Here is a 71736-nt window from a genome sequence, read left to right as displayed (position 1 = left end):
AAAGTTCTAAGGAAAACCTACACGCAGGTCAGATGTAGGTAAAGTTTAGCCATCCTTGTAAGTGCAAACGACGGTCTTACCCGCACAATCACATACAAGGAAGCCAAACTTAACTTACCATCTACCACGTTAAAAGGTTAACTTATGAACACTTAAAAAAGGATAAGAAAAACCTACACGCAGGTCAGATATAGGTCTAAAGTTAAAGCCATCCTACTAAGTGCAAGTGACGGTTACACCCGCACAATCACGAAAGAGGAAGCGAAAACTTTAGTCCATTATCAACCACGTTCAAAGGTTTAACTTAATGCCTTAGAAATTTCGAAAAGGAAAACCTACACGCAGGTCAGATAGAGGGTAAAGATTAGCCATCCTACCAAGTGCAAGTGACGGTTTTACCCGCACAATCACGAAGGAGGAGGCAAAACTTTAACCCATCATCAACCACGTTCAAAGGTTCCTATTCTAAACACTTGGAAAATTGCTAATTCAAACTAAGTATGCAAGTCATAAGTTTATAAAGCAAAGAATCCAGTGAAAGGAATAACAATCGTATATTTCAATGATATATTACAACAGTGGCCGGGTAACTACCCGCCTAAAAGAAATCTATACAAAGCTAAGTCTATCCTAGCAGTGGGAAGGGATCTTCAGGATCAGGCTTCAGGGCCACCTCCGCTTGGACCAGCACCGTCAGAGCGCGGCTGCCCAAGGAAAGCCTTAAGGATGTTTAGCCCATCATCAGCAGCAGCAACTTCATTCACCTTCTCCACCACTGGATGCGGGAAGGCAGCGTACTGGTTCACAGCATGGTCATAAGCAGCTTCAGTATTAACATTGAATAAAGGGAAGTTGGAGGGCGGAAAGCCTCTCTCAGCGAACCCTAGACCAAGCAGGAAGCCAGTCTTCTGCCCATCCTCATGAGAAGCGTTGAGGGCTGCGCTCATCGCATCGTCATAAGAGGTCTCTGAGAGGACCTGACGCACAACCTACAAAAGAATACAAGTTAGAACATTTTCTAATTACGAACGAAAAGCGTAAAGAAAAAGATAAAGATACCTGAGGCAACGCTTCTCGAAGCAACCATTGGAGGGTAGCTTGACTTTCTTTACAAGCACGTTCGGCTCCGCTTTTATCAAGGTTGGCAAGTTGAACTTCCTTGGCGGCAGCTTCTTCGACGCTTTTGAGTTTCCTTTCAGTACGGTCAAGCACCCCCCTCTGGTCAAGGATCTCCTGCAGCTTCTTGGCATCTTCCATTGCCAAGGCGTCATGAGCATGCTGAAGAGCCTTTAATTTGCATTTAAGCTGCTCATTCTCTTCGCGAAGTGGCTCAGCAACAGCTTCAGCCTTGGCAGCCCTCTCAGTTGAGTTTCGCGCAGTCTCCTTGGCCAGCCGAAGCTGTTCATTCACAGCTTGAGCAGCCTTGGAGCGGGCCTCAAGTCGCGCCTGGACTTCAACCTCGAGGGCCTTGAATGCCTTCTCCTTCTCGGCTGCGGCAGCGGCCAACTGCCGGTTCTCCTCCCGAAGAGCCCGCGCTTCAGATATATCTTTGGCGCGAGCTGCTTTTAACTTGTCGTTTTCACGACAAAGCAGCTCGACGCGGGGCTGCGTTCGGGCCTGGAGAACCCGAAGCTCATTGGTTAGCCTACCCTCTTGGTAGCTAGCCATGGCTTCCCCCAACGCACCATGAGGAGCGGCGTGGCGAGCCCAGTCCACGCACTCCACAGGGGTGCGAAGGGTTGTTCCTCGGCGTATGTTCCATCTTGGAACATACACTTCATTGGAATCCGACACTGCAAAAGAAACAAAGGCAGTTAGGAAAAGATGATAAAAATATGTAAAGGAAAAAGAACCCTACGTACCTGTAGGGTCAATAACAGGCCGATAGCCGCCAAACCCATCACCTGAACCTGAACCTAAAGGAAATCCATCCAACAGGTCAGGCAGACGGGAAGGTGGCATAGATCGGCGGGAAGCCTGGCGCATACCTGATGGTCCGGCCGTCGGTGCCGGTGGCGCAGGTATAGTCGCAGCCGCTGTGGTAGCCATGGTTGGCGCCACCTCCTCAGTAACAGTAACCGCCGGCTCCGTGAAAGATGCTGTAAAAATTGCACTCACGGCCGGCGGAGACACCTTCTCAGCTGGAACAGCCTCAGGAAGGCTGGAACCAGCGGAAGCAGGCGTAGACGCCTGGGTCGATGCCTCGGGAAGGCTGACCGAGCCTACCGTCATTGGCGGGGGAATACTTGCTCCAACTCCACCCTGGAATGCGTCAACATCCACACCTGCACAAGCAAAAGTGTTAGAAAAATTTATTTGAAACAAATCTAGACAAGAATTATGGGGGTACTCACGGGGTTTCTTGAGCTTGAACGCACGGACGAGCGGGGGCGAACCCGATGGAGCCGGCCTCTTGACACCGGTAACCGTCGTCGTCGCTGCCTCCCCGGAGGTAACACCTGCAGCCTCCGGAGCGGTGGTCTCCTCACCACCGGGCTTCCCCGCCACCTCTGCATTATCTGACTCCGAGTCAGATAAGACTACCGGGTCGGCCGTAGAGGCCACCTTCTCCTTGCCCTTCCCGACGGCAGCCTTTTTCTTCCGCACCAGTGGAGGACCTTCTGCGGATTCCTCAGAAGAAGAAATGTCATGAACTCCAGCAGCAGGCACAGCATTGAGAGGTTCAGGGTAGAAGATAGGCTTACCTGGCCGTCGGTGGCTCAGGATCTCTTGGCCTGGCGGGTAAACCTCCACGAACCGACCCGCGGTCTGCTCTAAGATGGGCAACTCGTTCTCGTCCAGAGCACGAGTACCCATCCGCGCGGGACCATCTTCCTCCCGCGGGTTCAGGAGCGACTGAAGATCGTTCCCCTCTGAAATCAACAAGCAAGTTAGTAAAAATCGAAGTCAGCAAAATGAAACAAGACGTACCATAAGGGACAGAGTTCGAACCATATTCAAGGACGATCGGAACCTTATCCGCATTCGCCGCCTTCCACACCCGGCTCATCCCCAGCATCACCATCGCCGACTCCGGAAAACGGAAAACCGGGGACTGGACCCGGGATATCTTCGAAAACCATTCCGCCTCCTCGTAGTTGAGGGCGGGAAGGTTCGGAAGCGCCTGGCCATTCTTGAACTTCATGGCGATGGGGACGGCGCGAGCGGATATGAAGAAGAACTCTCTTCTCCATGAGCGAAGACTCCGCTCGGTGGTACAAATCTTTAAACCCTTGATACGGGTTGTAAGAGTATACCACCCCTGGATGCACCTCCAAGTGTAGAAGGTCATCAGACGGTCAACGAGGGGCTCAAGGCCCAGTATCCGGCACACCCACTCAAAGTGCCGGACCTTGGCAATGGCCATGGGGTGCACCTCTGTCAGGTGCACACCGTGCCTCTCCAGGACACGGTACACAAACTTTGTCAACGGAAACCTAAGGTTTCCGTAGACAAAGAATGCAGCATAAACCCCGATCTTGCCACTAGGGGCATCGTACACAGTATGGTGGGGTTCAGGAAACTCAGGCTCGAGAGACTCGAGCATGAACTTCCTGACGATATACTGGTACAGATCGACAGGAAGAGAACACTGGCATTCGCCAGCAGTCTTCTGATCATCAGTATCATGAGAAGACATGGTGGAAAAAAGAAAAAGATTTCAGAGTAATGCTTTACTGAACAGAAAAATTCGCCGGAAATTACGTGAGAAGAAGAAGAAAGGTGAAAGTGTGAATTACAAATAACTCTCCCCCTTTATATAGTAATCGCAATTAATGCGGTGAATTTAATGCGGAGGAGAGAGAAATCAAAGGTGCAATGAAACTATGACACGTGGCAAAAAGCAGGCTGTCAACAGCTGTTGAAAGGACGTGTGCCAGTAATTTCGCGGCCACGCGCCCGAAAAATCACGCCCACGCGCCTGAAAAAGCGACTGGAATGACCATGTTCTGTCACGTCACCATAACTTCCTGCACGTCCTGACACAGTCAGAAGAAACCGTCGCACGACGTTTCAGAGGTTTGGACTGTTCTTATCTTTCCAACTCTTCGAATTTCAAAATTCAAAATTTAAAAAATATTAAAAAGTAAGCGGGAAAATACCCCTTACCCCTTGGCAAACAAGTAACCGTTAGACGGATGCGGGTACAGTGTAAAGGCAAAACCCTTCACATACCTAGCACCCGCAGGAAATTGAAGCCAAGTAAACCTTGGTAAACAAGTAACCGTTAGACGGATGCGGGTACAGTGTAAAGGCAAAACCCTTCACGTACCTAGCACCCGCAGGGAATTGAAGCCAAATATTCCTCGGCAACCAAGTAACTATAAGACAGGCGCGGATACAGTGTAAAGGCAAAACCCTTCACGTACCTAGCACCTACAGGGAATTGACGCTAGGAATACCTTGGAAGTAAAGTAACCGTAAGACGAGCGCTGGTACAGTGTTAAGGCAAAACCCTTCACATACTTAGCGCTCCGCTGGGAATTGAAACCAGGAAGGATCTTCTGGGCAATGCTTGCGGAAACGGAAATAACATCCCCGCATAGCGGGAACGTTGAGAACTACGTTGTTTGAAGCGCCAGGATGGAATTGGTGGTTTTAACATAATTGATCACTATGTTCAAAACTACCAAAACCTCATGGAGAATCCACACAACTGGGACTCAATGCTCCTGACTTGCGAGGAGGTTACAGACCTACCCGCATCATACCCAAAGACCAAGCAGGAAACTCGGGCATTTCTGCAAGTGACAAGGACTTCCCATGGAAAACCTTACAAAACCCTTTTCAAAACCCTTTGCTTAAGTCCAAAAGTTCACCTCACTTTATTAAACACGCATGAGAAGAACATTGGACTGGGGGGACTTGAAGAGGTAGGTCCCAGCAGAGACCAGTTGGTCCCGCAAGACTCACCTTGAACATGGACGTCTGCGCAAAGGCCATCTGCTCCCGCAGGACCCACCATGCTCATAGAATCTTACGCGCAGTACGCAACCTGTACACGCAGGGAAAGCCTCCCAATGGTGAAGTACCCCGCCTGTTCCCGCAGTTGCGGATACAAGCCATCAGGGAAGGCTACCCGCAGACAGCAGGGCTACACGTACAAGACACTAGCTACTTCAGCAGTCACGTGAAGGCATGAGCAAGGCGGGAACAATCCCGCCCAAATGAGCCAGTCTGATTCTGAAAGATCTTTTGTACCATACCTACCAAGGTATGGATAGGACAGACGATCCGACCAGAACAGCCCATGAGCCAATCACAGGGTGACAGCTCACCGACAACAGTGCGAGGAGGAGCACCCTCTAGTACTGTTTGTCACTATTAGCCGCTGCCTACTCACCAACCCTCACTGTGGAGCATGCGCAGCCTACAGTTGGTGGAATAGTATTACTGTTGGCCGTAACCTATTCACCAACCAGCATGGCCTGCGTACAATCCACAGTCAGTGGGACGTGCATAGTCTACAGTTGGTGGAATAGTGCAGCCGACTTTATTACTGTTGGCTGTAACCTACCCACCAACCAGTATGGCCTGTGCGTAATCCACTGTTGGTTGAACAGGAATACTATTCAGCCGGCTGTACCTTCTAGAAAACCTACCTTCGGCTATAAATACTCTAATATCTTGGAATGGTAAGATCATCTACTATCTGGTTGGTGGGTAGGTTACTGTTGGCTGTAACCTACCCACCAACCAGTATGGCCTGTGCGTAATCCACTGTTGGTTGAACAGGAATACTATTCAGCCGGCTGTACCTTCTAGAAAACCTACCTTCGGCTATAAATACTCTAATATCTTGGAATGGTAAGATCATCTACTATCTACCACCGAAGGTTGGTGGAATAGTGCAGCCGACTTTATTACTGTTGGCTGTAACCTACCCACCAACCAGTATGGCCTGTGCGTAATCCACTGTTGGTTGAACAGGAATACTATTCAGCCGGCTGTACCTTCTAGAAAACCTACCTTCGGCTATAAATACTCTAATATCTTGGAATGGTAAGATCATCTACTATCTCGTATAACTTACTTGATAACTGCTCTAATAGTATTCATATACTTTTATATTCAAAGAGCAATATAGACTGATTCTCACGCCGGAGGGTGGTCACAAGGAGGAACCCCCCCCCCCCTTCTCAGTGACGAGCTTACGGTGTCTGTTTTGCAGGTTCCCTGAAGTACAACTTACTCTGCTGGACCTACCTTCGTGGGAAACATTACCTAGCCCCCAGATTACCCATAATCTGCCCGGGGTCACTTAGTGTTTCTTCAGATATACTTATACAAGGAAAATAAGATCAAATCACAATTCAAATCATTAAGTTGTTAGTATAGGCTTTGTTAGTTGTTTAATTTGAGGTTAATCTTTTCACGATCAACGAATAATAGGGGTGAACAACTTAATCACCATAACCGTTAAGCTGAACCATAGCCGACATAGTATGTTTTGGTTTTGGTTAAAGATAATTTCAAAACCGCTATAACTGAACCGACCATTTATTTAATCAACAATATGTTTGGGATTAACTTCCACCAAACATGTTGTTGAATTATACATTTTGATGTTTTTGGTTCAACGTTTGTTATCAAACTAAATTGAAATTTATTGTTGGATTATATAACGTCATTCTCTTTTGGAAAATTGGATTTTAATAATCCCAACTTAGTCCAGTTAGCCGATAATAATCTCAACTTTAAAAGTAGCTGTCACTGGTCCCAAATTTCACACTATTTGTTTTTGATGGACCTCCGTTAAAAAATTTTTAACGATAAGTTTTTTTCAAATTTCATATTAACATTTTAGGGCTTTTGATCGGAATGAGAATATGAATCGACAAATGTAAAACTTTAACTCGAAATGACGCTTTAAACAGTTTGATTTTTGATAATTAAAAGTTTAAACATCATAACTGAAGCATCCTTTAGTCGTTTGGACCACCGTTTGATGGCAAGTTTTAAATCAATCGACTTGTATCCTCATTCCGATCAAAAGCCCTAAAATATCATTTTGAAATTTGGAAAAAACTTAACGTCGTTACGTTTTTTTTAACGGAGGTCCAATGAAAACAAATAGTGTGAAAGTTGGGATCAGTGACAATTATTTTCAAAGTTTGGATTATTATCAGTCAACTGCATTAAGTTTGGATTATTAAAATCCAATTTTCCTTCTTTTTTTAATATTATGGATTATATACTTTGTCAGATTATGTCATGTCGTTTTTATAATTATTGGTACCAAACTTTTAGGCCTAATTACATTGTTTTGGTTACGGTTAACTGACCCATAACCGACTCACTATAACCTACAAAACCTATTAACCAAACCGCCGTAATGAGTCTATTATGGTTATGGTTATCCATTAACTAACACATCGGTTATGGTTATGGGTTTGGCTAAAAATCGCCCCAAACCGACCTATGCACACCTATAATGAATAAAGCCTAGCTACCGGGTTAAACCCAATGGTAGGCCCGGCTCCGAGAAGCCAAAATGTTTTTTGGACCGAACGTGAATTGAGCCTCAAGTAAAATGAGTATTTTGTTGGTTTTACACAATTTAATTTTTAAATGGGCATATATTGTTATGATTTAGGTTGTGTAAAAAACGTTTATATAAAAATTGGCTTGAACATGTTCAAATGAGACTAGATACCACAACCTCTTGGTTGAGAGTAATATCCCTTTGCCACTAAGCCGCCAAACTGGTTGTTATGTAATTGAGTTTAAACATTAAATATACATCTTGTTTTTCATAAAAATACATATAATTTTTTTTAAAAAAAAAATTCAGGCCTAACAAGGTGTCGGGCTGGGGGTTATCGACCACCCAGCCCTCCCTAAAGGCCGGCCTTGCCCAGTGGCAAAAAGTGACATCATACACCCGCGATCACAAACAACGTTGGGTAGCCCAAACCCACCAGCTCCTGTTCCGGGAAAACTGTAACATCCTAAAATATTCTAATATTAAATAAAGGCGGTCGCATTTAGTTATCGTGTGTTAATAGTTAATAAATATTAAATAAAGAAAGATCATAGACTTGGATTAATAATGGTGGATTAAAGGGTAATGGGCCTTAGGTCCATGGGCTTTAGGGGATATAAATACCCCCATAAACCAACCTAAAACCCTAAACTCTCATTTCTTTCCATCCTAATCTCTACACACTCAAAAACACACACACCACCACACCATATACGGCCGAGGGAGAGAGAAAAGCAAGATCCGAGAGTGAACAAACGTTAGTTGTGATTAGATCTTTGTTATTCGAGTCTTATACAAGATCTAGAGTTCCTAAACAAGCTAACCAAGATCAACGAGCACGTAAAGGTATGTCTTTTACCTTAAAGTTTACGTGTTTATAAACGTTTAGCCTTAAAACTTAGAACGAGAATAGATCGGGTGTAAATGAAACGTAAAGTTCTAAACTTGATGATAAAACGAACCTAATGAACCCATAAACCTGTGCGGCTCGATTAAAAGAAAGCCCTAAGATCTAGTTTGGAACGTTTTAGCTTAAAGGTCCAACCTTTATGCGTTTCGGGCCGAATCCTTATTAAACATGACCAAAGGAATGATCGCGGGTTGGTTAAAATCATAACCAAGACTTAAACAATAAAACTGAGATGATTATAGAGGTTTTCGGGATGAGCCGTAGCTGCAACTGAACAACTTCGCCTGCAAGCTTAAGTTCGCTTGCAAGCAAGTTTGCTCACTGATCAACTTCGCTGTTGATCAAGTTCGCTGCTGGATAAGTTCGTTTAAAGGTTAAGTTCGCTGATGTATAAACTTCGCTGGTTAAGTTCGCTAATATACAACTTCGCTGGTTAAGTTCGCTAATATATAACCTCGCTACTGGTCAAGTTCGCTGATGTTAAGTTCGCTACTAGCTAAGTTCGGTAACGAATCAGATAGCAAATCAGACTAAATACGTTATGAAGAATGAGTTAACGAATTGGAAAAATAAATTAAAATCCTAATGAAAAATGTGTTAAGACAGTTAATGGAAATAAAATTTTTCCAAGCTGAACTGGCAGCTCGACCTCAGCCAGGGGCTCTGCCCCTTGGACCCTGCTAGGGGTTGCCGCCCCTTGAACCCCACTGCCAGGGGCGCTGCCCCCGAACCCCCGTTCGCTATGGGTAATAGCTAAGACTAGAAAGATGATATGAGTAGCGATAGTTAATTGATACGTGTAATTATTATACAGTCAGCCGTGCACAACTGAAGAAAGGGATTACCATTAACGGTGAACGTAACCGCATTCAGGTGAGTTTCTAGCCCCATTTCCTTGTTATGTTTTCGGGGCTGTGTGCATACTCGATGTGATAGTTAATACACTTACCTTAACTGGTAAGTGTATGCCCTATGTGGTTTATATGTTATGTATGTATATCTTAAATGTGAACGAAAGCTTGTCGGCATGTGAACGATCTTCGGATATTGCACGTGCTAACAAGGGAGGTATGATTATCATACATGAATATGTATGATAGATATATGTACAATATATGAATATGTATGAATGATTAAAGAAAGTATGTATGTTATGGGTATGTAAAGACAGTATGTACGAAGATGAAGAAAGAGGGACCAGACCCTAATAATATCTGAAATAGAAGGGACCAGACCCTAATAATATATGAGATAGAGAAGTAAAAAGGGAGGTATGATTATCATACATGAATATGTATGATAGATATATGTACAATATATGAATATGTATGAATGATTAAAGAAAGTATGTATGTTATGGGTATGTAAAGACAGTATGTACGAAGATGAAGAAAGAGGGACCAGACCCTAATAATATCTGAAATAGAAGGGACCAGACCCTAATAATATATGAGATAGAGAAGTAAAAAGAGACCAAACCCTAATAATATCTGAGATAGACAAGAAAGGGACCAGACCCTAATAATATCTGAGATACAATGGACAGTAATTATATAGTATGAAAGTAATAAAGTATGACTGTATGTATGAATTTATGTAATGAAAGTAAGTTAGTAAAGTAATTATTATGTATCTTCGGATGCATAATTGAAGTTAAGTGTATGTATTATACGATACGTGATTAACTAGAACTCACTCAGCGTAACTGACTTTTAGTATGCATGCAGGTGAGTAGAATGAGGCAGTTCGCTTGAGGGGACACATGGCATTGAATAAGAGGCTGACATCGGAAGACTTAAGATGTTTAAGTTTAATGTTTTGTTTATTTTGAAAGATGAGTTGTTGTTTTAAGACAAGTTATGGTTTGATTATGAAGTGTTTTATGAAAGTTTTTATATTCCGCGAATGTTTTAATTAACTATGATATTTAGAACTGTGTTTATGAGTAAATCCAACACCAAAGTAGGGCTACCGGTAACGGGGGCCTTACAAAAACCCTCGCGCCCGAAGGCTTACTGCGGTAAACCTGGTTAAGATCAGATTTGAACGTGGCATTGCGGTCTCCGTCCCAAAATCTTCACTTCCCCTCCACTAACAATTGAGGTTAATTCGCATTAGCTAATGTTTATTAATCATAATGGTGGTTTTGTTGTTAATCTAAACCTGTAGAAAAATTGAAAAGGTAAAAGATGTATTTATAACCAAGTACTGCAATGACCTGTAATAATATATATAAACAAAGACATAAAAATCCTATGTGTCGCGATGTGGTTGCTCCCACTTTTTTGGAGTCACCAGATTTGCTTGATTTTCAAAAGAAGGCTTCTCAAGCATTTGACCCGGTTTTGACCCGTTTAAGGTTTAAATTTCGCGGATTATGGGATACACTTAAATGGGTCGGGTCATAACACCTCCTTTCTCCTTTCTCTCTGGTACCGATTCCTCCCTCTCAGCGACCCTCTTTTCCACTGCTTTCTTAATCGAAGACTCCACCACCCATCAACCAAATTCACAAAACCCTAGACCTCAATTTTGGCCAAAAGTACTACTCTCCTCAATTTGGTGATAATCGAAACTATGATACGGATCCAGATTGCTCGATTTTTGAATGGTGAACTCTCTAATTTCTACTCTTTCTCTCCCTCTGTCAAACCCCAATTTTGTGAACTTAATTGTTTATATGTTGGTGAATTGTCATTATTATGATTTTAGGTTTAACTTATCTCAGATCTTATATATGTGATGTTATTTATTAATTTATTAATATTCATTTATAATTTTTTTCATATATGCATTTTAAGTATTAATTTTTGGCGTGCAGGTCAACAAGAGCAATAGAAGCATGATGCTCGAGGTTGATACCCCGGATGTATCTTTAGCTTCCGGAGACAAGTTCCTTACTAGATCGGTCCTCAGGAAAGTTGGTCATATTCAGAAAAGTGATGATGTCGTGTCCATGGATCGCGCCCCTGATGCCACTGCAACCCATCGGTATGTTGGTTTTTTGTTATCATCCGTTGTCATGTTCGTTGGTGTTAAGAATATGAATTTGTTACGTACACTGCTAGAAAACTGACTTTCACCGGTGAGAAAATCGTCAACTGGTGTGTCGTGTCAACAATCATTTACGGATATGTCAAAATCCACAAAGAAAGTAGTTTATGTAAAAGGCGTTGTTATGTCGACGGTCATGAGCAATCACGGTCAAACACTAAAGAAGATATAAAAAAACAGATTTTATAAAACTCATCTTTCTGGTTGTTTGTGATTGTGGACGGATTTTAAAGATTAGATTGATATAAGATTTTGTCTTAGGCATTGTCGATAAGCTAGACACTGTTAGTGATTCGTTGCACGTTATAAGTAATTACACTCGATGGACAGACTTAAATTTCTGATGAGAGTGTATTCACTGTTATGTAGTCATGCAGCAATATAGCTGATACAGATTCAGAAAGTTATGCCTTTTTACATGGTATTGATATGTAAGGTTATATTTAATTCATAAAAAGAAATTAAATATGTTATCTTGGATACATTGTTACATAATAGAATGCTGATAATGCTAAGTAGTTTTATCAATCTTTTACATGCACTTTCTTCTCCAATCCTCCAAAACAGTGGAATCAATGGAAGCAATTTCCTCAGTCTCTTATGTATTTTAGTCTAGATCAAGGGTGTAATTTGTTGCTGTTAGGTTTCAGGGGGTGTTTTTAGGATGGGTCAGGTCGAACACTGTCAAAACTCCAAAGTGCATTCATTATTTACCGGAACCGATTAAGTCACATTTTTAAAAATATTATTATATCTAAGGAATCCATTATTTACCGGAATTGATATGAATCAACATTACGACTCAGAAGGTATGTATTATATGTTTGTTCAGTTTATTGGTTATATTCTGACATTAAACAATGAATCTGAAACAAGCCCTTATCTTGAATCCATTAGTCGTTTGTGATTCCAAAAATAGGGACAATTGAAAACGGTGATCATAACGACCACACTCACCGCCTTCGGATTATGAAGACAATTTGAATCTGTTCATCGACAATTGGTAACGCTTCCGAAAATTTAGGCATCAGTGATGGTATTTAAATATGCTTTAAATTGTTCAGTTGTCGGTTAATTTGGTTTATGTTGGGTTAATATGATTACGTGTTTGCCCCTATCACATAGATTTCAAATCAACATGTTGTCATGTTATGAACAATGCATGCGTTTTTTTTAGCATTGGTGGAGCTGTAGAGGGGTCAGAGTGGGCAAGGTGAAAGATGGTCAAACGGGCTTTATGGAAAAACATGGCCAAACGAGCCATATGCGAAAGATTCAAGATTGTCAAACGGGTTAATTGGTTGGCAAATAGACCCTTTGGCCATTCAGCTGTGCAGGCTTATCTACTAGGAGCGGAGGTAACATATTACCAATGAATCCTAAATAATAATTATGTTACATGTAATGATGAATTTTGAAACAGAACTGTGAAGATGGCCTGAGATTCATGGAGGCCCGCTGTATAACTTCAAGATTTTTATCCTCTTTTCGCTTAGCACTATCTTAACTGGAACCATAACTAAACACTTCGTCATTGAAAAACCATTACCGATTGATTTCGGTTAATTTTGATTCGATTATTCGCTTATTGCATGTTAGTTCACTTCGGTCGGTTAACCGCTAAACCTAAACTTTTGACATATGATAATGTTTTAACTAGGGTCAGTTCAGTTTCCAAACCCATAAACTTAGGTGTAAACTAACTTGGTTTAAGGATCACAAATTTTATGCATTGTATGTATGTATTGTTTTTAACTTCTAATTTGTTCAATTTTTGTAATGCAGATCAAAACAAGAAGTTTAATTCAGATGCTAACAACAAGGTACTTTATTATATTTGATAACATTTTTTGTGCATATTTTGTACTACAAACTCTAATGCAAGTATTTGTGTTGTATTATTGCACGAATTTATGCTGGTAAGTGGTAATTCACCATTCATAATGTTTGTTACACAGGTTTTATAAGCATACAAGGCTAAAGTTTTCTTGCAAAACAAGAGGACAAATTTCTGGATTACCATTAAATCTACGACAAGCATAGCATATATCTGTCATATAATGACGCTTTTATAATGGGAAAATATAAACATAGCAATTGAGACTGAGTTAGTTTCTGAGGAGAATACGTTAAACGGGAATCAAGAACGGGAATTGATCACTTATCGGATTAAAGATGTGGTCATGAAGATTACGTGTGCGGGTGTGGTGGTTGGATTGTTAACTTTGAGTGGATTGAAATTTGTACCGTTCAGAAAAAGGCCCTCGTAAAGAAGTTAGTTAGGGTTTTGCTTCAGATGTCATCAAATCATCAATGTAGGTAGATCTAATATGACATGTAATAGTGTAATCTAAACATATATGATTAATAGCTTTTAATAAATTTGTGCTATGTTTTTCTTTTTGGTGGATATATAAAATTTAACTTACAAAAGTAGAGTCGGCAAGATAGGCGGGCTGTGGTTGGCTTAACGGGTTGAAATAAGTTCAAGTTAAATATTTCATTTTTAGTACGGGCCGGTAGCCTGTAAACCAACCTAGCGAACAAGATCAGAGCATGTTCGTGTTCGTTCGCTTAGTTTTAACTGAACAAATAACCGAACATGAATGATTAAACAAACATACTTTTTTGTTCGTCTTCGTGTATATTCGTTTATTAACAGTGTGAGCGAATTGTTCATAACGAACATAAATGATCACAAACCATTTAAAAATAAATGTGAACAATAATTTGTTGGACATAAAAAGCTACTAAAAATAGACTAGGTTGTAATGGGCCTAAAAAATTTAAATGAATTTATTAACAAAACGTAAACAAACATTTAAAACAAGCGTAAACTAGCGAACATAAATGAACGTGCGAACGATCATAAACGATTTAGATGAAGGAACGAGAACTAAAGTTCACTAACATAAATGAACAAAGTATATATAAAAAAAACACACATGCGGATAGATAGATGCAACAATTATTCAAACAGGGTTGTGTGTTTAGTTTTTTAAATTGACCTTTGGCTCCAATTCCAAATTTCCAATGGTAGTATCTCCACCTAAAATAAGAACCAAAATCTCATAAACCACTATATGCCGCTATAAAATTCATTTTATTCAGGATTTTGATGGTGGTATGGTGAAGGTGAATAGAATTTATGCTAAAAAATTTCAAAATGCATTAAGTATGCAGTTCGATTGTTAATATGTAGCCCAATAGAGTTCATGTTTTCTATCCAGGAGTTGTTTTAAGGTCTTACTCATATTGTATGCATTTTGTCAACTATTAATATGAACGTTCAATTAAATGCTGCAAAGAAGTGTAATCGGTACATGTTATTTGGATGTCAAACTGATGCTAATGATAATAATCATTTTCTTACCCTGGTAACTTTTGATTTCTTCATGTTTGGCTATCATCATTATTTGGCTGCAAATTTATTCTACAGTCATTATTAATTTGATGATCGGTCATTTGGTTTTTCTTTGTTTAGGTATTCTGGCATAATGGAGTTGCTCATATTCTTAAAAGGTCACCTCTTTTGTAGAGAATGTTCAAGGAAAAATGAAGTAAAAGAATCTGGGATCGGTTGTCTTACAACATCAGGTTTATACATTTGTAGCTATCTCATCAAGAGAATATTTATCAAGATTAATACCCAAGTGTTTAAAAGGAAAGAATGAAAAGAAGTTAAATGAAGAATAAGGATTTTATAATTGTTGTTGCTTATCATAAGGACCTGTCAAAATTAATCTTTAAAATGAGTAGCAAAAAATGAGCACTTCAATTAGATGAAGTTTCATGAAAAGAGAAAAATAATATTGTCCTAGCAACTACAACATCAGCCATTCACTACTACAACATAAACCATTCACTGATATTGATATGTATGCATAGCAAGTAGAGAATGACAAGGTGCAACATTTGTTTCATCGATGAGTTTGATATGCAGACAACTGTTACTATGTACTTGCCACACCAAGCATCCACTTTACATTATTCTTACTTTAGCAACAACTCGGTTTTCCATCATATATTAACGACATGATGGAAACTTAGGTTTAAATTTGGCGCTTTTTATTATATATTGAATTTTAGCTTTAGAAATTGTATATGAACATGGTCTACCACATTGAATCAAAAGGATCATCAAAAAACTATACTTAAACTCCAACCCAACAACAACAAACACGTGCAAAAATTATGAAAACCCGCTATTTGAACTTAATAAAATAATTATAATTCTAGACAAAATGAAATGAAACCACACAAGACTAAAAAAAGCAACAAACATTAAACATGTTAAAAGTATTACATACTATATAATTCTTAGATTATAACAATGCCCATACAAACATAGAAGAACTAATTAAAGGAACTCAACTTCAACTATAAACATAACATAATTTAATTATTGATTCATGTAACCTTTTATTTTAATATCTAAACCCATCGTACAAGAATATTATATATTCATAATAATATATAAAGATAAATAAAAGTAACCCGCGTGACACGCGGGCTAAAAGCTAGTTATCAATAAACGTTAAATCATTTAAGATTTTAAGGGATGTTTGTTTTGTTGCATTTAACTTGAATTCAGTAATATTAAATTTGAAAATTAAATAAAACATGTTTAGTGTGACTATGCCAAATTTGTTGGAATTAGATTATCAATTTCAAATATAAAATGTTTAGAGGATTCTCAACTTGTTCTCCATCACTATCTCTATAATTACACTAAAAACACTGCATTTCTCTCTTCTTTTCAGTTAAATAATATTTTTTATACATTTATCATTACAGTTTTCTCTCACCTCTACTCACAACCAATCCAACAAATATTAAAAAATAAATAGGGGAAAGTGGAAACAATGTTTCCTCAAATGTTTCCCCAAATTTATAAAAAATCATTACATTTCTCTCTCTACCATATAATTTACACTCACAATCATTCACAACCTCACCCTATAATTTGCAAACTTACCACACATAATTATAGGGGATGAGATGAGAATGCTCTTAGTTGAAGAATCAATAGAACTAAAACACATGAATTAGTTTTCTGGGTGATGATCGAGCTTTATGGTTGCAGGTTCGAAACTTGACTCAATTGGGTTTTTGACAGTGATGAGTTTCATCCTTGACGATGTTCGTGGGAGAGTCAGCCATAGAGCATCCAAATCATTATGAACAGTTAAAATCCTGTCTCAATAACACGCACTCAGTATAGTAGTTACAAGGGCGGTAAAAAAATAAAAGAAATTGAATATTTATATAAAATTATCCAACATTCGTTCCACATTTTAAGGTAAAATATTCAATTTCCTTTACCACTATTTTCTTGATCAAATTTACTACAAAGTCCCATATTTCTGGATTCCAGATTTTGACAAACTTTAATTCTAAAAGTTTGAAATTTAAGTTCTTTGTATCAAACTTCAGTTTCTCTAAAGAGTTTCCCAAACCAAATTTAGATGAATTTGAAGTGTGATTTGACAAAGTTAATTTTAGAAATATAGAGTTTTTCAATAAATTTTGTAATTATTTTTACTTGATGTGAGATAAGTTTAGGTAAAAAGTTGATTGGACAAGCTTTTTAACGAGCCCATAAACTTGCTCGTATAATGATTTGGGCTTTACATGGCTCTTATGGGCACTTCTATCTAGATAGAGGTGCACAAATCGGGTTTTTCAAATATCCAGGTTCTGGTATGGAACCGGGTATAAAGAAATCGGGTATTGGTACAAACCGGTTCGGGTTTGGGTCCGGGCATTGCCTCTAAAAACAATACCTTATGCATCGGGTTCAGGTCGGATATAGAACCGGGTATTTTAATACCCTATTTTCGGGTATTGAAAAAATCCTATTTGTTGGTTATTTCAGGCTTATTTCCGGGTATTTTTCGGGTATATATTGGATTTTTTTAAAAGTTTGCACTTTTCAGGGTTATTTTTCGGGTATTTTTAAGGTATTTTGCGGGTATACATCGGGTATTTAAATACCCGATTTCGGGAATTGGAAAAACCCGGTTCCGGGTATAGAACCGGTTCGGGTTTTCGGGTATTACCGGGTAGAGATCGGGTCCGGTTCGGGTTCGGGTTTTCGTACCAAAATGCATACCCTATCTGTACCCTACGGGTAGGGTCTGTACGGGTTCGGGTATTAAAAAAACTGGTTCCGGGTTTTTATTTCGGGTCCGGTTCCGGGTTCGGGTTTTTTGTGCACCTCTACTTCTAGATAGCTTTTTAACGAGCCCGCACTCTTCAAAATTTAGAGAGTTTTGTTGGCCCACTGATCAAACTATAATTAGTTAATACTATAAATGATAAACTAATATTTATATGACTAAAATTAACGTTAGTTTTCCAAATATAATAATATTAAATAGTTGCAAGCGTTCAAGCTTTAAACATGTTTAACTAACTGTTAACATAAATATAACCTAAGTTTAACTTGAATTAGAAACAAATTTAGAAACATGTATAGGTGTAACCAATTTATGATATTTATTAAGAAGAAAATCAAAACACACTACTTTGTTCTAAACATATATTCCCTCCGTCCCATTATAAGTGTCTTAGTTTGATTTTTCAAGTCTTTCTTGTTTAACTTTAACCGACAATATTTTTGTTTGTGTTAAATGTATATGAATGATAAACAAAAATATATGAATGGATTGGGTTTTAAATGTATTTTACATTGATATAATTTTCATCAAGTATTATATGACACGAACAAAAATATATACGGTCAAGGTTGCAAAAGAAAGACTTAAAAAGTCAAACTAGGACACTTATAATAGGACGGAGGGAGCACTTATTATTCCTAAACCATGGTTGTTACTCGTTTATCCATCAATTATCGGATTATACACTTTGACGGCTCATTGTTGCAACTATCCCTTTTCGTTTACTCGAAGATCGGTCTTGATGAGGATTCGAAACCACACTTGATTGATTCAAGGTGGTTCTCGTTTTCTGGACCATCAAAGATTGGTTTGACGAGGTATCAAAACTGCACCTGGTGAGCTAGGGTGGTTACATCTTCCTGGAAAATCGAAGATCGACTTTGAGGTGGTTCCATAGTTCCGGGCTACATAATATAACACTACAGGAATTACCATTATATAAAATTGCATGCAATGATCTAAAATTCATTGTTAAATTTTGCATGATCTCAGGGTATGAGAGTTTTCTAATAACAGATTCTCACAAATACTAAAAACATGCATAAGAATGTATTAACTAATTATAACCTTACGAGTAAAAAACTAGCCAGTTTGGAAGCGTAATTGGAGCAATGAGGGTGTGATCCGATACATCACTCGGGTTTAAACTCCAAGGTGTAAGGAACCAATTTTGAACTTCTAAGAACAACAATAGTCGTTGTGGTAAGTTGTTTCTCGCATGATCATTAGTACTTTGTCCAACTTTGTTCCTTGAATCCATAGCTTCGACACTACAAGTACTTTAAGGTTATAATGAAAGCCTAACATGGATTTTTAATATTTGCATGTGAATATTAGGGTTTATGTATAAAATGATAATGTTTGTATTTGTAGTTGAATATGTTTTGTACGTAAAAACCAAAAATGAAAATCTACAAGTTCAACTACAAATACAAGCATTATCATTCTATAAATAAACCCTAATTATTCACATGGAAAATGGAAGTCCAAGCGTTATCATTCAACTACAAAACATAGAATGATAATGTTTTGTACGTAAAATCAATGATAATAAAGGCCTTAATTATCCGAATAACACGGTTCATTAAATTCTTATAAATTATATAATATTTATAACCAAAAATGGAAATCTACAAGTTCTGCTTAGTTTTCGCAAAACGAAACCTGCATTGAATGTTTAGGTTATTTCAGGTCATTTTTTTGACTTTATGCACACCACTACTAACACCACCATCTACCCCGCCACAGCTTTTGCTACAACCACCGTCATGGTGGACAATGACACCTAAATCATCACTCCCCTTACCACATCGCAATCTTTGCCTTTTTCCGGAATCTAGCTTCTATGTATAAAGAAATTCGAACTCAACTTTTATTAATTCAAAATTCAATTCCTTTAAAAATTACTCTCTCACTCAAATATTCTTTTACTAACATTGTTTCACATCAAAACAGTAACTTGTCTTTTAACAATAGCTACAACATAAGCATACTTGTCTTCAACACACTCTAGAATTGAAACAAGAATACTGTAAAGATATACAAAAGAAGCATAAATCCAGTACTTAAAACCTATGTTTCACACACTAACACATCATCTGTTTTTTGTTTCTTAAAAAGTTGCAAATAAGTTGTAAATTAAACTCCCACACCTCAAATACCACGGTGTTGTCACAATTAAACTAAACTTTTAAGAACCGCAACATGCAGATTTCTGTGCAGCTTGACCATTACCAGCTGCCCCATCTGCTTGATTAATCTTAATTGTTGCTGGCTGCAAATCATACAAACCAAATATAACTTACATATACATATCCATAGGGCCAGGTTCTTTTGAGAACCAAGTCCAGTTCTTTTGGAAGAGCATCTATACACTTTTAGGAGTATAACGGTAACTTTTGTCGATTTCTTCTAACATTCCAAAATTTTAAAATATAAATTTTTTTTGGTTGTTTTCAAAGTTCTCACGACTTATTAAGAGTTCTCAAAATATCTTAACCCCATACATATACATATTATGTTCAGAGTTTAATAATATATTGGACTTGTATTTACCTCAGCCTTAGTGTCGGTATCTGAAAGCCTCTGCTTGATATCCTTCGCGATTGAAATGAAAACTTCTTCCACGTTCAGATTAGTTTTTGCACTCTACACAAGATGTTATCACATTATTATTTATTGTTTATTACCTAAAAAGAAAAATAAAATCATTGGCAATGTACATACGGTTTCAAAGAATTTAATGCCATATTCATCAGCAAGTGCTTGTCCCTTAGCAGTAGGTACCGCCTATCAACAAAAGATTGTCACGCGTCTAATTTTCCGATTCCAAAAGAATACATGACATCATCAAATATTAAATAAAATAAATAAAAATTAAAAATACCCTTTTGCTTTCATCCATATCCGCTTTGTTTCCGATCAAAATCTTGTTAACATTATCGGAAGCGTGTTGTTCGATGTTCCGTATCCAGTTTCTTATGTCTGAAAATTCAAAACTTTAAATTCTTATAGTGATAATAAAGTTTTTAAATATTTTTAAAAGTTACTTAAAAAAATAGTGGAGGGAAGAAAACCTTACTATTGAAAGATGACTCATCTGTAACATCATACACCAACAAAATACCCATGGCTCCTCTGTAATAAGCTGATGTTTTCAAAAAGTATGTGTAAATTATATAAAATCAAAACAACTTTCATCAATATGTTTTATAAGTTGAAACACAAAACAAATAACTATTTTCATGAATAGACTTCTTTTGTGTCTTTAGTCTTTGGATCTAACCCTCACAGAGGTTGAAAGAGATAGCCTTGTGAACAAAACGACCAGAGCACGTTCGTGTACGTTTATTTAACTGTAGCCTGACAAACGACCGGACATGAACAGTTAAATCCCAGTGTTTTCTTGCTCGTGTCCGTTTACGTCGTAAAGAAAATGAATCCTTTTCATCATCATCATCATCATCATCATCATCGTACTCAGTATATCCCACCAATAGCAAAGCTATGGTAGGGTCTGAGGAGGGTAAGATGTAGACATCCTTACCTCTACCCCATGGGGATAGAGAGGCTGCTTCCGGTGAGACCCCCGGCTCGATAGTAGTTTTGCATCAAGCCTTGGACATAAGGCACATGGCACTCAATCATCGGGACACCGGCTGATCGGTGCATGTACCCTTGTCTTTCGGCTATCAACGCCACTACATGATGCCTGATTAACCGTCCGTCACTTTTAACGTTATTTTCACAAAATTAGTAAAATAACGTCAAAATTAGTGCAATTTTACTTTTGCCCACCCGAGGGTTCACACATATATACATTATATGCGCGCACCGCAAGCAGGGCACTTATGTTCGTTTATGTTCACAAAATGAACAAACGGTTCAATAACGTAAACGAACGAACATAACTGAATTAAAACCAATTGAAGTTAAGCGTTGAACAACAATGTGTTGGTCCTAAGGAGTTAATTAAACCAGATTAAACTGTAATAGACCTGAAATTTAAATGAATATATTAACAAAAATAAACGAACGAATCTTAAATAATCGTAAACTCACGAACATAAATGAACGTAAACGACCGAACATATATGAACATTCATGAACATAAATGAATGAACAAGACATAAATTTATGTTCATTTAACTAAATCAACAAAAAGAAGTTTGTTAATGTTTGTTCGTTTACTAAATAAACGAACTTCCCGCGGAACGGTCCACGAATAGTTCACTGAACGTTTGATTCGTTTACAGTTAGGTCTACCTATAGATACTATAATCCAACAGAGTTGGCAATTTCAACCTGTTTACTTGTAAAACAGGGGTTGATTCAAGTTAAGCTTTATCTCTTACACGCAAAATATAACTATCTTAAAACAAAAAAGTTGAAAACTGTTCGAAGTGTAATTAGTGCATATGCCCCGTAAATCAAATTATTATTTATTACTCATATAATATAACTTTTGTAATTATATGGTCAATTGTTGAATATAACTATGGACTTCCTTTGAAATTACACGCAAATCCTTAAACTTCATTTTGAAAAGTTAAAGACTTCTACTTTTAAAAAACATTATAAAATGTGCCTTATATAGGTATATAAACTTCAGGGACACGTTCATATAACAAAGGACCTTGACATTAACTTTTAAAAAGTTAAAACGAGTTAATCATGCAAAAACACCTTATTGTTATAACTTAACACAAAATCCATGGATTTATTATTAAGAGATTTAATCATGCAAAAAAAAGGTCCGTGGACTAAACTGCAAATTCAATAGAAGTACTTTAGACATGTTTTAGGCTTGTTTGGGACTACTTTAGGTTGTTATAGGTTGATTATGGACTAAAGGTTAATGTAATCGAATTTGTTGAAGCATTAATACTTGGTTCGGATTTTTTTATCAAAATGTTTTTTAAATAGACACCTCTATGTGGTTACAAAAATATTTTGTTGTTACAAGCCTTTTTAAAGAATTATACAAAATAAAAAAACCACATCTAAATAAATGTTAATTAAATAGACGGTATACGAAATAAAAAAAATTATTTATTTCACTTCAAGCTAAACAAACTAATAAAAAACTAAAATCTAGTGTAAAATAAATAACCAATATTGACTAGTGGATTAATGAATAGTTCACCCTTGACTCCCGTGTCCATGCAATGCAAGTCGCCAAGTCAAGAGTAAACTTTTTCATTAAACCAATACTCAGTAGTGGTTATTCATTTTATACTAATTTTAGGTTTGTATTTATTTAATTAGTTTGCGATAAAATAAAGTATTTTTATTACGTTTATTGACTATTTAATAATCATTTTACTTAGGTTTGGGTTCGTTACGTTATATATTTCTTTAAGAACGTTTATAACCACGCAACATTTTTGAACCACATAAAGGTGCCGACTTAAAAAATATTTTGATAAAAAAAAATCCAAACCAAATATTAAAGCCCAGCAAATTTGATTACACTAACCCTAAACAAGCCTAGAACATAGCTTAGACTAGCCTAAAACATGTCTAAAATCACAAAATATGATACTTTTATATTGTGCACCTCGCTTAAAAAAGGCCTCGCCTTTAGAGCGCAATGCGTCATGGGGGGGGGGGGGGATGTACAAGCCGGACCGTCGGCCAAGGCCCGTAATTTTCACGAGCCAAAACTTTATATATATATATATATATATATATATATATATATATATATAATCCTCATAATATATGATCGATCTTGATCATCTTATAATTATTGGGCCCAAAACTTTTTCTTATCCATAATCCATTTAATGAATTTTAAGTTCCTACTTTCTAGGCCTTAAAATTAAAAACTTCAAAAAAAACGAAATAGCGGCCGATAGAAAATTTTCCTTGGCTCCTTCTTTGTGAATGCCTAACAGAACCTAAATAGTGAGCAACCTAGCCGACCATCACCGCTGGTCCGTCGTTGACCACCAGGCTCAGTGCCGTCGACCAAGCCGGCCACCAAGGACCAAGGTATGTTTGTTTTTACAATATCACCAATAACCCTATAACAATTTATAATTGTTAATTTAGCATTATATTGTATTTGATTTTTAGCAATCAATTAATCAATTAAACTAGATGACTTTAATACAATGTTCTTGCTATGTTTATTGTTATAGCGTTAATCGCTGTTTAAAAAAATTAGCTTATATATTTCGTTACTCTTTAGGGCCTACTGGGCTTTTTACTTCAGCTCAGCCGAGGTATTTAAATCCTCAGAGAGGGCCCTGATTGCGCCTTTGATAACTACCTATACATATACCGATACTTATTATTTGTTTTGACCTGAAACCGTTTTGGCCCATAATCTAACCCGTATGAGCTGTCAATTTTGCCAGCTATATAAACCAGTAATCACTTTAGGCAACTGATACGCCAACAAAAAGAGATAAAACATACCAGTTGTAATTGTCCTGAACCGTTCTTGACCAGCTGTATCCCAAATTTGTAGTTTGATACGCTTGCCATCAAGCTCAATGGTTCTTATCTTAAAATCAATACTGTAATTCCCAATTATAGCATTCAAGGTATACAAATTAACAATCACAAATATGTAAATCAGCATCTAAGGTAGTAAAACTATGAGATTAACTCACCCAATGGTAGTGATGAAACTAGTAGTGAAAGAACCGTCTGAAAAACGCAAAAGTAGGCAACTCTTTCCCACACCTAGAATGAAAACAAAATTCAACAAGTTATAATTCAGTAAAAAAAAAAAAAACAGTCCACATTCACAATAATAATATCAAGAGATACAAATGTACTTGATGTTCTCGGTTAACCAAATCAAATAAAACATTCGGTTAGGTCATAGGTGTTCATAAATTGTTATAACTTAAAGAACATGAACAAGGAATTTCATTTGGTTAGTTTATAGCCCTATATCATGTTATCAACCTAAATCCGTAACAAAACAACGTTTGGAATCCCTGGTAACTTGTTTTCACACTTCCAGACATTGAAAATTAGTTTTAACGAGATACGCCGGACATATTAATCAGCATGCCTGAGGCATTAACAAGCGTCGATCGCGTTACCAGTGCCAGACATTGAAAACTAGTGTTAACGACATACACCGGACACGTTAACCGGCGTCAAACGCGTTGCCGATGCAAGAAGAGTGACTGGTGCCGGACGCATAATCAACGACATACAGTAACAAACCTACAGATTAAGCTAGCACAGGATTCATCATTCACGACTAATAACACTAAATTACCCTAGATCCACACCAAAATCACCGTTCAAATCCCTTGTTTTCTCACTTACAGATATTCGCAGTTACTGCTAATCCTCAAAAATCTACAAATTAATCATTTCAAACGAGTTTGAACCATTATTACGATGCATTTTAAAACTACTTACCACATTCACCGATCAACAACATAGGTCGGACGCATAACCAACGCCAGACACCTAATAAACTACATACAGTAATAAACATACAAATGAAGCTAACAACAGATTCGTGCCTTCGAAATCCCTAATTCCTAATTTTCTCACTTACAGACATTTAAAACCAGTATTAACATATTAATCCTAAGCTATAACTCAATGAATTTAAAAATACTGAATATGAAACAAGCTGGATCTGCATTACGATGCATAATTAATTAAAACAAGTAGTACTATTATATTATTACTTACCGCTATCGCCTATCAACAGTAGCTTAATGAGGTAATCATAATCTGCTCGAGCCCTAGCCGGTGGAGCAGCCATTGATTAATCAAAACAAATAGCCCTAAAAACAAATCAAACCTCTAGATCACATGTATGCAATTGATATTATTATTATTATTATTATTAACAATAAAAGGAATAATAATAATAATAATAATAATAATAATATGCACCGTGCGATGATGATGCGCTAAGATGCGCCACCTCCTTCTGTGTTGCCGGTTTTTAGGTGGTGGCTTTGTGTTTGCTAATGTGCGCCGGTTACTGATGGCGCAGGTTAGTGGGAGTAGACGAATGAATGAATGAATGAATGAATGAAGAGGTTGTGAAAGATGATCAACTGGTGTGGCTGGCTGACCATGGTAACAACGCTGTGCCAGCGATGTACGTACGTAGCTCTAAAAATAAATTAAGGAAAAAAAGAGTAAAGCGTGGTTTTTCTTCATGTCTTTTGTTTAAATTTGTAATTTAATCTAAAAAGACTAAACTTTGTTATTTCCATTTCTAGAATTTCATTTTTGTTGAAACTTTTGTCCATCTCGTTAATATATTTTGGACTGAAATAGCGGAGGCGCAAATTGCAAGAAAAAGAAAACTCTTAAAACGGAAAAAACAAACTAACCTTTTGACTGAAATAGTAAATTTGAATAATCCATAAAGATAGAAAAATGTGGTTTACTCTTTTGAGTTCAAACTATATAAGGAAAAAAAATAAACAAACCTTGTTGCTGACCTTCAATGACTGATTGTTTGTTTTTTGTTTTTTGTTTTTTTCTAATTAAGAAAATGAAATAAACATGTACATTTCAAAGTTCCCATACAGTGTTGGTCAGAATTAAGAAAATGTTAATAAGTACTTAAGTAGATCGGCTATATAGACGTTTTCTAATCCATCCAAGAATGACTATCAAAATTAAGGTGTGATGTGTTTAACGAAAAACCTCTCTTTAATAAAAATTTCAAGGTTTGATGTAAGCTTTCGAAATATATATTTTATATAAAGGGAAGTTCACGATTCACGAATATTGAATTAATTATTCATAATGCATGATGCATCCATGATTTCACACCGGTTCCGAGTTATTTAAAATTCAAAATCAACGGTTTTCTTTTTTACAAGTCAAAAGGTTTGATGGTTTTGGTTCATATTTAAACACACTGTCATTTTTAAGCATAGTGTGGAAAGTGTTTTAAATTTCAAAATTGGGATCGTGTCTTTTTATTTTACGATGATATTTCTTTATACAACTAAAATTGCATGATAGATGACAAGAAATTAAAATATGTCACCTGAAGACTATAACCAATAAAGTAAGTAGACAACAACATAAGCCGTGTATGTCTCGACACCATATGTTTTAGTTTATAAATGTCGCACTCAAACCCGGATAAAGAAAACAATGACATTCGATAAAGGTTGAATTTTTAGTTCGTTGTGAGCCTCGGAAAGGTTGAGTCGACTTCTTTTTAGCTACCCTCATCATTATCATAAAAAGGGAAGTACTTAAGATGATCCAAATCACAGATTGTTTTCTTTTAGTTTTAGTTAATCATTAATATTTTAGTGGGTAAATTTTTAGCTAGAAACCAAAGTAATACCATATGTTTGTTTTTTAAAAAAATCTATCTTATAAAAGATCTTTAATGAAACAATTATTTATATTCCAACTTTTTTTTGAACGGCCAACTAAGTAACGCCGGGTACTCCGTACGCGGCACCCATTGGCTAAAGGTAGCCCGAGCCGGCCACTAGTTCGGACGGACGGAGCCCCTAGCGGCCCACCTATTGAGGGATTCACCGGATAAAACCCGACCCCCACGCCCGCCAAGCGGCACGATAGCGAGGAGCCGGTAAAACCGGGTGAGATCAGGGCTCGAACCCTAGCAAGTCAGGGTTATCCCTCATATCTCCCATATAAATTGGTGATAGTGAGGTTTAAACCCCCTACCTCTCACTAGTAAAGTGAGTGCTCTACCATTGAGCCACATCCAATTTATTTATATTCCAACTTAAACGTCACCTTAAATAATATCCCGAATTATGCAGTGTAACTTTCATCTTTAGTATTGGTAGATAAAGATGAAGTTATTTAAACATCTTAAAACAAGAACCAATAATTTCAATGGTTTCTTGTATAGTATAACTTTAATGATCAACCCCTTCAATTTCTATACAAAGTGCTTCTGGTGTTCATTTGGTCTGAAAAGGTTCAGAGTTGAGTTATAAAAATGTATTTGATTCTATTCTATCAATATGTTGGTTGATTTTTTCTTACTAATTGAATTTATGTTCATTGATAAGTCTACGAAAATGTATGATAAATTTTTTACCACTTGAAAATTTGTGGAGTTTAAAGCATCAAGTTTTAGTTGATGTGTTCTTGATTTTCCACTTCTATATATTGCTTCTCCATCATGAACTTCGCCTACACATTTTCATTCAGTTTAAATGATGTTGATTGATCCCACAACACCCTCTATCATGATAATACAATCTATCGTTTTTATAACAGCGTAACACAAGCCCGACGTATGGCTGCAAGTCTCTAACATCTATATATGGCTCCAAGTCTCCAACATCTATTTTCTAATTCAGATTCATACATCCTAATTAAACTGGTTAAATACATCTATTCACTACCTTAATTAGCCAAGTTATTCAGGGATTTTAAGTTTTCGTCAGATTCCGGGATTTTTGGTTTTTTATCAGCTTCGAATCTATAATCAAAATAAATAAAGGTCATAACTTAATGCAATCACAAACTCTATATTAAAAACCATGTGGCTTAAATAAATAAAAAAGGAGATATGATAAGTCATAAAATGACACATACAAAACCATCCATTAACAAAATTCAATCTCAAAACACAAAAATCTTTCGCTTTTGATTCTTAGCCAAAATGGCATGTACCTAAGACAATCATCATGTTCTTTTCAATAAAAGAAACCAAGAACTTTACCGCCCACGTTCTTCCTCCTGGCTTCCTCGTGATCCATGATTCCAGCCGATGTTGTCAGCACAATGTGTCCAAACTGCACGTTGCATTATGCGTTGAGCTAACACATTTACATATATTCTACAAATTGGGATTATGATCATACATAACCAACTTTAATTAGGGTGCCACATGAAGACATGAGTTGTTTTTTAAGATCAAGCTCAACAAAGGACCGAGCCATTCATTATTTATTATTTAATTTTTATATATACTTTAAAATTGTAACATTTTAAAAGTAATTGCAAATTTGTATATATAGCATAATATATATTACTTGGTTATTGTTATCATAATTTTATATATAAACACATTAAACAAAAATGTATTGAATAAAATAAAAAAAATAAATAACTCATAGCCTGGTTTAGGTGCACAAGCCAGCTCAACAAGTGAAACCCATGCTTGCTCATTAAACAAACTTAATTTTAAGCTAAAGCTTTTTGCAAGGTGATCTCAGGTAACATGCCAGCGACGTGGCTCGTTTACACCCCTGGTTATAATGCATTGTTTTCATAACAGAATCAACTTACAAGTTCACTGGTCAGACCGAATAACTTTTCTTTAGATTTTATGGGTAACTTTGACACAATTACGCAGTTGCTCCCTAACTTCTAAAAGATGAATACCCAATTACCCATACATGTGACTTTCAGTAAACGTCAGAGACTAGCTGCGTAATTGTGTCATAATTTTGAAAGGTAATTATGTTAGTTTGTTTTCCAAATATATGCATGTATGAACTGCTCGGTTATAACTGGTGAATAGTTGAACCGGTTTATAGAGTGGGATCAAATCAAATTTGAATTTATAACGACAAAAAGCTCAAAAAGTATAGATTCAGTCGATTAGAATCAGCCTCGTTTTAGAAAAATTATAGGGTAGAAATTATAAAGTTTTTAATCAGACGCGATAATAAATCAATAAGTCCACTGGTTCGACGGCCGGTCTAGTTATAAGAACATAGCTTATCTTTATACAAACACTAAAAGATTGATTAGTTAACTAACTTAACAAATCAATATGATAATTAGGTCCAAAATAAAACTAACCTGTCTTGATGGCAAAAGTCTAGCAGTCCATGGCTCAATTTCCTTAACACCAACGTCAAATCGAGGACTAATAACCCCACATTTGTTTAATCTTCCATTCAATTCCACCACAATCTTACCGGATCTGTGGTCATCAACAAACTCAAATTCACCAATGTAACCTGCATAACAAAATTGAAATAAACACTAATTCCATCATTTTTCAAATTATTTTGTGAAATTGATAAAAAAAATCATATCAAAATCAGACAAAGAAGCAAACCATGTTTTTGCATGACCATAAGAAACTTGATGATAACTTTTGAAGAAGGTCTAATCATGACCTGTCACTTGCCACGTTTCTCGGCATTGTACATGCTCTTAAGAGCATCGTTAAGAACACTAACTCTCACCATCCTTGCAAATTCAAGTTGCTGCAAGAACACACAGCTTGGGTTATAGACATACAGTATTAAAGATGAAATTTTACCAGAAAGAACAATCAAACATTAATTGATTCAACAAACTATAAAATTTCAAGAAGAATATTGATATACAACAATATTAAATTCAAGCTCACAGTATACAAAAAGCTACACATAAAAGATGAACAAGAATCCCATTACATGAAAAACTAAAACATGCACAGATGAGCAACAATAAACAAGTGATCCGAGAATTAACAGATAATACAACTTTTGAAAACCTAAAAATTTTATCATTCAAAATTCAAACAGCAGCTTGATTGTATAACTTGCATGTTTCAAATCTCGCACAAACAAACTCACAAACACTAATGTATATAACTACTCGAGATCCGATTGACAAAAGACTCAAAACAAGCCAAGCCTTATTGAGCCCCTGCTCGAGCCTTGTAATGTAGATCATTTAGGCTCGTCAAGGCTCAACAGTTGTGTATTAATTTTAGCTCTTTTGGACTCCTTTGTATTAATTTCACTCAAGCTTAGGCTCGCTTATGGTTTCTCAAAAAATATAATAAAATCATTTAAAATGTCAACAGAATAATTATATATAAAACACAACTGAGCCCGAGCCTCAAATAATACTCGTTTAGTTATCGAGCCTTGAACGAGAAGACTAGGCTAAACTCAAGCTTAGACTCATTTAAGGTTTCTCAAAATATGTAAAAACAATTCAAAATGTTAATAAATTAATTAATAATTAACACACTAGTCGAGCTCAAGCTTTTAGAAAAAGAGCTCGAAACGAATATCCAGATAATTAGCAGCTAATTTACCAAAAGTTATAAACAATTCAATAGCCGTAAACTGTAAGATGATGCATTAGATACAGATACTAAAAAACAAACTAACCGTACGAAACTAGTTAATTAGATATTATCACATTACTGAAATCAAATCACGTGCAAATTAGACAAAATGAAGCGAACAAATAAGAGGTTTATAAATTACAGGTCGTTGAGCTAATAATAAACCAACCTAGAAGCTGGAATTCAGATTGAATTTGAGTATTTGACGATGAGTTAGGGTTTACCTCGAACTGAAGAAGATGATTGATTACAAAGAGTGAGCGGTGAGAATTAGGGTTTGGGCTTTTAAAAAGTATTTTGATAATAGCCCATATGGTTGGTTGGTGGGCTTTATTATGTTATGGAAAGCCCATTAACTTTTGGTTTATGAGACAGAATCAGGTTCGGGTTGGGTCAACAAAGAATCTGTTCTGACCAAATTGGATCGGTTGGCACCGGTTTTGTATTGAAAGGATCCTATTTGGTTGGTTCGAAACCAGGTTTTAACCGGTTCACGTTGGGTTTTAGCGGGTCAAGAATAGTTTTGATGTATAAGTTGGCAATCAGATTTCGACTCTACTTTATTCCGAGTTGGTACTTGCCAACAGGCCCAACCCAACACGGTATCAATACGGTTTTCTTTTTTATGCATCTCTACCTCTAGTTCCAACTAAATACATGAAGTTTAATTTCATGTTTGAGTTTCATTTATGGTTTGGAAAACATAATTTTGAACTGAGCCTAACTGGCTTGTGTAATTTTAAGTTAAAATTAAAGTCGACTCAACTTGAAATCAGTTCGTGAACAATCGTAATTATGAGTTCAAAATGTAAGATATAGTCTTTAAACTTGTTATAATTGTCGTGTTCTTTATATTCCATTTCCAACGAATTTGTTTGTATCATTCGTGTGTTAGTCTTCCATTGCACCACTTCATTCCTTATAATATTCAACCCCAAAAGTGGCATATACAACATGCGACGAGGGTTCACGTATTATATAACATTTTAATGGTGTACATGATAAACCCCTCATGCTAACTATTCGAAATAAAACCCCTAGACCATATCGCAGATTATAAACATTTATCATCAAAAAAGAATATGTAATATTTCATATTCTAGTTTCATCTTAATCAAATCTCGATTTTCATTTGTCGATTATGTTGGAAACCAACAATTACATGCTTTCTATTTCCAGTTTATATTTTGTAATAATAAAACATCGGATATAGTGGTCATCCATTTCACAACTAAGCAATGACTTTCCCATAAGATTATTGATAACTTTTGAAGATAAAAGTATGCTCTCATGTAGGGATCTTACCACATGTTGTCATGAGATGTGATAATTAGTGACCATCCATCATCATGAATGAATTATAATAAACTAATAATAAAATGCTCTTTTTCCTTTTTAATAATTTAAATTGACCTTTTCAAAAGACATTTTTTTATGACATGTAGGCTCAAGTTAGATGTACCATAATGCTTTGTTGAAAAGTGGAGGTAAGGTAGAAGTTATATTACTTATCGTTTACGTATAGTAGTCCCATTTTATTAAATTATCTTAGGTTATACTTACTGGGCAGCAATTCCAGGCGAGAAAAGACGATAAAGAGAACTGAAATTATCAAAACGAAAACTGCCCACATCAAAGTTCAAACCAACGTCAAACTCCCTCAACATCTTAAACAACAAAGCTTTAACCCAACACGCAAAGACAAATGCTTGTTAAACCTTCAGATCCATATAAATATATAGTAAACCCAAGAAAACGAACACAATTTTCACAACTGCACTTTTCGCAACTCAAGAATCATCCATTTTCTCATGGCGGTCAAACATTCATACATCATCACATCATTTTTGTTTTTAACTTCTAAAGATATACATACATAACGCTTGAGTCTGATAATAATTATAATACTTTAAATATGGTATTTTATGGTCAAACATGTATCACAATTTAAACATCAAAATCATAAATAAAAGTAACAAACATTAGAATTACAATGAGTCAAGCTCTAAGTCTATACACAAGTCTAATAAGCTTATATACACAACCTTCTTTTAAAAGACATATTTGTAATAATCCATAATATAATGGTTCAACCAAAACTAATAAAAACTCAATTTGATATTATTATTATTATTATTATTTTAATAAATGATTATTAAGCTGGTGATAGAGTGATAAAGAAGAAACTTGTTGTTCCATGTGGCCCATGTTCGATATTCCTTATCCTGTCATTTTGTTTCGGTAACACCGGGTGAATATGGGAGCCCCGGCGAGTGAATTCTTGAACTAAACGGGATTAACAGGATTAGCCCATTTGAATAATTGGTTGCATTAGAAAACAAAAATAAAATGATTTTAATAAGAGTGTATGGTAACCACTAACCACCGATACATACAGCTCCGTTGTTTATCTTCTTCATTCGTGCGCACTTCTTCCTTCCAAAAGTCTCTCCCATCAATTCACCTTCTTATTATTTCTCTCTCTACAATTTCCACTCATCAACCGTCAAAGCTATGGTAATAATCTCTCCAAACAAACAACTGTTTTACTTCCGTTGACTTGTTCATTTTGCTTATTAATCGTTTTATTATTATAATCTGTTAACCTGAATTGCGTTGAATTAGAAGCTGTTTTGAGTTATTTTGGTGATTAAGTGTTTGATTTTGATGTGTGATTATTATTATTGATGAATTTTGAAGCCCTGGCGTTGTAAATTATTCGATAGATCCGGATTTGTTTTTGAGATGCCGAGTTTTGGATTTGGATAACCGAACTGAATTCAATCGAATAAATCGGTTTAATCGGATAACAGATTAAATTTGGTTCGGTTTCTAACTGTTTTCGAATTGTGAATTCTGTTTTCAGCTTGGTTACCAGTTTCAGTTGAATAAGCTGAATAATAATCGGTTTAATCGGATAACCTTTGGTATAGTTAGACACATTTATAATTCGGATTACAAATTCACAATATGCTCAAGTGTTTACTAATCGCTAAATTACAATCTGTTCGAGTGTTTCTGTCTATATGCGTTAAAGTGTGTATCGTATGGTGTTATGGATCCAGATTTGTTTTTGAGATGTTGTGTTTTGGATTTGGATCTGATTAACGGTGGGGTTTTGACTTTTGAGAGTAAAGTTTGTAGTTCTTGTTTGATTGGTAGCTTAGAAGGTTAATCTGATAATATCACATGTTTAATTGATAGCTATCAAAATTATGCTGTTTGGATCCAGATTTGAAAGATTCAGATATAGCTTTATTATTCTTGTAATTTTTAAATTTTTGCTCAAATGTTCCCTTGAAAACAAAGTTTTGTTCAATGACAATGTGATTTTGTACAATTGGAAGTTCAAACTTCAAACCATTCTTTCTGTTCAATTGGTGTATACTGTAGTTCAACCTACACAGGAGATACTAGATAGATCTTAACTTGTTTGAAATTTAACTTGTGTGGTTAACATTGTTGATGAATTTCATGAGGCATGATTTAAAATTCATGAATACTCGTTATAACTTTTAAGATGGAAGAATTTGTTATAAAGATGCACATCTTATGAACATTATGGCATTAAAAATTTCAACTTGTTGTATGTTTTTGCCTCAGTCAAGTAATGTATGCTTGCCTATGCACACAAGTTAACAACAGTTTGTTAACACAATAACACCGAAAGTTTGTGTACATGAGTTACTTTTTATCTTTATACCTATAGTCTAAGTATTGCAGTTATCATATACCAAAACTGGTTCATAGGTCAAATTTTCAGACATTTGATTCATTCGTGTTTGGTAGTGCTTGATTATTTTGTCATAGGCTAGTCCTTTAATAGCAAGGGACTTTGAGTGGGAAGTTGGAACCCTAAGTTAGTATTCGTGTTATTTTTAACTAAACTAACATGTGCTATAATTAATATTTTTTTTCATTATCTGCCATATGATTTCGTGTAGGCTAACGCTGCATCTGGTATGGCTGTGCATGATGAATGCAAACTAAAGTTTTTGGATCTGAAGGCAAAAAGAACATTCCGTTTTATAGTTTTCAAGATTGAGGAGAAACAAAAGGAAGTGATAGTGGAAAAAGTTGGTGAGCCAACTCAAAGCCATGAAGATTTAGTTGCATCACTACCTACTGATGAATGCAGATATGCTGTCTTTGACTATGACTTTGTTACCAAAGAGAATTGCCAAAAAAGCAGGATCTTTTTCATTGCATGGTAAGTACAAGATATTGAAATCAACTTTATACATTTTTCAAGAAGTGGATAAAATGGGTAGATTGGGTAGTTTGGGTAATGGGTTCAGGTCAAACATGAAACTTTATGCTTTAAAAATATGGATAATGTTTAAGGAGACCACCTGACTATTTGATTTTTTTTTTCTATAGGGTTATTCAACTATTGAAACTAGTTAATACTCAATAGGTTACACAAATATGTATCTGTTTATGTTGGATTGTTGGATGTGCATATTAACTGAAAACCGAATCGTATATGTAACCTGAAAAAGGGAACTGAATTGTGAGGTTTTCGGTTCGGTCTCTAACTGTACCCAATTGTGAATTTGGTTTATCAGTTCCAGAAATCTTGCTTATTTGGATAACCTAAGTGAATAATAACCGGTTTAATCAGATAACCGAACTGAATAATCAGTTGAATTCGGTTGGGTTAGACACATTCAAAATCAGATCGGCTCGGTTAGGGGGAAAAATCTGAACCGAATAAATCAGTTTAATCCGTTAAATTTGGTTTGATTAGACACATTTTTTAATTTGGATTGGTTCGGTTTTTCGGTTATGGCCATAAAAAATTCAAAACTGATATCTGAATTGATAAGCATATTAATTATACTAGCGTGACTTAAAACACCAATATGATCATACTCATGTTATATAACGAAATCTTTCTAAATATTTCAACTGTTTTATGATTTTTTTCGTGTCACATAATAGAAAAAGAGCAACCAGGGTAATTTTTATTTTATTTTTAAGCTTGGTTCGTCATGGAGCTTATATTTTTTTGCCTGATTTAGCAGTTAGCACAAACAAATAGTTTGCTCATTTTGCATTATCTTTTAAAAATAACTTGGACAACTTTCCTCTTATTTACTGTTTTCTATTTAGTGCTTTTGACTGACCTGTTTGTGATTAAACATAACCAAATGAACGGTTTGAAATCGTTGTTTATGTATATCATAAAAAACATCACGTTCTGAATACATTTATATGAATTTATGAAGGTCTCCTGATACTGCAAAGGTGAGAAACAAGATGATTTACGCGAGCTCAAAGGATCGATTCAAGAGGGAACTTGATGGGATCCAGGTGGAGCTTCAAGCAACAGACCCCACCGAGATGGACCTTGATGTTTTCAAAAGCCGGGCCAATTAAATCAAAATGGATTTTATTATTATTATGATCAAAAGGGAGATGTTGATAGCTTGTGGGGTATGTGTTCCTGTTAAGCTGTCTATGATGATATGTTTCTGGTTTGTGTTTGAAGTGGTACTTTCAGTTATGTTGGTACTTTTTTGACCTTTTTTTTTTGGTTTTGGTTTTGGGTTTGGGTTTGGGTTTGGGTTACCTAAGTTGCCAAATTCAGTTATCCTTGGCAATTATTTTGGTATGTTGAAAACTTATGACAGGGATGTTAATGATATTTTACCTTTTGGTTTGTTCTATGACTTTATAAGATGGTTGGAAGATATAATTTACTACTGTACATATAAGAAAACTATAGATAATAACATCATCTTGAAGTTGGTCCAATTTCAGTTGATATGGAAATAAATTTGTTATTTTTGTAGTAAAACTCAATTTGTTACCATCATAATATTTGTGTATGCATATTTCTTTCGTATTTATAGTTTCATTTTATATGGTGAACTCTTATATAACAAAGCATTACATAATGATCAATTATAGTGAAGTATTTAGTAACTATCATTATTTAGTTTTCCAATCTATCTTACATAATGCAACACTTTTTATTTTTGAAACATATTTATTAACATTTTAACAATCTCATTGTTTGTTCAAACATAATTCAGTATTTAATAAAGTATAATAAGACTAAAGTCTTGTAATAACACCAGGGGTGCAAACAGAAACAATGGCAATTTAACATTTGGATTGGGTTCCCAGTTAGTAGACCAGGTTAGAAATAAAATGTTTTGCTGACATGAGATGTGAATCGTATTTGGTGACCGACCCGACTATCCAAAACATATATATCTGTTTAACCGAACCAAAGAATTTTTAAAGATTTTTTTTGTTTCCTTTTGTCATTCGTAATAGGATGGATAATCAATAGTAACATTGACTTTTGGCGTTTATATTTCTAACTTTCTTGGGTTAAAAAAGTTATACAAACCAGCAAGTACATCCCATACTCATGTATTACCTAACATGTACCCGACTGACTGGTGTCGCCTAACATCCGTCTTCATCATAAGCACTAGCAAATATTTAACAAACTTAATCAGGATTTAGTTGAAGACGTTAAAGATCATAGCGTTGTTACACTCAGTACATTCAATTTATCTGATTCAATTTGGCTTCATCTAAGCTAAGTTAAACCAATATCCAAGAACTATAACTTATCTTCAATGCAAACATCTAACCGCGGTTACAATCAGTTACAGTATCAGTAATAACCTCTTAAGCACAACTTAGGCCTTTGGGTATACACTACGTTCTTTAACTCAACACACATCACATACTTTACCCAATTGGCCATTTCACTTCACCTCATTTAAAAAAATTGTTTAACCCCCATTAACCTCTCTTAATTTATTGTAACAGTGGTTATTAAATTATTGTGTGTTAACATTTCAACTCATATTGCATTTTAACACTTTTAACACATGCATTAAAGTATACCCTGTTCCTTAAAACGACTATCCGTTTCATGGTTAAAAACTTAAAATCACCAAAAGAACAATCTTTCAACAATTGACAGCATTTCAGACAAACAAATAGACATTTCACTACTGAGGCATTTCATCAAACACATTGTGTGCATTACCAAATCAATCAAAAAAATAAACATACACTAATCAATTCACCCCCAAAATCACACACTAAACAAAATTCATATAATATAATTCAACTCAATATCAAAAGCCAAATTCATTTCATTAAAAACATCAATTAAACACCATAACCCTAAGCCAGGGTTCACAAACTCAACAAACCCTAAACATAACTACTTCAACTTCAACATCTACTTCAAACCCTTAACCCCCAAACCCATACAAGGTCCTTCCTTGTCTCTTCAACGCATAAACCACATCCATAGCCGTCACAGTCTTCCTGCGAGCATGCTCGGTGTAGGTAACTGCATCTCTGATCACATTCTCCAAGAATATCTTCAACACCCCACGTGTCTCCTCATATATCAACCCACTGATACGCTTCACACCGCCTCTGCGAGCCAGTCTTCGGATTGCAGGCTTCGTGATACCCTGAATGTTGTCTCGGAGTACCTTACGGTGTCGTTTTGCTCCGCCCTTGCCTAACCCTTTGCCTCCCTTACCTCTGCCAGACATTTTTGAATTGAATTGGATGAGATTTGTGATTAGGGTTTGGTGAATTTGGGGAAAGTGGTGGTTTAGTTTTTATAGGTGGTGGGTGGGAAGGTGGATTTCAAAGTTTCTGGGGGATTTGTGTGGAGAGGTTGAAAGTTATTGGGAGACGTTGATTAAGTTTAATCGAACGGTGAGTACACGCTTTTGGATCGTGATCCGTGTCGTGTGTTTCTGTTGAGGCCAATACGATTTAAAAGTGGATTTAACTTTCAATAATAGTGAAAAAATATTTATGATTTACTTTCCGTCTATAGATTTGAATTGGCTCATGGAAGAAAATACGTTGTAATTGGAATAAAACTTTCTAAAATAATTGTTTTAGTTAAGATAGTCCCATTTTATTTTGTAATAATGACTTTCAGTTTCAGCTTATTTAGATCACTCAACTTTCAATAAATTTCTAATACTATATTTTTCTTTACTTTTGTATTATATGTTTATGCTTTATAGATAACTCAAACGCCATTCAAACCAACATTTTTTTTATTTTTATCAGCAAATATATCATTTACAATTATATAGTAGTTGTTCCTCTCGTTTTACAACGCAATTTTAAAGTTAAGTGACATAATTGAGATTAATTGAAAGTTGATTGACTTAATTGAAATAAAACAAAATATGAGTGACTTAATTGGTAGTTTGGAACAAACTTGAAACTTAGTTACTATTTTATAGTGACTTCCCTAATCGTTATATAACACATGATGCCGACACATTAACCATGGGTAAGGGTGTGAATTTATGAGATGGCATGAATCTATTACGAAATTTATGTTGACTATGATATTAACAAGTTCGAATTTGTTTTCGGGTCAAACAAGTGAACCCGTTTAGCTAAATGAGTTGTCAAAAAACAATGACTAAAGGTAGTGTGTGGTATATAGGGAAATGGGGTGAATGAAAAAATAATGTTTGATTAATTAATAGAATGAAATCACATGTTACCTCATCCATTGTATTCCCTCTAAATCATCGCAAATTCATTCAATTCAACCTCTTTTTTTCATTTCATTCTCTCTTTCGCCTTACATCACCTCTACTACCAACGACCATCGCTGTCGCCACCCACAACCACCGTCGTCATCCACCACAATCGTCATCGCCACCCACCACCATTTCATTCCAAGCAAACAAGGAAATGAAATGATAATGTTCCATTTCATTAGTTCTATTATTCTGGTACCTCATCTATATACCAAACAGACTTCAAGATAAAACACAGTGCCACCCACGTTTAAGTGAAGTATAGTAGTGAGTTGATGACTAACTTGACCACTTTATGCATCTTATTATTATTTGGTTTCAACCCGTTAAACAACTAGATGTATCCTTGAAGCGTTTTTTAATTACCCATCATTGACATATGTTAACATGGATGTGTTTACGTAGCTTGCTAGTACACTAATCAAGTATAATTATACAAATGCTAGCAAATTCAAATCTAGTAGTGATCATCTCTTATTCAATTGAATTCCAATCATTTGTTGTCTTTTAACTCTTTATTTCATGCAACTAAACACTTGTAATAGTCAATCCAAGAACCATACTTCAATCTTGATCACAATCAACTCGAATTGATACCATTCAGTAACTCTTATTGGTTTTACATTCATAATCACATGCTGATTGTTTTGATTGTAGATTTTTCTACGTCTTTGCATAAACCGGTAAACGTCTACCAATATATTGTTACAAATTTTATACATTAACAGTGATTAATCTATGGTTTTATATTTAGGAATGTTTTAGAAAGAGAGTGCTAATGGTTATAAGGTGTGATGCAAATGTGTTATTAGTCATGAGGTTGAGGGTTCGAGTCACATGATGAACAAAAAGTGTAAATTTAGAAGTAGGGTAAAAACAAATAAAAAATTGGTTGTAGTTTGTACAAGTTTTGAATCCCAATTACTTGTACGATTTGCAAGGCTATACACTGCAGGGGTGTTTAAGGCGAGTGCCAAAGCCACGTCACTCAATAACACATGTTAAACCACAACACAAGGGGGGCCCATCCCTTTTTTCATCTTTCTTGCTAACCCGCTAACGTGATTTTGGCTAAATTTAAGTAATGTTTATCCGCTAACAATCAACCAATCAATTTTTTTCTTTCTTTATTTTCTCCACCTCATAACTAGCTAGTTAAACCTATTAACTCACAATGACCAATTTAGTGGTTGGGCTAGTTAAAACCTAACTCATGTTACATGGTGCTTTAACTAGTACATGTTGATTAGCCTACAACTCATAGCATATGTTTAATAACTCATGCACGCTACATTTAGAGATGAGCAATAAAACCAATTTAGGCCCGGTAAACTAGTTTCTAACCGACCAAATGACACAAAAAACGGTTTAACCGATTCCAACCCTACCTTACCCAACTGTTTAGATACCTAAACGGTTTCAAACCATACCAATTTTTATTGTGTGTAAATATAGTTCAACAAATCTAATTTATGATCCCAACCATTTATCCTGAAACCAATTTTGACCAAATCGATTTGATTTACAACCTAAACCATAACCCTATTTATGCAACTCTAGTTACAATGTACATGAATCCCCCCCCCCCCCCCTCCTCCCACATTCCCTCACTGTGTTCCCGGGTTTCATTTAAAGGAGGAAAGCGAAGGAAAATGAGGGATGTAAAAAATATGTTGTGTTCCCGAGTTTCATTTAGAAGAGAAAAGTGAAGGAAAATGAGGGATGTAAAAAATATGTTGTGTTCCCGAGTTTCATTAAAAAAAAAGAGGGGAAAGATGAGTAAAATAAAAGAATTTGTATATTTTAAAATTGAAAAGATTTGGAAGGAAAATAAATCAAAAAGAAAGAGGAGATGCCAAAAGAAAATATAAGAAAATAAAACTCTCTTTTCCTTGTCTTTCTTTTCATAAATGAACTCGGGAGCACAACGTAAAAGTCTAAAAACCTTGGGCCACAAAATACGAAACCGAAACTGAATCTCTACCCAAAACTGATATATAAAGAACCCGATTTGTTCACTTGAAGTTTAAACTTACATGGCCTATGTAGAGGTGCTCAAAAAACCCAAACCCGAAATAGTTTATCTATACCCGTAGGTTACGAATAGGGTATGCATTTTAGTACCAAAATGTGTACCCGAACCGGACCAGATTTATACCTGGTAATACCCAAAAACTGGAATCGGGTTTTTCCAATGCCTAAAACTGGGGTTTTCAAATACAGAACCCGACTCCATACATGAAACCGGGTATTTGAAATACCCAATTTGTGCACCTCTAGGCCTGTGGGCTCCAAAAATACAAGCCCATTTATAACCAAAACAAGAAGCCCAAATCCATCATATATAGATGACACATCACAACAACTGAGTCGCCACACAACACATCGCAAACACAAAGAAAATGAGGAAGTTCGATCCATGGCCCGTATTCTTCAAGAGAGAGTTCAACCGTAACTGGCCTTTCCTCGTTGGATTCGCCATCACCGGCACCATCATCACCAAATTCTCCCTAGGCCTTACCGGTACATATCTATTTCTTCATTTCCTTTGATTTAGCTTAATTCATTCATTGCTTTTAATACTAATTGTTGTGTAATTTCAGAGGAGGATAGGAAGAACTCGGTCTTTGCTCAAAGGCACAAGAAGTATGACGCCAGATCCCTAAATTATATTATTATTATTTTTAAACCCTAGATCTGACTGTTTGAATTTTGTTCTGATTTGTTGCTTATTTATTTATTTAATGTGTATTGTTGTGTGATTATACGTGGATTCAGGATATTTTAATGGCGAATTAGGTTTTTTTTTTCTAGAAATGGAGGATAATGAATAAATGTATTTTTTGTGTATTTTAATGAAATTTATGCATTGATTAGTTGTTGAGTTAGGAGTGCCATGCCTCTCTTGAGATCGGCTTGCTAAAAGCTCAAATTGATCCGTGCTTAAATGAGCTCGAGCTGGCTCACGAGCTTGAAACGACACACGAGCTGAGTTTGAGATTGAGCGAGGTCGGCTTATTTACACCTCTAATGATGTTTGAGTCTGCAGTTCTTGTGATTATGTGATTTAGAATAGAAACCGATATTAGTTTGTTTGAAAAGTTAACCATTGGTGTAGCCGTGTAGTATGTTTTCATATATTTGGGATATGCTATTTTTATAATGACAAGGCTTAGGATACATGAAATGTTTTGTTTGGATATGTGTTGAAAACATAGTCATAGTTGTAGCGTGTTGCATCGATTGGGCATGTGATATCCTATGTTGACCTAGTTTTAGGATACATGAAGTTATTTGTGTGGATGTTTGGCGCGTTTCATTTATTGGGCATATGATATCTTTTGATGACAAGATTTAGGATTTGTCTAGTACTGTTATAAGTTGTATGTTCAGTATGCACTTCTTGATCATTATGAAAATTAGGATATAAAGCAACATGAAATTTATTGTATGAGAATGTCTTGAAAAGATAATCATAGATTTAGTATGTTTCATATATTGGGCATATGATATCATATAATAACAATATCTAGGTTATCGCTACTCTACGATTCTTGGTAATATGCAACAAAGGATGTAAAACATTATGAAGTTATTTGTTTGGGCATGCATTGAAATGCTAATCTTAGGTGTGCTTTGTTTCATTTGTTTGACATGATATTCTATGATGACATGATTTAGGATTTTTCTAGTCATGTTTTTGTTGATTCTTTGTAGTATGTAATTCTTGTTGATTATGCAACTTATGATAGAAAACAGCATGCAAATATTTGTTTGGATGTGTCTTGAAAATCTATCATAGGTGTAGTATGTTCTATGTATAGGGCATATGATATCTTATAATAACAAGCTGTATATCTGTATGATGTTTGTATAGTGTACAAGTTTTGGTTATTATGCAACCTAGGATAGAAAAGAACATGAAATTATTGTTTGGACATGTCTTGAAATGCTAATTATAGATTTATAGGTGTGGTTTGTTTCATCTATTGGGCATATGATATCATATGTTGATAAGTTTTTTGATTTGTCTAGTTTTATTCTTACAAGTTTCATGTGTTTTGCAGTTGAATAGCTCAATGCGGGTGGATTTTGCAGCAATGATTTAAGTATGGAAACATTGCTTCTTCTTATTGTCTTTAATGCGAATAAAACATTAACATGAAAGTTTCATTTTGAATATGCATCGTATCACGTTTCTTTTATTCCAATGCATGAATTGAGACGGTTGTTTGATTGATGGTTTTTATGCTTTTAATCACTCTGAGAGTACGCTTTATAAGTTTGATGACCGAGTTCTGAAGATGAACCGATTTGTGCGTGACCTTGGTTGTTTTCTTTATCAACTATTTAGAAGTTATTGATGGGTTCAAATAATTTCTTTACTTTTCACTAGGTGATCCAAGAACTTTTTAATCTCATCATCATGATGAAAAACATCATTTTTTCCCCATTATAATAGGTCAAATATGATTTTAAAAGATGAATTAACAATTTTAAAATAAAATGGTTTAGTAGCCTGTATTCGTTAAATGATGGCAGGCTTTTATGCCGTTCTTTTCTAAGTGAGATGAATTGAGCTCAACTCTTCACGTTATTACAAATATCAAAAGATCACATACACAGAAGATGAACAAAAGACGAGTTGTTCATGTATGGAAACGCTATGGGTAAATCATCTTCGGAGACATGTTTTGAAAAACTCGTCTATAATCAGACTTACGGTCATCTTGACATACCTCATTCTACCATATGAATCTTCCTGATTCATATAACTGGACAATTTGCACTAAAAATATATCACATCTATACCCTGCACAAAGACTCAATGGTTTGAATTACTAATTGCGACATAACTGTTTGAGCTTTCATTTCATTGCTTCTGGTTTTGTAACACCCTAAACGTATCTCACATTAGTCATGGATAATAAAAATTCCTAGTTAATAAGTAATGCCCCGCCTCAAATATCACCAACGCGTTATGAGCTTAATACTAGTGAATGAGAGGAGAACTCCACATACCACAATTAGGATAGGTGACTTACTAGGAAGTTTACACTTGAACAATCACAAAAAAATCTGTGAGTTCTTCATGGATAAAATGAACAATACTAATAGTACAAGAGACCAGATGTTAAATGCTTACTCTCACGTTATCATCAATCATGAAAGGGCACAAGCTTATGACAAGGCTTAACAATTATTTGTGATACCATGATCATTCTAGGTGCGGGGAACACAAAACATCAGTGACAAGTCTTTGTGTTAGTATGATCATCATTCTAGGTGTGGGGAACACAACATTCAAGCACTGCAATGGTAAACTTGTAAAAATGATTTATTACAATTTAAGTTGTAATAATTACTTTACAAGGAATAGGGGTGGGCAAATAACAGAATTGACCACAATGTAACCAAATTAATTGATGTAATCGAACCAAGTTAACTGAGTCAAACATTTAATCGATGATTTTGTTAAGCCATAACCAATGAATTGAATTATTATGGTTCACTTTCAGTTTTAATGTGTGGCATAACGGCCCGAAATGATTACACATAAGTATATTCAAAATATGTGATGATGATTTTCATCTCGATTTTCCATTTTGTAGGTATATACTATTATGTTAACCACACATATAAGAGGTATTAAGCTATGAGTTAAAACTCCAAACCTTGTTCACATTGCCTATACTTTAATTATATTTATGTAACTGAAATTATTTTTTTATGTGAAAAATATGAAAGACTAATACTATAAAATACATAAGACTTGCATCTTTTATCAGGTAACCAAAATTATATGATATTTTCTAACAAAAAAAAAAGCAAACAAAAAACAAACTAAAAAAGTAGCCAAAGCCGTACACGGACTACTAATTAAGCATCATGCCGACTTCCAACACAAATCATAAAACACTTGAAATTTGTAGATCGTTTAATGATTAGTTCAATAGAAGTCAACGCACAACAAATTGAAATCCGATAATAAAATAAGAATTCTATAAAATTATTTTCCTTTCTTTGTGAAAATGTATAACTATGAAAAGGGTATATGGATTGCAATTTTAAATGGATACAGCATAAAAATGAGAATTTCAACGAAATTAAATGATATTTTTTCAACGAGTATATGTATTATAGTAATTGATTATATAAGAAATTAATCAAATAAAAAAGGAACGTCAAATAGACAAGGGACTCATTATAAATTATAAGTCGGATAAAGAACATTGAAATTGCTTACAAATAATTTTTTATCCGACCCAACCCAACTTGTTTGAACCACACTTCATAGTTACAAGTTCATTTCTTGCTTGACATGCATGCCCTACTTCTATGACACTTTACCCAAGTCCCATATCGTCCAAAGTCCACAGAAATATCGATACACGATAAATGTTTGAAATTATTACCGACTCATTTTGAGCACATAAGACGTGGGATGAGAGATCTACACATTAAAGTGTGCATGAACGGGACTAAGGACGAGTAACATTTTACAAAGTTTTTACTAAGTGACAGAAAACAAATTTTTTTTTTTGAGTAAAAAAATACATTGCTACACCTCTAAGAAAGGCTTTTTGACTTTTTCTTAAGAATTATGTTGAATAAGATGGCAACTATAAGTTCATCCATAGTAAAATGATGAAAGGTGAACAAGTTTATATGCAAATGATTAACATTGGATCCTTAGTGGTACATAATAATTATCACTAAAACTTTCAAACATAAACATGATTGCTTTACAACTTATTAAAAGTCCAATCATCATACACTTAAAGCAAGGTCCCATTGGCCATTTCTATCTTCAGTTTCATCACAGTTGAGCTACATTACATTTTCAAAATGAAGACACTACACATTCTATCTCATCTCCTCTTAATTTGCCTCTTGTTATTGCCATACAAAGGTTATGCAGCTAAACCAGGTATATATACAACCTTTTCTTTTTTTTACTTTTATGATTAAGTTCTACTCCACTTTCTTGACTCATTTTCCTTTCTCTTTTATGGGCGTCATTTTTAAAGGCACTTAAATGATTTTCCGTGTAATATTCGACTCCTTGTCCCAACTAATATTGTTGGTTTTACAAACGGTGAGATCACCCATATACACTAAACTATCTAATACTTCTTTCATTCACAACCAATACGTTCACGTTGATGGGCATTTGAGGCATGATATTCTTATAAACTCATCATCTTTCTTGTCCACGACAAAAGTATGACCTTTGAAGTCAAACTATCGCAACTACTAAAAATGAGAATTAACACAATGTACTACTTTAGTTATTGAACGACTTATTTGGGTTGTATTTAATCTCAGACAGTTCATCAAATGATCTAGAACAATAAACTTCAGCTAAAAAGGGCTCATATCGATTTTGGATGAAAAAGTTAAAAGTCATATATTTTTGTTTTTAATGTGTATTTTCTGAAACATTTTTTTTTTACAAAATTAGCTTATTAGTGTAATAATATCTTTCGTAATAGTAACGCGAAATTTTAACAAGTGTTTGCAAATTCCTCGAATTCAATTTCAACTGACTCATTTCTCCTAACACTTTATTATCAGATAACTTGATTCCCCAATCCAGTTGTCACCTCTAGCAATTATGTTAAACGTTTTAGCAAGTTTAGCTTCTAAAATTGCTTCTTCACCTTTTTTATAGCTTATTTCGACGTTCAGGCAGCTCGACATAACTCAAAGCCAGGCAACATATACGGCTCTACTCCACAGGTACTTATCGCTAAATAGGTCAATTTGGTTGAATGAGTAAACTTAACAGAAATTACTTAATATGAAAATGGGCTGGTTTAACGGACCCGTCGAGTCAAACTTTTTAATCATATACAAAACAACCATTACTAGGTCCATTTTGACCCATTATCCAACCCACCATTTTGCTGAGTAAACTGTTTATGTCATCTTGCAGGAAGTGAAGAAGGTTTACAAACAGCCATCTGGACCAAATCCGGCGGGGAATAATCGTCCCCCTTCAAACAGATGAATTGATTCACGATGCGTTTCCTCCATGAAATAACTAAAATAACTTATAATATTTTCTGAAGGGAGGAAGTTAGAGAAACTGAGCCCATTCTATTGTATAAAGATGATATATGATGATCGAGGTTATCTATTTCCTAGTTATAAAATCTAAGTAAGATAGCATTGGTGGGTTAGGCCATTCATTGCCTCTATTGTAATAAGCATTTAGGCAGTTTCTCATGGTTCTAATAAGTTCTATACAAACAATAATATCTAATGTTCTTGTTTTGGTTAATGTGACAATCCTTTACCTAAAAAACTCATTGGACCTCACCAATACTCTGCTAACCAATGAAATTAGATATAACACAACTTGTGTGGCTCAAGCCTTAGGTGACCTTCAAAGCCAAGTGGAAATTGGATTCAAATCTAATAAGTATTCATTCCATTGTCAGGGTTGCAAACGAGCCGAGCTTTTTCGAGCTCGAGCATCAAATAAAGCTCGTTTAGTTACCAAGCCCGTACTCGAGCCTTGTATAGGAAGGCTCACTAAGGCTCCTCAAGCCTTAATGAACCTTGTGTATTTTTTAAGTTTCTCTCTTTTGGACTTCCATGTAGCGAAACTTTGGTTCGTTTAAGATACTACACAAGCTCGAGCTGAGTTTAAGCTCATTTAAAGTTTTCCTTAAAATATATAAAAATAAGGAGAGACGTATATAAATTAATTGACAGAGAAAATGAGCCGAGCCAAGCCCGAGTATGAAAATACAAGTCATGAGCCGAGTTCGAGCTTTAGAAAAATTGCTCGAAACGAGCTCTCACTCTCGCTCGCATAAGTCAACACGACCCGAGCCCGAGCTCAGGTCGGTTTGTTTACACCCCTAATGGTCATGCAGGAATTGAACGAGTATTATTATTAGTTCATAAATGTGTGTGAATTTTCTATGTATAACTAAGACAAATGAAATATCATAGAGATTCATTCAAGCCTTAAATAAGATTACAACAGAATATATATTTAGCTAAAGTAATTCATATATTTTAAGAAGATATAGAATGGAAAGATAGCTATCATTTCATAAAATAAGAGAAACAAACTTTTTTCATTCTCTTCTCTGATTCCATTATACCAAAATATACCTAACAAACATGATATGTTGGCAGTAGACAGCTATATATTAACTAAAAATATGGATTTTACGAAATAGATGTTTCAAAAATATCTAGACACGAATTTTGTATCATACCGAACGTTTTTTCTTTGATCTCTTACTCCTCCTTGGTCCAGAATCCGGAACTTGTTTCGTGGTACTTGAAGCATATGCCTCCTCCAGAACCTCCTGAATATTTGAAAATTATTAATCACACTATTTTTGAGTCTATAATTACATAAAAATAAAGGACAAAATCATGAAATGATAACCAAGTTTCAATATTGCTCTAATAAAGTCGCCCACACTCTCTTTTTTTTTCCAACTACAAAGACCACTCAAAGTTTCATTATTGTCCAATTTCTATAAATGTCCTTTTTTTAAAAATTGACTTAAAATGAAAATTATATGAAACTTTAGCTATTTAGCGATTTCTTTTTCAAGTTCCTTTAAATTGAACAATTTTGAAACTTGGGTTATTATTTAGTGAGTATTTGTTTTCAATATTACTTTCTACTTCAAGTTAAATTTAAAAAAAAGAATCACCAATTGGTAACCAAGATTAATATATGTTCCGTTTAGCTAAACCGGGTGACTAAAACATTTTAAAAAATAAAAATAATTACCGTTGTCTTCGTTTCTTCATCTGTTTCATCTTCATCTTCAGATGTAGATGCCAAAACTTGAACATCTTGGGCAGGAAGTGCCTTATTTGATTTTCTTTTCTCCTCTTCTTTTAGCTGTTTAAACCTATCACATTTTAATACCAAATTATTTCTAACTACTAAATGTAATCAATATAACCAACTACCAACCGTGGTACAATTTCCATATCATTGAATAAAAAAGATGATAATATCAAATGCATACTTCTAAAAGTTTAAAATTTCATAAAATCACCCTTTCAACACGATAAAAATATCAAATTCACGCATTATATGGTAAATAAATTAGAACAAGTTACAACCGTTTGTTTCAATGAATAAACGAAGAGAATCTTATCAGTTGTGATGATTCACAAGTTGTTTTGCTATTATAAGCAATTAGCAAATGCTTTTTTTCCATTTATTATGAAATGGATAAATGTGATATTGCTAGTGTTTTGAAAGAAAAAAATATGAAATAAAAATATTTGTAAAAAAAGTCGAAGGAAAACTAACCTAGCTCCAGACTCAGTTGGTTGAGAAGATGATCTTACTGCACGGCCCGCACTTATTATTCCGCTTGCATTCTCATTCACAACAGGTTTTGCACCTCCCATTTTCCTTAGCCATACTTGTTGAGCAGTGCTGAGCACATTGTTTGTGAACCTTAATTCATAACAAAAAATAATTTCATAAAATTATACAACTGTGTCAATAAACATCAATCATCATCATCATCATCATCATCATCATCATCATCATCGTGATATTCTTTTGTGAACAATCTATAAGGAACCACTTAACATTATTGTCACGATATCCATACAATGAGTTCACATCACATAGCGGATTGTAAATATTAATCACAATGAAACACAACTGCAATAATTTATGTTAAAAATGGTTTTCAATTAAACATAAGCAACTTCAAAACGTGTTAGATATATAGGTGAACTCAGTTTTTGTAAATAAATTGACTTTCCACAAGTCCAAAGGTAAGTCAAGAAACCATCCTAAAAACCACACCACAATGGTATCTTCCACTGTTAAAGTTTGTATATCAACACGATATTATCATGTGAATAATTGAAAAGATAGAATGCAAAAGAAACATTCCTGTCATTGAAGAGTATCTCCATTATGGGTGTAAACAAGCCGAGCCATTTAAGAGCTACTTGAAATTAGCTCGTTAAAAACTCGATTCTAGCCAGCTTAAACGAGCTTGAGCTTGATTTTTTATTGAGGCTCATTATTAAACGAGCCTGAGCTTGAGCCCAAGCCCAAGCTTCACGTATCGAGTTCAAGCCGGGTGGCAAGCCTAAACAAGCATTTTATTTAATATATTAAATATATATTTATTAAAACGAGCAAAACTCGAGCCTAGATTACACCCCTGATATCCACTACAAATAAATGGGAAAAAAAATTAAATTCACATTAAATGATTTGAGATTATGACCTTTTAAAAAACATTAAAGTAGATAACGCTGCATTTGGTATGGGATTATTTTGGTTATATTAGTATGTGACGATAAACAAAAATAACAATAGTTTTTTATTGTTTAAGCAAGTCAAAACTGACCAGTAAATTGATAATCCTGATGGAACGGACAAAGAGAAGTATCCAATCATGAGGGGAAGGAACTTGAAGACAAGAAGTGTGTTTTTCTGAGTTGGATCATCAGTCTGTCAAAAACAGGACAGTTAAAAGAATGTGAGAACTCGTTTAAATATAAAATAAAATACTAAATAAAAAGATAGGTTCATACTTGGGGTGGTTTCATAATTTCCATTGATACATATTGAGAAAGGACAAGAAGTACAGGTAAAACAAGGTAGGCTGCTGTGTCATGCCAGCCTAGAGGTGGATGGCCATCCTGCCAATAAAAGAAGGAATGAAATAAGCACTATTTAAACAACTGTTTAAATATACCTTATTGTAAAATGTATTGGTTTTATGTTACTAAATTCTATATGTTTTAGAAAACTTACACAAAGTTCTTAGTTGTGAATAACGTATTTCAGGAACTACAAAGTATGTGGGACTTTGCTTTAAATACGAAAATGGTGATAGTAGACAAAGTGAGACGATATTGACTTTCTTAGTCAAACCGAAATCTGAACTCAAAATCTGATTAGAATCATATACTGTATACCTTTGGAGACAAACTGAATCATTATCTTTGTAACACTGATTCACAATTTGAAGATCTAAGAAAAGTAGTGAATCAGTTTGTTTCACACGTTGCTCACGAATACTTAGTTTTTCACTGTGTGTCTATAATATTATGCACACTATGATGCTGAAAGAATTTTTATTACCACAAATGGAAAAAGCCAAGAAATTCCTGATCCACTTTGCCGAGCAGCAATTGTTGTGGGGCCTCCCAAAGAAGGAATCCAGAAAAATCCCTCTGTAAACAGTCCCTTAACAACAAGTAAAGTTGCATAAATCAGCAATTATTTCACTTCCTTTTAATCAACTAATCAAATGCATTGATATTGGAAATTATTAGTAATGTGAAAAAAGATAAATACAGATTAAAACTTTAGTAAATATTGATAATTTTAACTTTATATACCTCATTTGCGACATTTGAAAGAGCTTGATACAAGCCAATCCATACCGGTATTGTGGCCAAAGTAGGTAAACATCCTGACATTAAATAAAATTGAAGTTTGTACATATTAACAATGGTAGTAATTAATCCGTTCAAAGTAAATAATAATGTAAGTAATACATAAAGATAACATGCTGATTTGGTTCAAGGACATGGCTTGGGTAAAACATAAACACAAACGGATCTAGGTGTTTTAAATTCAATTCTAAGTTAATGTTTTCCTTAACCAATGAGCAAAATTAAAATGTTGAAATTTACATACTGATGCCACTTTTAATTAGTGCACACACACACACACTTGCATTATATTATAGTGCATGAGAACAACAATATGATGAAACTCTTTTGAGTCTTCAACTAAAGTGCAATTATTAACCGTGATACGAACCTGCCAAAGGATTAACCCCTGCCTTTGTATACAACCGTGATGTCTCAAGTTGTATTTTTTCCTGAAAGAATACCAGTATCGTCAAACACACATATATACGTATACATATAGACATATATACATGCACATGCAAATAAGTTGGTCCCCCTTCATATTGTAGTTGTCCATACAACATCATGGTTGTATATTTAAAAGTGGTCCACTGATCTTTTTAAAGGTTGAATTGTCATGTGTTAACTGCTAAGTCAATGCTGGACAACCAGAAATTGCTATATTAAATTGTGTTACTATTTGTTATATCAGTCATGTTCATCAAGGAAGTACTTGGTCTTTCTTACCCTAATTTCAGCCTATAGCATATTTCCAGATGATAAACAAAATTTTCGGTCGAAAGTTGAGTTTATTATTATCGCACTAAAATCATTTTCCAACTCGGGTAAACTAATTTTGATAAATCAGGCCCCTATTCAAATCTTCGACCTAAGTTCTCCATTAAACCCTAATATATAACAAAATCAAGTTGTGCCTAACATTTCTAATAAAAATAAAAATGAACATAAGAGCTTTGTTACATGGTACGTTCACGTTTGCATACAACATCAATCTTATGTTAAGTGTAAAATACAAGACTGTATTTTGAAATGTCACACCTGATTTCCTGCATATCTTTGCTGAATTGCTTTGATCTTTGGCTGCAGGTTTTGCATTGCTAGAGTGGACTCAACCTTTTAACGAGTAAAGTCATCAAACAATTCATGTAAGAGTGAGAAAAAGAATATATACTTTAGTATCAGAAAGCAGAGAGACAAATATCCCTACAATATAAATAGATATTTGAGAGGATAGTCACCTGTTGCTTTGTCAATGGCAATGTTGCAATTTTAACAATAACTGTAAGCAATATAATTGCAAATCCATAGGAATATGGCACATGAACTGCAGATAGTCCATCCTTTAATACCTGGCAACAATAGTGCAAGTTAAGATCAACATAATTTGACAAAATTGAAACACTTAGAAGATAAAACATCTGTTCCAATTAACAGTTAAAATCTGTGCTAATCAAAACTGAATCAATCTTTTATCCTATATGATCTTGTACACTAACAGATACATAACTTGGTAAAGTGTTGGTTGGATGCGCCTTTAGGAGCTAATTATCTGATAATTATGAAGCAATTCATATAGTAATCATCAAACTGTTTAGAGATCAATTTACCTGTTCCATACAGCTCTCAACAAAAGCGATTAGCAAACCTAGAGGTGTAAACGAGTCGAGAAAAGCCCGAGCTCGAGTAGGCTCGTTTAAATTACAGAGAGATCAAGCTCGGCTCGTTACAAGCTCTATTTCTAAAGCTAGAGCTCAGCTCGTGAGTTGTTTTTCAAGCTCGAACTCAGCTTGTTTGTTATTTATTAATCAATTTTTTTCTACTTATAACTAATTTTATATATGTTTTTTAACTATAAATTTAAATACAACATGATATATATTCTTTTGAATTTTTTTCTCAAACTTTTATATATAATAACAGTTCTTCATATGCTAAGCATCATAAATAAAAACTATACAAATAATAGGCTCGCTTAGGCTCACAAGCCTGCTCGAGCTTTTTTGCGAGCCGAGCTCAAGTACCTTGCAAACGGCTTGGCTCGTTTGCGCCCCTAAATCACCTAATTACACTTCCTTTAACCTAATTCTACTCCTATCTCAATTTATGCTTACTTCTTCAATCAAAAATTCAAACTATCATCTAATCACAACTAATTATCAATACCTAATGATCCATATCACTACACCTAACTATCAAACCAATAAACACAAAACATCTTCACAAACTACCTTCAAAACAACTTCCATAGCATCCGATATAAATCCGAACCATCCGCCTGACTTCTGCACCGTCACAGCAGCCGAATCACCCGTACCAGTAGCCGCAGCGTCAACCGCAACCGCCGCATCAGCTAACGTGTACAAAACACTCTCCGCACGGCTCGCAATCGCCGCGAAATCAACCGTCAATCCGCCGCCGTGAAACGGCGGTGGCGTCGGAACTCCGTTGAAGCTGAACTTAACTTTAGTCGATATAAGCTTAGTCCTCGGAGAGAATCCTCTGTAGCGAGATAGTGAAGGTAACGGTGTGCCGGTAAATGAGAAAGAAGATGATATGAGAGATTTAGCCATTGTTGTTAGGGTTTTGACGGTTATTGTATGTATAATAATATCTCTGCAATTTCACCTCACTTGCTCATTTGTGTGTGTGGAGAAGATGAATTGAGAGTGCGTGTTGTGTTATCCGGGTTGGTTTTTTTTGTGATGAGAGATGATAGTAATGATAATAATATTAATAATAATAGCCAGTAAGATTATGACACGTCACCTTTCGCAAAAAGATTGGAGAATCTAACACACAATCCGTTTATATTTTTCCGTTGATTTTTATTTTTTAAATAAACTCAGCTTAAGAGAAATGTTAACCTCCCAAAACTTTGGACACAAATAATTCAATAACATAAAATAAATAATATTTTCAAGGTTTTGTTAATAAAAGTACTTCTAGCGTAAGAGACCTACCGCATCTACTAACTAGAGTAATTTGTTCTATCTTTCTAGTGAAGCTCTCGTAAGTAGTATCATATGATGATGTTGGGACCATAATGAATGAAAGAAGCCACACGTAAAGAAGACAATTGATATCATCATAATAACCATTGTGTTAGTTTTTTATCAGCATCAAAATAACCTTGTGATGAAACTTGAAAGATATTTAGAAGACAACCTTAAAGATAACCATTGTTACATAGTCCCACTATTTTGGAATGAAATAGTTGTATTAGTTGTAAAATGATACGTGTAATTGTGTATGAAACAAAGCATAAAAAGGACAAGTCCGGTGCACAAAACTCTTGCATGCGCAAGGTTTGGAGTGTCGTGCCGAGTTGAGCATGATGTTCGCATCCTTCCCTTGCATTTCTGTAAGAGAGTGTCCCCGTGACAAACTCGGTCCAAAATTTCTTTTTATCAAAATCCATTTATTATTATGAGTCACTATCCAACAAATTTGATAATATACGGTTGGTTGTCAATGAGCTTTCCTAAACTAGTACCATAAAGTTTGTGCGGTTAGTTTTTTGAATCATTGCACACCCGGCCTTATTTGAGCAACATTAATCAGTAGTCCATGTTCGTCTTAAAAAATATTGATTATAGAGTTGTACAGCACAAGATTTAACCGTTGATGGATTCAAATTGTAATAACCTTAACAGTTGAAATTTGAATGTCAACATAAATAGAAGGGAAAATCCCCAAATTGTCCACTTTTCCTCTTCAAGTCAAGGTTTTGTCTACACCCATGAAAAATTCCAATATTGTCCATCACAATATCGGCGGATCCTTACTTATTCTCCGACATCCGACGTTTTTTTCCAACCAACCGTCAAGCACCACCTGTCACTTTTAAGGGAGGATCCGAGTGTAAGTTGAAAAATAAGTTTGCCGGCGACTTTATTTACATCCGCAAGTTCCCGTCGTTTCCGACAGTCAGAGATCGTGTCTCCGTCGGAAACGACGGTATGGCAAAAGACACGGATCTTCCATGTTTTCCGGCGACCGTGCTTATAAAGACCTACCCACAAGTTTTGATATTCCGGCGAAAACCGTATCCTTTCATGTATCCCGGCGACCATTTAATGTATTCCGGCAACCTTATATTCCGGCGTCCCAACTTATTATTCCGGCGCCCCAACTTATTATAACAGCGTCCCAACTTATATATAACGGCGTCATAACATATTGTTCCGGCGTCCCAACTTTTATAACGGCGTCCAACCTTATATAACAGCGTCATAACATATATCCCGACGTCTCAACCCTTATATAACGGCGTCCAACCTTATATAACGGTGACAAATCTTTTATATATAACCATCTATTTCGGCGTCCCAACATATTATTCCGGCGTCCCAACTTATTATACCGGCGTCCAACCTTATATCCCGGCGTCTCAACCTTACATAACGGCGTCCAACCTTAAATAAATATATTTCTTTTCATCTCAAAAATACATTTTGTTTAAGCATCTTTTATTTAATAAGACCAACCCTACAAACCACATTTTACGTATTCTTGTTCTTTAAAGCCTCTTCTTCATGGTTATCTGCTTTTGCGGGAAATTTGCGGTTGTGTGAACATCATGGACGGATCGAAACCCCGGTCGACGCTTTTACTCGTGCCCTATGTAAGTAAGTTGTTTATTAATGAAAAATATAGATTGCATTGTACTAAAAGCTACTCACATTATGACTCCTCATGATAAAAGTTGAAAAAAAAACATTACTGGACCCGACTTTATAAAAAACAAGAATGAGTTTATAAAGAGTGGGACGACTTTAAAAAAAGAGAGGACGATTTTATAAATCATATGGTACCGTTATAATAAGTTGGGACGCCGTTATAATAAGTTGGGACGCCGGAATACATTAAATGGTCGCCGAAATACATGAAAGGATACGGTTTTCGCCGGAATATCAAAACTTGCGGGTAGGTCTTTATAAGCACGGTCGCCGGAAAACATGGAAGATCTGTGTCTTTTGCCATACCGTCGTTTCCGACGGAGACACGATCTCTAACCGTCAGAAACGACGGGAACATGCGGATGTAAATAAAGTCGCCGGTAAACTCATTTTTCAACTTACACTCGGATCATCCCTTAGAAGTGACAGGTGGTGCTTGACGGTTGGTTGGAAAAAAACGTCGGGTGTCGGAGAATAAGTAAGGATCCGCCGGTATTGTGATGGACAATATTGGAATTTTCATGGGTGTAGATAAATCTTTGACTTGAAGGAGAAAAATGGACAATTTGGGAATTTTCCCCACAAATAGAATCTACATGGGCCAGCGGCCAGCCTGTATACAAATGAGTCCTACCAGCCCAACATAAAATTATTGAATTGTACTTTTGGGCCCGGGCCAACTAAGATTATGATGTCTCTTTCTTTCTGTTATTATCTTAAGGATTTTTAATATATCGCCATTAGCTAGCGAATTTGAGCCAACTTTATTGTAAAACTGTAAAAGCTAGCTCGGCTCGGCTTGGCTTGGCTTGGCTTGGCTTGGAATTTACCCACTAGCGAACGCCTCGTTTTTAAAATATTAATACATATGCATGTTACAACAAAATGCAAAAAACTAACAAGATTAATTCATCTAAGAGAGGAATTTGGAAAATTACACACACAAAAAAGGCGAAATCAAATCCATGACCTCTAATCATTCGAGTTAAAAAAATGATAAAAATAATAACATGTTTTATATCAACAATTCAACAATATTTTAAATAGCGGTTTATTTAATGTGCTATAATTTAATACGATATTAGTTGTGCATTACAAAATGGATATGTATTCACATCTATCTAAATACATGAAAAGCGTTATCGAACACACACAAATACACAACATAATAAAAAACATAAACAACACACTTGCATGCATTGTTAATGAAGAATCAGCTTTAATCATTTGAGTAGATCAATTTTGAACCAAATGTCAAATCTTATAGACTAATGCCATTAAGTTAACTAGAAAAAAAAATCAAAAAAGTTTTGTTCTTGTGAACGATCAGAAGAACCCGACATACAAACATTTGAAACATTAACGTTAACATTGCTCACAGTTGCATCTTTCTGCTGCAATATCCCGGTAGGATGAAGTGGGAAAAGATCCAAAGTTTCTTGATGACTATAGTTTTTGCTATTGACCATCTTTGACTTGATCAGATTATTACCACTGGCAACGGTTCCTGAAACGGCAGGCAGCTTGGTTTTGGCGGTCCGTGGTGATCTTCGCTTGGTTGTGGTAGCACTAGGTACTAGCATCTTTGGGTATTGAGTGTAGAACCCTATGTCACGTTGTGGAATATAGCACTGACCATATAGAACTGTAGAAGTATGACAAAAAATAAAATTAAATAAAATAAAGGATAATTATGTTGTACAAGATCAATCAGAAGATAGGACTGATGCATGGTTCTCATTGGAATAGTACTATATTGGTAGAAAACATTTAAGTGTGACATTTATAAGAATCAGTTAGTTAAACAAGAACACTGAATAAAATATTAACACACATATGATAAGTTTGGTCATAGTAGTATTCTATTCAAATATAAAGGCGTATATAAGCATTCTTTTAATATTTTAACTAATAAGTGTGTTCATGATCTTGAACAAACAGTCAAAACACAATATCCAAATATTGTGGAAAAAACATTCTGGTGAGGTCTAAAATTATACTCCCTCCGTCCCTCTACAAGTGTCATAGTTTGAAAAACATAAAATTTAAAAAAGTTTGAATGATTGTACTTTTTGCTTAGCAAATGACTATAATACCCTTGACATATATAAAAAAGACAAAATTTAAGAAAGTTTGAATGATTGATTTGTGTAACGGTAAACTTGGAAATTAGTTAATAAATTTTTAAAGTGGACATTTGTAATAGGACAAACTAAAAAGAAAAAATGTGGACACTTTCAAAGGGACGGAGGGAGTAATAATATTACGAATAATAACAAAAATAATAATGTGCGCTCACTAGTTTGATGAGTTGGTTTCAAAATATTAACGCGGTTGAATCGGTTTAGTAACTAGACCGGTTTTGGTTAAACTTTTCTCACGAAATATTTTTAGTACAAAATTTAAACTCGGACCCTTTTTATAAAGATGTTTTATTGTAGCTAAATTAAATGCTCACCCCTTCAAAAATAATTACATATTAACATATCATAAATATCAAATAAAAAGTTAGTCTAAGCATAACTAGCACATCATAATATAATCGCGTATATAAGATGAAGGTTGTTCAATGTATGAACCAATTATCTCTATTAGAGCATAGTATACATACATATACACATTGTTGATGAGAAATGTATAAAGAGATTTATGAATCCGCCTATATTGCAAAAAACAAATATAGCGGTACACCAAAGTATATATCAAACCATGTGTAGTAGTCACACCTTATAATGCTTCGACCCTCTCTCTCACTAGTTGGAAAAAAGTCAGCACCAATTGGGGCGCTATGGGCATCACCCTTGCCCGTAACGCCCCACTGCATGGGTCTTAAAAACTTTTGAGTAGGTGTGTAAGTGGTACAAAAATAAATACATTTTTTTACAGAAGGGGTTGTTAAGCTAAGGCTGAGGGGTGTGGGGCTTCAACGGGGGCGCTAGAGCCCCTCCGCTCGCGCCCCCAGGCGCTAACACCACACCACCGGGGCGCTAACGGGGGCGCTAACGCGAAAAACCATGCAGGCGTGAGCCTGTTATCGGGAGAATAGAGAGAAAAGCTTGTCTTGGTTTTAGGAAAAGAGCCGTTGGGCTCTTATTAAATTAAAAAAAAAAATTTTTTTTCTATATAATACCACATTTCACCCATTTTTATACCACAACTTCAAACCTTCATCCAAAATCAATTCATCTTCTCAACTTTTTTTAAAAAAAATGGCTGGAAATTGGTACCCAAACCTTGATTCAGATTATATTGACGACGATTTATGGTCGTCACCGCACCAACCGATGTTTTATTCGGAGCCGCAAGAATCATCCGGCTTTCAACCATCCAACACACAATCGTCTCTTAACTTTGTTGTTCCGGTGACACAAGAATCACACGGTGAAGCTACGGGACCAAAAAGACGCGTCCACCGGAAAAAACAACTTGCAACGGACGGGTCGGGACCGGCTTCGACTCCGAGGACGAAACGGAAAGCCACTCCGTGGTCATCGGATGAGAAGGAAGCCTTGTGTCGGGCTTGGATAGTCATTTCTGAGGATCGGCGTTACGGTAATTGTTTTAACGTTTTTAAAAATGATTTTTAATAAAAAAGTTAAATAAAAAAGTTAAATGGAAATCTAATTTATTTATTCATTTTGCAGCCGACTACCAAAAGAGCAAGATTTTTTGGACAAAGGTTAGGGAGACGTTCTACATGCTCGTTGGGAGTACAGAGCGGAACGCCGATATGATTTCGGGTCGGTGGTCCGAAATCAGAAAATTTGTCGGCTTGTTTACTAATCTTTTCAACAGGAACAGCGGTCGTATGAGACCAAGTGGCAGTGATGATTTGGCGGTTTACAATTTCACGGTCGAAGAGTGGAAGCAGGAGTGTTTGCGGAGGTATGGGATGGTGAAGACGTGGGACGATTTAAAGTTGGGGGATAGGTTGAAAAGGTGTTCCAAGTGGGTTGAGCTGGTGGCGCCGGACGTTGATGCGGAAGTAGGGCCGAAACGGACTAAAACTAGTTCGTCTGGAGCGTATAGCACTTCAACCGGGTCGGATTGCCGCGTTGGATTCGACCTAAACATTGCGGAGGAGGAAACGTCTTCACCGCCGAGGAGGTGGCCATTGAGAAGGGACGCCAAGGGGAAAAACCGGCTGAGGGGGAAGCCGTAAATATCGCCAATCTTGTTGAATCCCTCAATAAATTCAACAAAACCATGGAGGTGGTCTCTTATGACAAAAAGGAAAAAAGTCGAATGAGAGATTTGGATTTCTTACTAGAGACTTCAGTAACCTAAATCCGGTCGATCAAATGCTAATGGAAAAGCAAAAGGAACGTATCCGAAAGAGGTTGATCGAAGAAGACCAAGCCGAAGAATAAGAATAATGTTTTTTTAGTACTTTAATTTTTATTTTATTTTTAGATATTAATGTGTTTTTTTTATTAATGTGTGTTTTTTTTAATAATTTATGAGTTTTTTTAATAATACGTTGTTTGAATATATTTATAAAAAAATAAAAAAAAATTCGCTGGAGCCCCTGCTGGAGCCCTTCCACACCAGGGCCAGGGGCTCCAACGGGGGCTCCAACACCCCCCTTATCCAGTTTCTCTCTCTGCCACACGTCATAATATTATTGGTTGGAACCCCCATTAAAGCCCCCATTAGAGCCTCCCACACCCCTCAGCCTAAGCAGATTGAAGAAAGATACATGGTACCATAAATCTTGAAAAAGCAAAACAAACGTCAGATAATATGTGTACCAATTCAGAGTGGAAATAATTTGACAAAGATTGATATAGATTTTATGAGCAAAGCCCATAAACAAACAAAAATCAGAAACCTTTGGATTACATTTACAGTACAAACTAACAGATGGATTGAGACAGACACAATATTTAATATTTGACAAGTACTACATTGTTTAACCCTCGTGCAGTCACACTGGCTGGCTACTGTTCTTATTGACTACGAGTCTTTAGTTAAAAAAATAATTATGGTAGTTTGTAATAAAAAAACTATGCTACTATACACATGTGACATAGTTTTATAGGTTAAATATAACAACGCCTTTTTTATATATATATATAAATTAAATATTACTGCTTACTAATTAAACCAGTTTTGATATAGTAAAGTCACTGAACATTTTTAAACACTCGCTTTTATTAAACAAACCTTAAAAAATTAATACAACAAAACTGATTTAAGAGATTTGTGGTGTAAAATAAAAATTATAAATAAATTTTAGTTGCTTAAAATAGCAGAGTTGTAGAAAAATATAATTTTTAAAACTATAAGGTTGTTGAAAATCATATCATTTTTCATAATAATTAATTTAAATAAAAATAATTTAATTTCTTACATTTTAAAAGAGTTGGTTAAATCATATATATTGTTCGTCTCATCTTGTTTTGTTACTAGTTGTAATTTAATTTTACAGTACAGTGGACTTACTTTGAATATATTTTAAAGCTGATGCAGGTAAAATACAAATAATAAGTAGTTGAAATATTAAAATCGAAACGCATCATATGTATCATAAATAAACAAAAATCGTATTATAATTGTAACCCAGAATATAACTTTTCCCTGACATAAAAACTTATAGAATGTACTTATTTATAACTGTTGCTGCCACTTTAGTTACCAGACTACTTCACATAAAAATAAGTTACAGTATAATCATACAAATATTTATAACATTCATGAGACATTATTTTAAACAAAATAAATGTTACACTCTACAAGGATTAAACCTATGACATCCTATTCATGAGGCATATTAATATTACTTTACACATGATCAATCCTAAAACAATCACACAAATATTTCACTACTGAATACAATGTTTAGAAACAGACTATATATAATAAAACTTTTTATAAACTGCTTATGTATTATAAACAACACCTTGAAACTCAACACTATGAAGACAAGGCAGCAAAACAAAGATTACATGAGATATAATTTAAACATAGGGAGACTATATATTAAAACTTAAAAAGTAGATTAGTTATATATATCCTAGAAAGATATTGACAACTAATTAGCTAATCAATGTACTTCAATTGTTGTAAGACCATGTACTCTACCTAGTACTACGACATTTGCAGCTAATATACAACTTAGAAAAGGTAAACAGTAATAAAAAGTCATCATCTAATCATCTAAAACAATAAATATATAACAAACAAACATCAATATTAAAATTAACCAAATAAATAAAAATACGAATACCAAAGGGCTTGTAACCCAACGGTATCAGACTAAAATGATGTAATAATTTGCCGTTAAAAAACAAAATTAAAAATAAAAATAATAATACTAACCGTTTGAATGATGAGTTATTGGAAATATCGGTGGCGGGTGGTGGTGGTGATGGTGATGCAAATAATGATGAAAGTAAGCCACATGATCTTGTTTTTGCTTTTGTCTTTGTCTCGCCTTATGATTTTGAAACCAATAAAACACATTTTTGCCTTCAATGTGTCCATACGTTTGTAACTTGGTTGTAATCTCTTGAATCTGTTCGGCTGTAGGTGTTCTCACACCTTGTTTATACAAAGTCTCCAACATGTCTATTTGTTCTTTCGTCGGATTCCACCGTGCCGCGGTGGTGGTTTCTTTTCCGGCCACCGTGTTAGTGATGTTGCTGCCATTGGTTTCCATTGCCTCAGAGAAAGATAATTGAGACTGTTTGGTTTCTTTAGCTTTTGGTGTTTGCATGGGCTTTACGAAATAATATCTTTCTTTTATAGAGAAAAAGAAAGGACCAATGATCATTTAAGGTTTAGATAATTTATTATCAAATAAATGCGATCCTTGAGGTTATTTTATGTTTGCAGTTTAACCCCTTGTGGTTTTAGATGTTGATGAAAGTGAAAGTATAAAGATATTTCATCCAATAGTAAGTAGTAACATAACTTTCATTTAGCCACTTAGATTTATATTTTCTTTGATAATTTTAATACGGAGTATTTCATAAGATATTTTATGCATGAGTGATTTTAGTGAAACAAATCTCTATGTAAGAATATATCATGTTTTTAATGACGATTTTTGTTTTAAATATTTTGGTCGTCTGTGAGACTTGAACCCAATATCTCCTGCATCTTTCATCCTAAGGTGATTAAAGATTGTTGTTTTAAAATCATTCAAACATTTTCCTAGTAAAAAAAACTTGTATTTTAATATTGTTCTAATCTTGCGGATTGTTTTTATAAAATTTATCTAAATGAAAAATAAGTGGTCTAAATGGAAGATGTATGAAACTTTCAAGATTAACCTAAAATGAGAAGAAAAAAAACTAGATGATAACTAAGTTCCATACAATTTTATATACAAGTTGAAATAAGTTATGTAAAAAATAATACTTTTTATATAAATAACACAAAATTTCGTCGAATACAAACATGTTATAGATATTAATGGCCTCTGGAGACTTAAATAGAGCTTGAGTTCAAGATCAATTCGTTTAATCTTTGTATCTAAAGCTCGAGCTCAACTCATGAGTGATATTTGAAGATCGAGCTTAAGTAGCGGCTCGGTTCATTATACATTCATCAAATAAGTAAATCTTTTACTACATATATAATTATTCCACACACACACACATATATATATATATATATTATATACGGAGTACTAAATAAACATAGTGTAGTATAAAAATAATAAAATTGATCGATTGAGCTTGTGAGTCTACTTAAACTTGGGTATGAAGCATGGACTTAAGTTTGTTTATTAAGTGACCTTTTATTTAGTCTTGGGTTTATTTAAATAATCTCAATTAAAATTCGAGTTTTTAACGAGTCGTTCTTAATTGTCTCATCATAGCTCCACTCATTTAGATAGATAATAAGAAGAGAAGTTGTAAATGAACTTGAGGCAAAAATACAAGGAGTGAAAGTGCAATTTCTGGCCTTACTGTTTTCAAAACAATCATGCATATATTCGTTGAGTTATATATGTGTTTTTTGGTGCAGAACCATCTCTGAAAACATGGAGGGTAGCGGCTAAATTGGGAGATATGGTGAAAAGACGAGAACACCCCTACAAAAGGCAACAAGGTGGGAATCTTGGGAATGAAAGAAGCAAGAGGAGAAAGGAGAGGGAGCCAAAGGAAATGGAGTAGGGGTAGAAATGTCAAAAAGGACTAGTGTATTGGGAATTGAAGAAGATGAGATGACATGATGATGGATGGGGCTAGAGGTTGATAAAGCCCGAGGAGGACGAGGTGACTCTTTGGAGGTGAGTTTAATGAATCATCAGTCTCCATGTGTCATCTCTTTGAGTTATTTTTACTCACATGATCATTATTTTATACACGATATATTTCCAAATATAATATGCACGAACATTTTTAAAAACTTACTTCAAATTTTAATAAGTTGTCTAGTTACATAAAAGAAGCAATACTTTAGCTGTATTTCGGTGGCTTTCTTAAAAAAAGGTGGCCAATTTAAGTTTTGTTCATAACAAGATGTTGTGCGTTTGTCACGGGTCCTATCACAGTGGGTTTTCGAGCGGTGCGGTGGGGTTCTTCTAGATTTGGCGGAAGGGCAGGTTATTAGCATTGTCTGCGATCACGGGCATGGGTGGCCTTTTGGCAATAGGTGTATCAGGACTCCAGGCTTTGTCGGTTGTTCGAAAAAAAAAGTTGTCTAAGTGAGAGCTTAGAGTTTAAACGAATAAATTGTTTACATTTGTGACTGGAATACGGTAATATACATTTGTAGTGACAAAGGTTTAAGTGTATCTAAAACGATGTTATGTCTATCTAGGGAATTATGGATCTTTGTGTCGTTATCGGTATGATTTTAATGAGGCTGCCCGATTTTATTTTCTAATACGGCTACCTTGTTAAAACTTTGCTCCAATTAATAGCTCTGTCTTTGTCATTTCTTCCTTACGGACTTGCGGTTAAGAAATGACTTCGGGCATGACCAACACTTATATTGCGATGGACAGACTGATTGTACATTTGATTCAAAATCCCAAATTTGTGTACAAGGGGGCAAATTTAATTGTATAAGTATATATATTTGATAATTTCATATTTGTAATACTATATGACATGTTTTATTTCTAAGTGTTGAAAGATCTCGTGTAATGCAACCAAGGTTATGGATCCAAATGCGTTAGTATGATACATCTTCTTTTTAAAAAGGAAATCAACTTTATTGAATAACCCACATAGTTTCTCCTTCTATTGTAACAAAAGATTCTACTTTTATATAGAAGATGTCCATATCAATATATATGATTTGTTCTTTCAAAAATAGCTGAAATACCAATATCTTTATCATAAAAATTTGACACTCTCTTTTTTAATATATACTTATTTTATTAATCAGTATTTGTTATTTAGCATAGATGATAATCATCATTTATGTATGTACAACAATCATAATTCTCTTTATATTCATTTTATCAATTAGCATTAACAATCCCTTTTTTTTTTGTTCATTTGATATATTAATAGTATATGCAACAATCTTTTGAGGATACTGTACTATTTGGAACAATTTATTCATTTAAATTGTTGTTTCATGTGTAGTTACTCAACACACTTATAACTATAAAAGTATTAACTATCACATTCACGATCAAAGGGAGACATGCTTTGGTAACATTTAAGACGAGACAATACTATGAACATAACATCTTTAATTTCAACAACGAATACTTAATTTAACTAGAGGCTCACTTAATATTTGTTTGGTTTTAAAGGTTTGGCTAGCCGGCTAGGAGACTATGGCTTATAAAATGTTATGTTATACGTGTTACATAAATGCGTAACAAAATAGTAACTAAAGAGAAATTAACTACAAGCCTTTAATAGAGTGATAAGTTTTTCTCAAAACTAATCTAGTTTTATTGATATAATAAATCCAGTTTTCTTGATTATCATATTGATTCCAAATGAACAATAATATATTTTTATATATTTGAAACACTAATTGAAAATTTGATTTTATTATTTGTTTTAACTTGTAAAACATTTTTTACAAAATATATATGAAACTATCATCAATACACGAACGAACCTTATGTCAACATTCAATATTGTTTTTGACACTTCAGTTGTGTCTCACCCAGTAACACCATTAAAGAGGAAATTACTACTGTGAAAAACCATAAACTCTATAAAGTCTGGTTTCAAACATAAGATATTAAGTATCCCAATACTTAACAATCATTCTTGTGCCATTGCACCGAAAGACCAACTTCAACTTGTAAAACAATTTATACTTTTCAAAGAATTTTGCTTTTTTACTCATAGTTGTTCTTTAAAAGGCTCAATCTCATGATGAATTTAGTAAATTGATTTACTTAGGATAGTGTGAATTTGGTTAAGTGACCTATTAATTGGATTGCTTTTGTTTTGTTGTTTTCCATCATTGGGTTGGCCTCATCCAAAGTATACGTATTCAAAAATATTCCATTTATTCATTGACTTTTTTGTTTTTAACTTCATTGGTTTGTAAAATGCGATCACCTATCATAGGCGTGGGCCGCGTGGCATTTAACCCTCAAAATTGGTGCACACGTAATCAATTGCAAAATTAAGATTTCATATATTAGGCTATGAGCAGTGGAGGGGCTACAATTTGGAGCGTTTTACATCGTGTGACGCCCAGTCAGCAAATGATGAGAATTTGTTTTTAGGGTGTAATGGTGTAGCGGCTACAATAATAATATAATAATATATATATATATGTATATGTATATATATACCACACACATATTTATAAAATATTAATATTCTTCAAACATTTACAGGCGACAAATAGTCCCCGCCCCATTTCGCCCCAATTTCACCCAGGGGGGCGGTGTTCCACCCTAATTTCGTCCCAAATTCGCCCACTTTCTCGCCCACTACGTTTGGCCTTAAATATTTGGAACCATAATCGTTATAAATAATTGAAATAGTTAATCTTATATATTACATTAACAAAACACTTAACCGAACTTGGGGAACTATAAAAAAATTTGCTGCTTCTTATGTTTTGATTTCTAAAGTTTTTAAAGGCAAGGTAGGAAACGGGTCTAAAATCCGGTTCTGGTTAGATATTTGGTAAGACGAAGTCCCGTTAAAAACCTTGTTTCCCCTATTTGTTATCGTTGGAAGTGGAACGGTTGCCTAGTGGCTAATCACCTGATCGGTTTGAATAATCAGATGGTTTAATCATGTTAAATTGGAATTGGAGAGACACTAAATTATGTATGGAGTTCTAGTAAATGTATGTGCTTATTGGAAAAACTTTATAGCTTCTAGTTCAAATGGGGTGAGATAAGTATGTCTAGGTTGATGATGGCTTTGGTTGTTTCTCGGTGGTCTTGAAAAAAAAGGTTTCTTTAATGACTTGAAACCCCGCTCCTAAGACTATGTGTGGTGGATGGCTACAAAATTAGAGGAATTTTGACACGTGGTCAAAGGGAGCGATATGTAGCTCAGAGGACGGTGTTGTAGCCCTTTGTAGCCTCCCCCCTACCTTTTTTTTATTATTTCCATGTTAACACACACATACACACACGGTGACATAGATTTGTCCCCCCCCCCCCCCAATCGCCCCACATATAGCCCATTTGTAGCCCAGGGGCGGTGTTGTAGCCCATTCTCGCCCATAACCCCTCCAATTTGTCGCCCAATAACTCTAAATTACATTATGGAATGGTGTACGATGTACGTAACAACCTTTGAAAGTGAATATTGTAGCGTGTCGAGCTTTTCTAAATCGTCTTCCCACAATGAATAATTTGATTAAGAGAAACGTCCTTTCAGGTCCAGATAATTGCAGCTAGTTGTTGTGTGGCGTCAGGTGAGTCCATTGATCACATTTTCACTTTCATTTATGTCGCGTCGGTGGTGTGGCAAAGCATCACTTCGTGGTGTATGTTTTTTGGTACATGACATTTTGGAGATTCACAAATACGTCCTTAATGGGGAGCATAAGGAAGAGAATGTAGTCAATTATTACGGTGGTTCTTTGTTGTATTTAGAGGACTCTATAAATTATATATTCAATAATAAACTAATCAAGGATGGAAACATCCTTGGAGATAGAGGTGCACAAATTGGTTTTTTCAAATACTTGGGTTTGGGTATAGAACAGCGTTCGGGTATAACCGGGTATTGGTAAAAACTGGGTCGGGTTCGGGTCCGGGTATTGCCTCTAAAAACCATACCCTATGCATCGGGTCGGGTATAGAACCAGGTATTTTAAAACCGGGTATTTGAATACCCTATTTTCGGGTATTGAAAAAACCCTATTTGTGGGTTTTTTCCGGGTATAGATTGGTTTTTTTAAAAGGTTGCACTTTTTAGGGGGTATTTTTCGAGTATTTAAAGGTATTTTTCCGGTATACGTCGGGTATTTGAAATACCCGGTTTCGGGTTTTGGAAATACCCTGTTCCGGGTATGGAACGGGTTCTGGTTTTCGGGTATTACCAGGTACAAATCGGGTCCAGTTCGGGTTTTAGTACCGAAATGCATACCCTATCCGTACCCTACGGGTAGGGTCGGGTACGGGTTTGGGTATTAAAAACCGGGTATTAAAAAACCGGTTCCGGGTTTTTATTTCGGGTCCGGTTTCGGGTTCGGGTATTTTTTACACCTCTACTTGGATATATAAAGTGTTGGGGCTTTTTTTTTGGATTATAAAAGAGAGCTACAAGTGTGAGACTAGATTGGGCAATATGGAAATATTGTAATTGTTTCTGTTGTTTTCTTCAGCCCTGCTAGCTTCTCCGTAGGAGGGGTAGTTGGTTGTTTTTATTGGAAGTTAACGGTTCAAAAGAACTAATTAATAACACAAATAAAAAAAAATACAAAAACTAATTAAAAATATACATAACCGAAGGTGACAACTTTTCAAATCGGTTTGGGTTGATCAGTGGCGGCCTGGCGGCTAGCCTCTTCTGATGGGCCTCATGCTGCATCAAGCATTCTAGCAGACTAGCCACAAATCATTCATTCTAATGATCATGCACGATCACGTACACTTGGGCTGCGTTATTGGGCCTAATCTATTAAGGTACAAACAACAAACGTTTTAAATAATTTTTTAACGCCAAGACAGGCATGGTTGCTCTTGTATTTACCAGCCCGTTGCGTGACGTAATCGGTCAGTAAAACCTGAGCGTTACAGCGGCGAGACAATATAACTTTGGTCAACTACATTCATTATGATACCAGAACTAAACCTAAAAAATATATTCGTCAAGATAACATATTCTAAATAAAAAAACAATGAACAAGTAGCGGCCACTCATATAGCGTGCTATTATAAAGTTTTAACACATAAATTTGGCCGGTAAAATCTGAGCGTTACGACGGTGCGTCAACGTGAATTCGGTCGGTATCGGATACGTTTATTATTGTATGAACAACGTAGGTAAAACTCATACGTTGGTAAAACCCGAGTGTTGTCAGTCTCGGACGTTGAGGTGGCAAGTCTACGCAAATTCATCGGTTCTCGTCATGTTTATTACGGTATCGGAATTAAACAAAATAGATTTGTTTAGTTAGGTTCATAAGGGTAGTCCCAGGTGTTGAGACGATGAATCTAAGTAAATCCGATCGATTATGTCATGTTCATTACAATATCGAAACTAAAAAAAGTTGGCATTCGGTCAGTTTCTGTTACTTTCGTTATGAAATCAAAAATAAAACAAAAAACAATAACGTAGACCAATACAGTGCCGCCACATGATCTAATAGGGGCCTCGCGACACCTAGATTCGATTTTAGTTTGTAGTAGTAATATATAACTATAGTATGGTAATAGACTACATTATGAATTATGTTAACCTTGAGCTTATAATTTTCTTGTCTTTTTTGTGATTGAATTTTTTTAATTCTTATGATACGTGGGGACTTAAACTCAAATCTCCCTCTCTCAAACTCAGATGTTACATTTGCTATGTATTATAAATTACGTAGTTGTTCCAAACAAATAAAATTATATATTATTATACATGGTACCAATTCAGGGGCTGAGCCATCTAACTTAGGATATATCATCAAATCCCAGAGCGACCATAAGAACATTCTCAACCCATGTCTTAAATCATGTGAGAGGATTTTGCAAATTATAAGGTAAGGTTATGAGTAGTGTGAGTTTAAATTATAGGGTGTAGAGAGAAAAATAGTGATTTTAAGTACATTTGAGGAAACTTTTTTTCCATGTTTATTTTTTAATATTTGTTGATTTAATTGTGAATAGAGGAAAGAGAAAACTGAAATGATAAATATATAAAAAATATATTATTTAATTTAACATAAGAGAGAAGTGTATTGTTTTTTAGTGCAATAATAGAGATATAGATGGAAAACGGAAATGCTTCAACAATCCATTAATTTAAAATTTTACAAGTTCATACTTGTTGCAAAATGAAAACAAAAATTAAATAAAAAAATAATTCTGCTTGCTAGATGAGGAAATAAAGACCAGGTTTCATATTTTTTTTCCATAAATCAACGGGTTAAATCATAAAAAATGATTAAGCTTGTTTGAGATGTTCATGCTATACGTTTTACATGAAAGGAGAAAAAGAATGTTATCGGCTAACTTGTTACTACCTTAATACCTCCGTTACTGCTCTAGCTAGCCTTTCGAAAAACAATAATAAGTCGATAAACATTTTTCAAATTCAATCCCAAACATTCTCTAATACATATGTGATGTTGAAAGTTATGAAATATAAAGTCATTTTTTTATTCTAATAAAGGAAAATCTCTATAAAGTAGTAATCATGTTTTAAGTTTGTTTTTTAATTAAGTCACTCATATTTTGTTTTGTCTCGATCAGGTAATTCAACTTTTATTTTGTCTCAATTAGGTCACTTAACTTTTTAATTTGTGTTTTAAAACGAAAGGAACAACTACTATATTATCATGAGTGATATATTACTGATAAACAAAGAATTGTTGATTTTAGTGACGTTTTAGTTATCTGTGAACATATAATATGCAGGTAAAAATAATGCTATTAGAACATTTATTGAAAGTTACGTAACTTAATTGAGCTAAAATTAAAAGTTGAGTGACCTAATTGAGGCAACATAAAATATAATTGACTTAATTAAAATAAACTTAAAATTTAATTATTATTCTATAAAGTTGTCCAAATAATAAACCTTATACTATGATATAAACTCTAATCCATAAAATGTGTTGAAACTTTTATTTATGTAGTACGTTTTAAGAGAAGGATATACATTAAGAACCTTTTCAATTATTGGTAAAACTTTGTTTGCGAAAAGTGTGGGCAATTTCTAGTGATAAAACACTTAATCATTTACAATAAAATATATTTGTTTCATCATCCTTTAGTTGAAAGGGACCATTCGCTTGTTTGAGATTATCTAAAAAGGATCGCCAAGCCCAATCATTATATGTTTTTAACTTTTTGAAGATAAGGAATTT

At 35.0% G+C, this 71736-nt stretch overlaps 8 protein-coding genes and 1 long non-coding RNA gene across 9 annotated transcripts; 4 read left to right on the top strand and 5 right to left on the bottom strand.

Moving 5' to 3' along the window:
- The first annotated feature begins 12639 nt into the window (after nt 1-12639).
- LOC143544063 (uncharacterized) lies at nt 12640-13703 on the top strand. Its single transcript, XR_013137187.1, has 3 exons — nt 12640-12808; nt 13236-13273; nt 13409-13703. It is a non-coding gene; the product is annotated as an uncharacterized LOC143544063 (long non-coding RNA).
- A 5930-nt stretch (nt 13704-19633) lies between these two features.
- LOC143544062 (ras-related protein RABE1c-like) lies at nt 19634-25444 on the bottom strand. Its single transcript, XM_077036230.1, has 8 exons — nt 25307-25444; nt 24256-24328; nt 24059-24159; nt 20715-20780; nt 20520-20617; nt 20360-20422; nt 20189-20281; nt 19634-19907 (listed from the first exon to the last, which is right to left on the bottom strand). Exons 1-8 carry the CDS (start codon nt 25377-25379, stop codon nt 19824-19826), a joined length of 651 nt encoding a protein of 216 aa, XP_076892345.1. The 5' UTR covers nt 25380-25444; the 3' UTR covers nt 19634-19823.
- A 2690-nt stretch (nt 25445-28134) lies between these two features.
- LOC143544096 (small ribosomal subunit protein uS8-like) lies at nt 28135-30896 on the bottom strand. Its single transcript, XM_077036255.1, has 4 exons — nt 30884-30896; nt 29652-29802; nt 29390-29550; nt 28135-28374 (listed from the first exon to the last, which is right to left on the bottom strand). Exons 2-4 carry the CDS (start codon nt 29707-29709, stop codon nt 28276-28278), a joined length of 318 nt encoding a protein of 105 aa, XP_076892370.1. The 5' UTR covers nt 29710-29802; nt 30884-30896; the 3' UTR covers nt 28135-28275.
- A 2173-nt stretch (nt 30897-33069) lies between these two features.
- LOC143544095 (actin-depolymerizing factor 2) lies at nt 33070-36328 on the top strand. Its single transcript, XM_077036254.1, has 3 exons — nt 33070-33176; nt 34604-34869; nt 35891-36328. The coding sequence occupies exons 1-3, from the start codon at nt 33174-33176 to the stop codon at nt 36039-36041; spliced, it is 420 nt and encodes a 139-aa protein (XP_076892369.1). The 5' UTR covers nt 33070-33173; the 3' UTR covers nt 36042-36328.
- A 1560-nt stretch (nt 36329-37888) lies between these two features.
- LOC143544037 (histone H4) lies at nt 37889-38200 on the bottom strand. Its single transcript, XM_077036215.1, has one exon. It carries the CDS (start codon nt 38198-38200, stop codon nt 37889-37891), a length of 312 nt encoding a protein of 103 aa, XP_076892330.1.
- Nucleotides 38201-41556: 3356 nt separating this feature from the next.
- Nucleotides 41557-43490, top strand: LOC143544061 (ATP synthase small subunit 6, mitochondrial-like). Its single transcript, XM_077036228.1, has 3 exons — nt 41557-41746; nt 41827-41869; nt 43291-43490. The coding sequence occupies exons 1-3, from the start codon at nt 41626-41628 to the stop codon at nt 43292-43294; spliced, it is 168 nt and encodes a 55-aa protein (XP_076892343.1). The 5' UTR covers nt 41557-41625; the 3' UTR covers nt 43295-43490.
- A 2544-nt stretch (nt 43491-46034) lies between these two features.
- On the top strand, nt 46035-47340 carry LOC143544060 (CLAVATA3/ESR (CLE)-related protein 46-like). Its single transcript, XM_077036227.1, has 3 exons — nt 46035-46154; nt 46899-46966; nt 47163-47340. Exons 1-3 carry the CDS (start codon nt 46073-46075, stop codon nt 47235-47237), a joined length of 225 nt encoding a protein of 74 aa, XP_076892342.1. The 5' UTR covers nt 46035-46072; the 3' UTR covers nt 47238-47340.
- A 929-nt stretch (nt 47341-48269) lies between these two features.
- On the bottom strand, nt 48270-54370 carry LOC143544094 (inner membrane protein PPF-1, chloroplastic-like). Its single transcript, XM_077036253.1, has 11 exons — nt 53860-54370; nt 52870-52980; nt 52670-52744; nt 52020-52080; nt 51593-51666; nt 51333-51437; nt 50780-50887; nt 50593-50696; nt 49527-49676; nt 48993-49116; nt 48270-48555 (listed from the first exon to the last, which is right to left on the bottom strand). The coding sequence occupies exons 1-11, from the start codon at nt 54199-54201 to the stop codon at nt 48457-48459; spliced, it is 1353 nt and encodes a 450-aa protein (XP_076892368.1). The 5' UTR covers nt 54202-54370; the 3' UTR covers nt 48270-48456.
- A 3226-nt stretch (nt 54371-57596) lies between these two features.
- On the bottom strand, nt 57597-63028 carry LOC143544036 (uncharacterized). Its single transcript, XM_077036214.1, has 2 exons — nt 62632-63028; nt 57597-57955 (listed from the first exon to the last, which is right to left on the bottom strand). The coding sequence occupies exons 1-2, from the start codon at nt 63026-63028 to the stop codon at nt 57597-57599; spliced, it is 756 nt and encodes a 251-aa protein (XP_076892329.1).
- Between the last annotated feature and the right edge of the window lie 8708 nt (nt 63029-71736).

Source organism: Bidens hawaiensis, unplaced genomic scaffold, assembly GCF_021521415.1.
Source record: "Bidens hawaiensis isolate Kalapana, Puna unplaced genomic scaffold, B.hawaiensis_p1.1 tig00013426_1, whole genome shotgun sequence".
NCBI classification, from domain to species: Eukaryota; Viridiplantae; Streptophyta; class Magnoliopsida; order Asterales; family Asteraceae; genus Bidens; species Bidens hawaiensis.
This window is presented reverse-complemented; position numbering and strand designations above follow the sequence as displayed.

Bases quoted from the DNA above. Each gene is read 5' to 3' on its own strand.
- LOC143544062 (XM_077036230.1), bottom strand. From the start codon at position 25,379: ATGGCTGCTCCACCGGCTAGGGCTCGAGCAGATTATGATTACCTCATT. The intron at 20,781-24,058 runs GTATGTTTTATC...TGAAAACATCAG, and splicing joins GTTCAGGACAATTACAACTG to CTTATTACAGAGGAGCCATG. The intron at 20,423-20,519 runs GTATTTTTAATT...TTTTGTTGATAG, and splicing joins ATATGGATGAAAGCAAAAGG to GCGGTACCTACTGCTAAGGG.
- LOC143544096 (XM_077036255.1), bottom strand. From the start codon at position 29,709: ATGATTAGACCTTCTTCAAAAGTTATCATCAAGTTTCTTATGGTCATG. The intron at 29,551-29,651 runs GTTTGCTTCTTT...TTTGTTATGCAG, and splicing joins TATGGTCATGCAAAAACATG to GTTACATTGGTGAATTTGAG. The intron at 28,375-29,389 runs GTTAGTTTTATT...TGCAACGTGCAG, and splicing joins GACTTTTGCCATCAAGACAG to TTTGGACACATTGTGCTGAC.
- LOC143544095 (XM_077036254.1), top strand. The intron at 34,870-35,890 runs GTAAGTACAAGA...GAATTTATGAAG, and splicing joins AGGATCTTTTTCATTGCATG to GTCTCCTGATACTGCAAAGG.
- LOC143544037 (XM_077036215.1), bottom strand. From the start codon at position 38,200: ATGTCTGGCAGAGGTAAGGGAGGCAAAGGGTTAGGCAAGGGCGGAGCA.
- LOC143544061 (XM_077036228.1), top strand. From the start codon at position 41,626: ATGAGGAAGTTCGATCCATGGCCCGTATTCTTCAAGAGAGAGTTCAAC. The intron at 41,747-41,826 runs GTACATATCTAT...GTGTAATTTCAG, and splicing joins ATTCTCCCTAGGCCTTACCG to AGGAGGATAGGAAGAACTCG.
- LOC143544060 (XM_077036227.1), top strand. From the start codon at position 46,073: ATGAAGACACTACACATTCTATCTCATCTCCTCTTAATTTGCCTCTTG. The intron at 46,155-46,898 runs GTATATATACAA...CCTTTTTTATAG, and splicing joins AGGTTATGCAGCTAAACCAG to CTTATTTCGACGTTCAGGCA. The intron at 46,967-47,162 runs GTACTTATCGCT...GTCATCTTGCAG, and splicing joins TATACGGCTCTACTCCACAG to GAAGTGAAGAAGGTTTACAA.
- LOC143544094 (XM_077036253.1), bottom strand. From the start codon at position 54,201: ATGGCTAAATCTCTCATATCATCTTCTTTCTCATTTACCGGCACACCG. The intron at 51,438-51,592 runs GTATATAAAGTT...CTTGTTGTTAAG, and splicing joins TTTCAAATGTCGCAAATGAG to GGACTGTTTACAGAGGGATT. The intron at 49,117-49,526 runs GTTAGTTTTCCT...AAAATGTGATAG, and splicing joins CCAACTGAGTCTGGAGCTAG to GTTTAAACAGCTAAAAGAAG.
- LOC143544036 (XM_077036214.1), bottom strand. From the start codon at position 63,028: ATGCAAACACCAAAAGCTAAAGAAACCAAACAGTCTCAATTATCTTTC. The intron at 57,956-62,631 runs GTTAGTATTATT...ATACTTCTACAG, and splicing joins AATAACTCATCATTCAAACG to TTCTATATGGTCAGTGCTAT.